The sequence below is a fragment of the Anastrepha ludens genome, chromosome 6 (genome assembly GCF_028408465.1).
Source record: "Anastrepha ludens isolate Willacy chromosome 6, idAnaLude1.1, whole genome shotgun sequence".
Taxonomy (NCBI): domain Eukaryota; kingdom Metazoa; phylum Arthropoda; class Insecta; order Diptera; family Tephritidae; genus Anastrepha; species Anastrepha ludens.
The window spans coordinates 71,375,011-71,447,099 of record NC_071502.1 but is presented as its reverse complement, the minus strand read 5'-3'; the positions used below and the strand labels follow the sequence as shown (position 1 = coordinate 71,447,099).

Here is a 72,089-nt window from a genome sequence, read left to right as displayed (position 1 = left end):
CATACCGTACAACATCACATTCAAGTTCTTGTAAACACAATTATTTTTAACCAAAATATCCACCGCCACCACCACCGCCATAGAAACCACCGCCTCGTACGCGATTCACTACCCGCGTGCGCGTTACGACGCGTGTGCGTTGAAAGCCACCGCCAAATCCGCCACCAAAACCTCCACCGAAACCACCGCCAAAACCGCCACCATAAAATGGTGGTGGTGGTGGGGGAAAGCCGAATCCAGGATAGCCGAATTGGCGTGCTTTACGTTCACCGGCATTTTCGTGTCCTTGTGACTCTGCGACCTTATCCAATATGGGCTCCGTAGACTGAAGCTCTTCACTCTGTTCCGATAACTCTGCTAGTGAATTTGTTACATTTGATTGAGGCTGCTCAGTGGCGCTGATGTTTTCCAGTGGTTCTTCTGTGAAAGCGCTAACCGCCGCGGAAAAAAGACCAACTAAAAAGAGCACATAACAGTCACTTAAACGCATTTTTGATGTTTTATGTTTTAAACATTTCAAATAAACTGATGCAATCGCGTAAGTTGAAATTTAATTTATAGTGGCGCAAATGTTTCACAAATAATATTTGTATACTCTTAGGAGAGACTTTATTCTTAAAGTTCATGTACTCTATACATATGGCATTGAGCATTATATTCGACTATTATTTTGGTTGACGTGCGGGTTTTTTGGTATTCAATCTGCCCATGGTTGTACGGGTTGTATGTCATTAAATAAGATTTGTTTAAAAAATGGTACGGAAATTATCTGTAATTAATATAGGCTACAGTGGCGCAAGCGCACTTTATATACAATGAGCATAAAACGGATGTATACAAAAATCGTTTTCTTCAGGCTACCCCTTAAATTATTATTATTATTGTTATTATGAAGAGATTTAACACTACGCACTGAGAGATCTTTTGCGGCTCTTCATTTATTCAGAGTATTTCTCTGAGCCCAACTTCGTCAATAAACCCAATAAATTTATTCCATGGACAAAAAAATTAATATATTATTATTTTTTATTAAATATTCAGAGCAATATAATAATATATTATTCCGCTTTAAAAACTGCTTAAGCCTAAAATAAAAAAAGATATTTATAATTATCACTTTTTTATGAACTCTTAAAAAATTTTAAAATAAAAAGTAACATTAGAATACTTTCCACACAAAATTAAAAAAAAATATTGACTTGGTGAAGAATCATAAATTCAAAATTTTTTCAATCAGCTATTGACACAGCGTAGTACAAATTGTATTGATGATTTTTATTAATTGGCATAGCCTTTAACTAAAAGCAAAAATATTGCTTACAAATAATCTTTAAAATGGAATAGCAGGAAAACGGTCAAGTTGTATAACCTAATTAATGAGAAATTACATAAATAAAAATGCCCTGAAGTATCTAAGATGAGTTTCCCGGAGACTCAGTAGCACATGAGACTTGTTGAGTCCACCGAATATTATATTAAACAATAATGTTTTACCGTTTGCTGGATGATATATAAAGTTAACTCAAATAACCACCGAAGAATATAAAGGCTTTATTACTTTCAGAAGAGTGAGAAAGTATCATCCCTCGAGGCGTTATTCATACACGCCATATATTACAATATATGTATATTTTTCATGCATAGAGTCTAATCTCAGATAAAGAACACATTGTGTCACTTTCCCATTGAATATAAAATACACTACGGCTACCTTTCAATACAAGTATCTATATACTTTCGTATCGTTATAGCAAATGGGTTTGTACGTTATTAATCGGATAGTAAATTTCATCACCATCAAACCTCTAATGAGAACATAATTGACTCTGATGAAAACATAACCGGGATTGTATATGCGAAATGTAAAATCATATATGCATGTATAATATTCCAGCGCATTGAAGCGCGACCGAGTCCTTTGAAAAGCCAGAGATGCTTCTTCTGAGGTCATCGTATGTGTCCAGGAGCGTTCCGAAGACTAATTCGCCTTGCAAACATTCTGGATAGTCTTTCATGTCTTCAGGATATGGCTCAGCTATAGGTTCTATTGCAATATCATTTCAACTGGATGGTAAATTCTGTAGAGTGGTTAAGGCAACACAACCACGTTTCTCAAGTTTTCTCCTATAGATGAGATGAACACATCCAAGTACTCTGAATTATTTTCGGTAGAGTTGTATAAAATCAATTTGAGCCGGAGTTGCCGACGGGTTTTGTGGCGTCTGATAAAGTCTTATTCAAGACTCGTATAATTTTTTGAAATGAAACTTCTTTAGCGGCGGTCTGATATTTGAGCGAGAATGGAGAGTGAATTGGAGAAAATGTATTTAACATTTAGAGATTTCGTTACGCGAGAGAGAAAAAAAGATGCAACGTAGAGAGAAGGAGAAAGAAAGCTATACATTTTCTATACCTAAGACATAGGCTTCGTTGTAAGACAGAGTATACAGATATATAACATAGAGAGAAAGAGAAGGATAGTTACACATCATAATGTTACGCGACAGAGAAAAAAATCAGAAAAAAAGTTGCTGGTCATGTTGCAGTAAAACAGCGGTACCAATCGGACGACGCACATCAACAATCCCGCTTAACAACAAAAAAACGATTAACGCTAAACGATCACATTTACCATTAGTGTGTGCTTGTGCGACGACCATTCACAAGTCTCAGGGAAGCACGTATTCTGAAGTTGTTTACGAATATGATAAAAAACATTCGCAATCATTAGTTTACGTTGCTTTATCACGAGTCACTTGTATTGAAGGCTTGTGGATTATAACGAACGGAAAGGATTTTAGATTCTACCATGGTCGACGAGCATCAGTCAGTATGTCTCATTTACAAGATCAATTCCGGAGACTATTGTTAAATAGACTGGAAACTGTGGATAAACAAATAATCGATTTCATGACTCAGAGAAGATGGCTATCTGTATATAATCTTAATTGTCAGAGCCTACGAGCACATTCCGCAGATTTAACAGACTCTGTCATCCGCAAATCGAGTATAGTACTTTTGTCCGAAACTTAGTTAAACGATAACGAGGATATTAGTATACCAAATTCCAATTGCGTCATCAAATATAAGCGACTAAATGTTAGAGCTGGCGGTGTGGCAATCTACCACAATCAAGATGACAGCGTCAATATCGTCACACCAAACATGGAAATGACTGCAAAGCAGTCTCAGTCCTATTCATCAACAGTCACACCAGTTGGCGATGTTTGCATTGCAGAATGTCAAACGCTGAATGGAAAAACTATTGTCATAGCCGCCATCTATATCTCACCGAACCAAAATCTTGATGACATTACTTATTTCATTCACCGCTCACTACTGGTTTACAGCCACGCAGGTGCAAATGCATTTGGAAGAGGTGAAGACAAAATTCCATTGATTCTCGGGGGAGATTTCAACGTAAATTTCGGATCCAATGATTCTTTGCCGTTGATTCAATTTCTTCGAGAAACATTCGGTTTGCAGATAAACAATAACCCTAAAGAATCAACAACAAAATCCGGAACTACACTAGATGCAATTTTCACACGTTATCTAGAAAATATTGAATCACGTACATATATTTCATATTTCAGCTATCACAAACCAATTGTATCAGTATTACCAATTGAACCACCAACAGATGATAGCATAATGCATATATAGTCAATAAAATCGAATTTTGGTTACACAAATTTTATACTGTTGTATTTCTTTTGAAATTATCCCTGTCTCCTTCTCTTCCTCTCTCGCTCTTTCTCTCTCTCTCTTATTCACACACAGAAGTCTCCCTTCTACCACGTATACGATGCTGCACATGATTTTTTTTTTCGCAAATAAAACTGAACTCCCTATTAATGCAGTAATCTTTTCGTCGTCCTTTATTGCCTGAAATGCCTTAAGTGTATGTACTTCCAATCAGCTGCATTTCATCGTCAATATTTAACTTTCTGAACTATTAAAGTTCTGTTAGACTTTTGATGTTAAAATCTCGTTTTGTAGATCTTTAAGTAGAGACCAATTGCCGTGGATCGCCTACTGCTATACAAATCTTGAGGCATTTTTAATAATTCATGCATTATCCGCTAGTAAGCATTCTAAAACGATTTGATACAGCTCTGACCATCCACAGTGGTTTTTTATAAATCAGTCGATTCGAAAAATATTATTGGGATAAACTAGGACGACTTTGTTGACTTAAAACTACAAGAGAAAAGACGAAAATGCCGACAGCTATTTGGAGTGGGTGACGGGTTAGGGTACACTCAAGCTTATATTTCATTACGTCATTACGTCAAGAGTCCAGGTTTTTTTCCACTGTTCAATATTCCTAGAGCCAAATCTCAAGTAACTTTTCTTAAAATTTTGAATGTTGCTAAAACAAAAAAATTGTTAACATATTTAAAACAAACCTTAATCCAAGCTATTTTGATTTCCTTGTATATTGATGAAAAAATTATTTTGATAAACACGTTATACACCCAAATGTCGAAAAATGTGTGCTCAAGTAATTTAAATGGCATCAAAACGAACTAAGGCCTCTAAGGTGATTTCTTCAAAGGTTATTGATTTTTCCTAACATTTAGCACATTTGCCTTACAGTGCATCACATTTATATTTCACATCTGTCTCACTTCCGAACAATCGAAGCTTTTTCAAGTACATTTTTGTTTACAACTTCAACAAATGCGAAGTCATTCAATAGTTATTGAAAAACCTGTCTGGTATGAATTTACTATGCGAAGGGAGATAATTCAAAACGCATGAAAGATGAGATTGCTAATGGAATACAAATACAAAAGTATGCATGTATGGATAATACAATAGTAGTCAGGAATGAAAACGACAGCTATAGATTTGATTTTTTGTTTTATATATTTTAATTTAAATCATTTGAAATAAGTATTAATTTTTCCATAAATGATATTTGTATTCCATAAACTTGCTGCAGCAAAAACTTTGGTAATCGATTTTGTAAAACTATGTGCTTCTTTTTCGCAAGCCTTAAACGGCTCTTCTGTAAAAATTGATTTTTGATTTTATTAAAACGAGTGAAAACTGCATACGGTACAAAAAAAAACATCAAAGACACAAGTCGATTTTATAACATTAACACAAAAAAAATGTAATTATTTAATATTCGTATAACTAAAACTGTTAAACCAAACAAAACTATTTGGTACACACTTCACAAGTTTTAAAAAAATCTAAAACAAAATATTTTATCTAATTAGGCTACTATACTATTTACCCTATACTCGTTGCCTCCTTACCCTCTAACTTTTGGCCTAGGTACACTCATAATTACACTATACTACATATACTTCGCTATACTATACTTCACTTAATTTACCGCTATTCTGAAAGTTTGAATGTGTTCGAGTTGTGTTACTTTTTATAAGATGACATCCAGTTCTATCACCCAATCTGTTAGTAAAATGTTGGCAATCTGATGCTCTTCACTGGCTAATCAAAGGCAATATAAAAATGTTCATTGCGGAGTTGAAGTGGAAAAGGAAAAGTATGCTTTTATTTAAGAAATAGTACTTTGAAGTTTAATATTGTTTGTTTATGGGTTTTAGCGTAAAATTAAGTTCAAATGAAAGGAAGTTATTGGTCCGAAATTCCATATTTTCAAACAACACGTTACTTCTAAAATATTGCTGAGCATCAGCAACAGGCCCTCAAAGAAGTAACGGAATCGTGATGTTTATGTAATTATTAAAGTGTGGCGAATACAAACGTTTTGTTTTTAGCGATGCAGTAGCATCGTGTTGATTGACGAATTAGTCTTCCTAATCAGTTAAATATGGCTAAACATTCACTTTAAAAAATTTAAAACAATTATTTTTTTAATTAAAAATTATTTTCATAGCTTTAAGATCCCCTTCAAAAGAGAAAGTAGTGGCTCTTGATGAAAGAGCTTTTTTCTATTTCGTTACCCAGAGTTAATATGATAGATTTCTCCGTAAATTCAGAGAAATTCTATTTAGTATCGATGAAAAGGGGTGTTGTGACTTTACTTGACCCTATAAATATTTGTCTAATAGATATTCATGCATAACGCAGATATAACTGATCCAAATGGAAATAATTATTTCACCATGTACCAATGAGATAAAAGTGATTCAAAGGGTGTTGTAAGTATCGTATTGTCTTATGTCGTACGGTTTTTAACGGTTAAAAGAGTTCTTAGAGAACTGAAGTCATAACCGACTATTTTCTAACTGCTTGAAAATTCACAGCATGTCTTTTACGGTACCTTGCGATTACCATAAAATATATACATTTTACTTACGACTATATGACACACAACTTGATTCCATTTGTGTTTGTATATTAATAAAGCGATTTTTAGTATTTTTTAAATTTAATTTTTAATTGTAGTATTTTCACACAGACAAAATTTATGTTAATCGTTTATTACCTTTCACGTTATATACAATAATTCAAACGCTAAGTTTTAATCGAAACTCAATGAAAATTTTCCTTTAATAAGTCAGAAAGTCACTCATTCCCACATGAAACTCAATTCCAGCTCACCGCTCTAGCCAATAAAACCACCACCTAGTCCAAAACCTTTGACCGAATAGCTTGAGCGGAATTTGCCAAAGCCTAAGCCACCAAATCCAGCTGGAGCATAACCACCATAACCATAACCAGTTGCGTAGCTGGGATAAGTAGAAATGGTAGAAACCACAGGCACAGTGGTTATTACAGGTACAGTTTGCACCAATGGCACGGAGTAAACGGGTGAAGCCACTGCGCCGCCAGCAAAACCACCTACAAAGCCGCCACCAATTCCACCAAACCCAATGTGCCGCACTGGTCTAACGTGCTCTTGCTCCGCTAATTCGTCATTGCCGAGCCACTGTGGACTCGCAACCAAGTATTCCGCCGCTGTTGCTTTTATTGGTACCGCCACTGTTGCTCCCCCTGTTTCATCATCATTATTCACTCCACTCGATTCAGTCACTTCAGCTGACTCGTTTTGTATTGGCTGCGCGCAGTTCGGCGCTGCGTAAAGCGCAATTAATATGAAGATGGGCAATAAACTAATCACACTTTTCTTCATCATTTTACGTTTTTCTGCCACCGACTTCTTGTGTATGTGTTTATTAATCTATAATAATATGCTGAGTTTAAGTAAGCTGCCACACTTTCTTGCAGAGTTAACAACGCAGTACATCAACAAACTCTTCAAGCAAACAAAATTTTTACTACTACTTCACCATCAGTGTGTTACTGGTCGCACGTTGGATGCGCACTGGCTCTTGGCATCTGAATGTCGCAACAATTTGTTCATTTATATTGAATTTATACAAATGATTCAACAAAATATTGTTTACCTGCATGTGGACTTATATCTGTGCTAAACATAATCACACTGAAAAGTTTATCGTACCAATTTGCACCTCAGTAAAAGATACTCATATACATATGTATGTACGAGTATATGAACAAAGATGGTAGGAAATCTCATTTATTTTTGGTAATTTTAAATTGACCATGGCACAGTGGGGGAATTTCAAAATAAATAACTAAATAAAGTGAATGAATTTTAAAATTGAACCGGTTTTTTTAAAGTTGATGTTTCGGTCTCAAATTTGTATGGCACATTTGGTGGCTCCATAAATCGCTGAAAACTTAAATAAGGAACACCACCTTTTTTCAGCATAGGCTCCACCCTTCATCCAGTTTTTCTAAAATTTGTTGGTCCTCTCTAAATAAGGACATTTTCCAAAACCCTCAAAAGAGGTATTTGTTCAACCAATAACCTCTTAATTCGAATCAAATCTCTTGCCTGTTGGAAACAAGAAATAGTCTCAGACCACTAGATCTGAACACTTTGCTTAATAAGGGAGAAATTCGTAAACCACTTCAAGGAATTATGCCATCTACAGTGCGAAATTTTCAGCCGGTGTGTTACCCTGATCAGGGATCAATCTAGATAGAAATGAGCGGGATGCCCAAAATAGCCCTTGAGTGTATAGAGAGATTAAATCTCTTAGAGGTGCGAGCTCAGATTCGGCTAAAATGGTTCCGGGAGTATAAGGGGAAAGAGGACCTCGACCAAACATGATATGAACTCTCAAGGAAGAGTGAAGAGCTAAGAATGTGACACCTATGCTGACACCAAATAGTGGAGAGGTGGATTTAAAGATCTCACAAGCTTTTCTATGGACAAACTGAGAATGTTTACTAACAGTCTCACTGGACACTACACCCGCTTCTTTTCAGCTAAATAAGTTTATTAACCATGCTTTCCGTTGCTTTATTGTATTAATATTGCCCATCAATTTGCCAATAATGTTACAAGGCAGTACTCGAAACGGATAAGAAAGTCGATTTTCTTGTCATACCATATCCGCTAACATGCTTCTGAAATCTCTTATAAACAGAAAGTTCGCTAGAATGCGCTTCACCAACCCGGGATATTGTTGCTAATTTTTTAATTTAAAAAAAATTTAGCACTTTTTACTAAAAGTGGTGGTGGTGATCTATAGTATATATACATATGTATACAGGATGTGCTTGAAACCGCCTGCCCAAATGCACAATTCTCATCAGTCTTGTTAAACAAATAAGAAACATATACACTTACAAATGTCAGATAATACAAGCAGCTTAAAATCATATAAAGGTGATAAAAAAGATTCGCAGTGGCTTGCTAGCCTCTAGAGCATTATTGCCATTTATAATTCATACTATTACATAAATTCCCTTTTTCCGTTCACAAAACTCGAGAACGTCTGTGCCGATGTGTTGCTGAAATTTTGGTTAAGGAACATTGCCTTAGTCAAAAAGATTTTTTTAATGTTTTAAGGGGGGAGCCTGGTCTATGAGGTCTAAAAATTGCATCTCTTTGCGATTTTTCTTTTTAAGGAAAAAATTAATTTAGCACTGCAAAGTTTTTTCTATCTTTTAATGAACATTTAAAAAGTATAAAAAATTTGTTTACTGGTTAAAATAAGTTGAAACAAAATGTTTAACATAGAAATTAGTAGAGCGCTGCAACGCTGGAGTTTCCAACTGGCGTACAAGATACAGCTCGTAATTATTATTTAAAGCAAAAAATTCAAATGGATTTCTATATTAATTATCATGATTTTTTTTTTAGATGAACTAAAAAAACTGAGAGAAATTCCAAAATTTCAACTTTTTGGAGGTTTTAAAGAAAAAAATGCCTTTCTATAAAAAAAAAATTCACTTCAACTTGGTATAAAAATCTTGAAAAATTTTTTTTTATTTATTTTGTTAGTTCAAATAGAAGAGAATTTAATACTGAAGGGAACAAGCTATATATGATTCATTTAAAAAGGTTCATTAGTTTTTTTTTTTCATTCATGTACGCCAATTCAAAGAAATCATTAAAATGAAAAGTCGAAAAAAGAAGATAAAGTTTGTACTATAGCTGTCCGGTCACAGCGTAACTACCTAACGCTCGCCTACCTTTGGCTTTGTATCAACGGAAATATTGAGAATTAGGCTCTGTAACTTTGTGTGAATATTCTGTAATATATTAGGAATCGCTTAAAAGGAAAAAAAAAATGATTTTTTTGACCTTATAAACCAGGCTCCCCCCTTAATGAATTTCTATACTACCTATAGTATATCTATGGCGGTATTTGTGGTAGAGTACTGAAATTTGATATGAATACAAATGTTATCTACCAACACCCATCGAAAAAAATGGTAGTTATTGGGAAAAGGGATGTGACACCTCCCATACACATTTCCATATTGCATATTTCTGAGATGTGGTATAAAGACATATTTTGTTAATGGCACGTTACCGAACCATAGTTAGAAATATTAAATAAAGAAAGTGACCCCTCCCTTGGAAAGTAACATAAAACGTATATAAAAACGAAATCCGCGGGTATAAACTGGGTTTTTCAGTAAGAGCGCTTCAACTTTTGAACCTTTTTGAATAAAACACAAACGGTTTGACTTTTTTAACTAATTTTTTTTTTATTATCGAGTTTGAACACATACATTTAAGCATGAAATTCGATTTCTTTTGCAAGACCACCGCGTGCATGTTTTACGAAGTCCAATCGTTGAACCCAATTTTCGACCACTCTTTTGCATAAATCGGCCGAAATTCCAGCAATTTCGCGTTCAATATTGGCTCTGAGCTCACAAATCGTCGCCGGCTTGTTACTGTAGACCAATGACTTCACATAACCCCAAAACGGGACGGCTTGTTAAATGGACCGTAAAATGGCCGTAATGCTCTTAAAGTAGCAGCAACAGAACGATTATTTTCATAAAAAATTTGCACGATTTGCAATCGTTGCTCAAGTGTGTAGCGTTCCATGATGAAATGTATACTAATGAAGTTTACAAATGACAAGCGAAAAATAAAAAATATTGCGTAGTTCGCCCTCCCTATCGGAAAAAAGTTGAAGCGCACCTATTGAAAGACTCTATACATATAATTTTATATAAAGTAAAAGGCCAAAAAGGAGAAACTATAAAATTCTGGAGAATCTATTATTCATTTTCTTTTGTTTCACTTTTATTTTTAAAATATATTTATAAGTATCTAAGGCAAATTAAAATATCGCATAGTTCTGGTTTCTAATAACAGGTGAAAAATATACCCTCCACTGAAATGTGTTTTTTGTGTGTTGATTATACTTATATGAAACCAATTCTATTACATACTTTGTTTATAAATAAGTGTTTGCTTAAAAATACATCAGAGTAAGTACACATTTTTAAGGTGTATTCTGTTTTGGCCGATACTGTATAATTAGTTTTTAAATTTCGCTCGCCTTATTAGCTCAATTAATTGTAAATCAGCGATCATAAAGACCTTCAGAAATTAGTTTTAAGTTAATAAATTTTAAGGGCCGATGTTGAATGGGAACCACACCTAAACGTCAAGTGTTTTTCTGCATTTTATTTGACATTTTTCAATTTCAGACTAATTCAATTTAAACCATGGAAGGATACACAATCGAGCAACGCGTTAAAGTTATTCAGGCTTATTCTGAAAACGGGCGTTCAAATCAAAATGCATATCACGCACTTCGTGAAGAAAATCATCTTCAGTGATGAGGCCGATTTTCACCTCAGTGGATTCGTCAATAAGCAGAATTGCCGCATTTGGGCGAATGATAATCCAAAAGTGATTGCCGAGAAACCAATGCACCCACAAAGAGTGACTGTTTGGTGCGGTTTTTCCAAAATGAGGCCGGTCAGGCAGTTACTGTGAATAGTGTTCGCTATCGTGAGATGATAATGAACTTTTTATGGCCCGAATTGGAAGATATGGATGTGGACTATATGTGGTTTCAACAGGACGGTGCCACTTGTCACACAGCTAACGAAGCAATAGCTCTTATGCGCGAAAAATTTGAAGGCCGAATAATCTCACGTCGCGGCGATGTCAATTGGCTGCCAATATCATGTGACCGTTTAACTTCTTTCTTTGGGGTTATTTGAAAGAAAAGGTGTACGTTAATAAGCCAGCAATAATTCAAGAGCTAAAGGATGAGATAATTCGGCACATTAACGGCATAGAACCTCAATTATGCCTCAGCGTCATCGAAAATTTAGATTATCGGATGGAGGTGTGCCGCCGAAACTGCGGCGGCCATTTGGCCGATATTTTATTCTATACGTAATTGAGCCATACAAATATTATCACAAGAAATAGAAATGATAATAGTTTTCTAAAAAAATTATATCATATTTAAAATCAACACCGGCCCTTAAAACTTAACCTCCCTTTATATGAATTTTTAAAACTTTTTCCGCCATTCTCAGTTCTCTGAAATTCGAAAACAGATTGGTAATCAATCTAATAGCTTTCATAATCGCTGCAATTACCATCAAGTAATTTACAAAATGACGCCTGTATGTGAAAAGGCAAAATTACACCGGTCGAAACAATTTTTAGGTTTGTCTTCTAAATGTTTTGGAAAATTTGGTTTCATTTCAACGTTACCACCTGTTTCGTGTAAAATGAATTCAAATTTTCAAAAATTTATTATCGAAGTAAACATATATGTAAATTAAAAATTGATATTTTGGTGATTTTCGGTGCCTAACATCAGAATTTATACATTAAAATATAACACCGGAAAAACAAATTTTTTTCTTCAGCTGCGTTATGAGTGTCATAAGGTTATAGGCTAACAAGGCTTCCGGCTCGGAATCAGCATTCCCACAAACACAGAGACTTTCTTGTGTAGATGTGTAATTAACTGAGGTACATTTTTCTTATGTATCTTATTATATGGATCAGCGTGGTCCCGGAAATTCTCTTCACCTTTCGTTCATATCTATGATGAATTAATCTGTTTTCCATAGTCTGTAAGAAATACTGTATTTTTAAATGATTAAACAATTAGTCCTGCCATACGTTCTGTTATAAGTTAAGTCCGTTATAGATATAGTATGATATTTAATACTTTTTTTAATGAAGTTAGTTTCATTTAATCATGTAAATTTTATCAAAACAAATATAAAAAACTTATTCGAAATGGTCACCATTTGCTTCTACACAAACCTTCACATGATTAAGCCATTCAACTATTGCTGCACGCACGGTTTCCATGGACTTGACGTCGCTGCGCCAATTATTAAATTATTACATTTCATTAAAAGTTATCAAAAAATACTTGCAAATTTCCACTGTGCGTTGGTCGTGCTTGTGCTTTTAATAAGGAATTGGTACTTTACCCAGCTAAATTAACGCAATCGATTTTTTTCTTTATTTTATATGAGTGCCACTTTACTCATAAGCGTATGGATAGCTTATAAATCGAAGTCAATAATTGATAAAATTGTATTAGCTAATGTTATTTTATTATATTATTGAGCCGCACAGCTACTTTTGCTGGTGTAGATTTGGTGATGAACAATTTTAGTCCCACACAACACAAATAATAAACAAATAAAATAAATCATTTTATTTTATTATTAGATAGATTATACAATTATGCGCTAGAAAATATGAGGTATATAAAATTACTCACTTTCTTTTAATAGTTTTACAATATATTCACTAGGTATGTCGCATGGTCTTACAGATACAACTGAACAGGTGTGTTTAGTAAATTATTAGTAGAATTGCACAGTTTTATGCCGGTTTTGATATTGCGTTTGAATATCTTAGCCATAGTAGATATACTATCTTATAAGGTTTAACCTTTATTTGCACTTTGCGTCGAAAATGACGCATGGTCTATAATAATCTTTTTAAATTTGTATGGAATTCATTAGCTCGAAATTAATCAAATTTCTTTGACTTTGTGCAATTTACCTCAGGATTGGTTGCATAAAATTATTTGCGACGGATTTTATTCAAAAAGTTACGTTAGTTTAGTTGACTTTTTAAGAGCGACAAATCTATTTTTGACTGGTTGATGAATAAATCAAGAAAAATAAGATTATGAGCCGAAATATTTTTAAAATGAAGCTGCTCTAAATGAAAGCGGTAAAAAAGTCGAATATTTCTCTCTTTTTTTACTGTAGTCTATTTGATATTAATGATGAAACCAGAAGAGTCGGGCGATTTGAATTCGAATACTAGTGGTTTTGATGATAAGAATAATACTACATTCACTAATGAAGTGCAATCATCGACCCGTTGCAATCATCGACCCGTTTTAAAAAACCGTGTAGTATGGCAGCTTTTCACAGTGTGATATAGTTAGAAATGCCACACAATTCGCAAAAGTCCAGTTAATGATATCAAAGATTTGGTAATTTCTCGATGTTATTTATTGAAACATTTAATTTAGACAAAAATGGTGTTAACACAGTTGACAAGAAGCTTTCTTGTTACAACTGCAAAGGGAAAACACACAGATATCCATTAGTAAATACCGCTATTTCCGACAAAGCTTTTGTTTTTTGTTTTGTTTAGTAGCCCGACGGCAAGGTCCAGAGACCATAGATCCCGGTGTTGTGAGTCTAATATGTGGAATAGTAAAACGAAGTCTATTAACAATGGAGAAAACCTTCATATTTAGTTTAAAATGCTTACTAAGTTCATGTCGAGATCACTTGGTAATTGGTGACACCGTGCGATAGTAAAAGTTATGTAAGTAAAATTTCCTATGTACCTATGTGAAACTAGATTTTATAGAACATTTCTTTCACAATATCTGCATACTTATTTATTCCCTTTCGGTTGATATCCATATTAAAATAATGGATTGGGTATAAGTATTTAAAGCTGTTTTTGGAAAATTTAGTCCTTTGAAATTTTAACGTCCCATGAAATTGATTTGATGAGGAAACAAAAAACTGAGTATGTAGCATTTCCCACTCTAACGTTTCATATTTTAATTCTCTTTTAATTTCTCTTGACAAACTCCTTACAATCTTATAATACCTATACATCAACCTCTATTATCTATGCCAGTCAAATGCAAAAGAAGCCGAAATATTTACACATACTTATATGAGTAGTAATGGCTTGTTACCTTGATACCTGTAAGAACCTTTACTGTCAATGAAAGATCTTTTTCATTACCAAAAAATACGCAGAGGTATGTCTTTGTATGCTGAGAAGCGACTACCATTAGAAAAAACTTTTCTGTCAATTGAGGTTTTATGCCTGGCGTTTCGAAACTGAGTACCTCCGAATGATAGTCTCGCACCAACCTATTCAGCAACAGCCGCCGGTCACACACCACAAATAAGAGGAGCTCGATCAAAGGCCTAAAAAGGGTGTAAGTGCCAATTATATTATATATGTACATATACGAGGGGTGCCTTTTATATGTCGGGATTAGAGAACAAAAACAAATTTTAATCATTGAAAATCACTTTATTGTTTTTCGAAATATTCTCCATGAAGATCTATGCACTTTTGCATGCGTTTGAACCAATTGTCGAAGCTCTTTTGCCACTCTGAATGAGGTACCTCCAAAACATGCATTCTGAATGCCGCAACCGCTTCTTCAGGTGTCGAAAAACGTTGACCTCTCAGTTTGTTTCTTACGTACGGGAATAAAAAGAAGTCATTCGGTGCCAAGTCAGGACTATACGGCGGATAACCCATTAATTCGATGTTTTGGGTGCTCAAAAATGCAGTTGTTTGAGCCGATGTGCGCATTGTCCTGGTGAAGAGTGATCCGTCTTTGGCGATTGGTTTTCCTAATTTCTGGGAAGACAACTGGCAAACAAATGGTTGTGTACCACTCATAATTTACTGTTCTGCGTTGTTCTAGTGGTACGGTTGCGACATGTCCAGTTTTTTCGAAAAAACAGGCGACCATTTGCTTGGAAGTGCTTCGTGCGCGAACAAGTTTTGTTGGATTTGGCTCATCTTGAAACACCCATTCAGTCGACTGCTGTTTACTTTCGGGCTCATACGCGTAAATCCATGATTCATCACCTGTCACGATGTCATAGACGTGTTTCGAAGCCCCGCGATCGTTTTTTTGAGCATTTCCTTCGACCAATCGACACGAGCCTTTTTTTGAGCGATTGACAAATTGTGTGGGTAACACTGGTCCTTGATGGAGCTTCATCGCCGAAAAATGAATTGAGTTCATCCATGCAATGTTGCTGAGTTAGGTTAGGTTAGGTTAGCCTGGTTGGCAATAAGCCGCGCATAGACCTTTTGGTCCCTAGCGATACCAGATGGAGACCGACATCTATGAATACCTGAAGTAGACATCATGTAGGATGTCAGCGCTTTTGGCGAATCTAAGTAGGGCTGGGAGCTCCGCTTTTGAGACGTCTTCCAGATCCTCAAACCTTGTTGCTGAGTTAATCCACGTCGAAAGTTGTAAAAAATAATCGCACGAAAATGTTCACGATTTAATTCCATTTTTGGACCAAGATGAATCTTTTAAGTTACTGTAAACAACACAAATAGCGCTGGTATTTCAAAACGTTCTGAGTACGTAAAAGCCAAAAAATGTCAAACTTTGCGATACAGCTGTCAGTTGCCAGATTGCAACACCAGGGTTGCCAAATCCCGAAATATAAAAGGCACCCCTCGTATATAGGTATACATAATTCTGTCATGAAAAATAATTATTTAAAACCATGTGCTAATTATACTCGTACAGCATTTAGTAATTGAGGGCATGCATGAGGCTACAAACCTTTATTTTTCGAGTTGCTCATTTTCAGATAGGACATGGAGGACTACAACTTAACTTATGTGCAAATCACACCGTATAAGAAATCTCTAATTTTCATAAGTGCGCTTATTCATTCGTTTATACGATTCAGCGTGTTGATTCCAAAAAATTTTGAGCAAGATGAAATACCCATCGCAGAAATGACAGATGGCCATGTTCCAATCCTACAGAGGTTCCTTTTGTGATGCGCACGGAGTTTCCAGACACTGTTATTTTCTTAGGTGTTGTGAGCAGCAAATGACGTGTCACGCAACAAAGAACATTCTTTTCTTAAAGATTTCGAGCGAATTATGCTGAGCTACAGGGGACATGTCATGCCACCACGCTTCTTTACTGAAGATTTCGAGTGAGTTCTGCTACCAGTATCGAAGTTTTAGAGACAGTAGTGCAACTCTGGATTGTTGGTGTACGCGTCGATAGCTCATACATCTTTCAGCAAGACTCTGCCCCTTTACACAAACCCATGCCAAAACAAGATTTAAAGGCTGCAATTTTTATTAACCACATAACACCCAGCTTATGGCTGCCAACTTCCCAGCCCTTAATCACCTGGATTACTGCGTATGGGACACAGTTGAGTTTGAAACCAATAAGCATCCTCATAACACCACTTTTTCTCTGAAGGCTGCAATTAATACGGTTTTGGTCAATATGAATAAAGAGAATTCGATTCGGACATGCAATCGTTTCCGGACCCGGATCGAGGAGGCTATTGCTGCCAATGGAAATTTTATTGAATGATTTTAGAGATATATAATAAGATAATGTTGCGTAAAAAATTCGTGAAGTTTCATTAAATTTTGTTCAAAACAAAATCTAATTAGTTTTACTCTTAAGTTGTCCTCAAATGCCGCCACACCCTGTATATGTGACTATGTGCTCACAAAGTTGTCATAAACCAACTCGTTAAACTATACCTGCATAAGAAATTTGAATTACACAGCACAGAAGCACAATTGCAGTTAGCAGAAAACAGCTGAGCGAGTAATACCTCCTCCACATAGCATTTAAAATTATATTTCTTAATTCTATTTTCTGGGCAAGCCTACAGCAAAATGTTTAAACTATTATAAAATATTCTGATTTTACGTCAAATTGTGAGTCCCTTAAGTAATTTGATCACACAAATTGCGCAGTTTAACTTTTTCTTGCGGAGTTTTCTGGAGTCGTTGGTCTAGGATAATGAGCGGAAATCGATAGGTGTGATCTGCATGGCGACTGCGCAACGCATACCATCAAGCTCTTCCAATAAGCTATAAAGCTCAAGTAAACAACACCGTAAAGGAGTACACATAAGAGGAGGCGTAAAAGTGTAGGTCCCTCCACCACAATTTGGAGGAGCACGGCCAAACATTTATACAAATATGTATAGCAAACAGATTTAGTGAATTTAAATTTATTTTAAATTCTTGATCTCACTAACTTAGATTTTGTACCCTCAACGCGGCTCACTGTCCATAAAAAAATTACTTTGTAATGCAAGCTGTGGTACTTCTTCTTCTTAGCTTGAAAATCTGTGGTGGACCATAGCTTCATCAACAATTTTTCTCCACTTTATTCTATCCATGGCTACATCTCTCCAGTTGTGTACGTTCATTTGCTTAAGATCTGATTCGACGTCATCTAACCATCGCTTTCGTGGGCATCCTCTTTTTCTTTCTCCAATGGGTGTTAAAATAAAAGCTTTCCTAGCATTTAGCTCTTTCGGCATGCGCAGTACTTTCCCAATCCATCTAATTCGTTGGCCTTTGATAAAACGTATTACATTTTGTCTTTGAACGATTTCTTCGATTTCATTGTTGTAGCGAATGCGGTAGCTGCCATGTATTGTTGCAACCGGACCATATATTTTCCTTATGATACGTCTTTCGAAGCACATCAGCTGATGAATATCATTTGTTTAACTTTGGTACACTGAACGTATAAAATACCTCTGTAAGTTATATAGTTCAAGGCCAGAATGGCAAATGTGCTATAAATCACTAGTTTCCAGGAGGAAAGAACGATTTTCTCTCTAGCCCATATAGCAAATTCTACACATCCAAGTAAATTCTTAAGTCCTATTCATTACTTAACATGTTTATTGTATTTTATGCCAATACTTCGATAATGATGAAAGTTAACAAAAGTTGGCTATTTAGTACGATTGGCAAATGTAAACAAGCGTTGGAAGGTCATTCACACACAATTTCTTGGTCAACTGAGTATTGTCAGTGGCCTCCGCTTCAACAACTCAGCGCATAAAGTCTTTACTTTTCTACTACTGATCAGCCATTCGCTCTGAAGTCATTTCGACGGGCATTACGCAATATCTGAGTAAACCAATTTTTCGTGGCTGCATAATTGAAATAGTCAATAGTGATCTTCAAATATGACAGACGCCTTATGCAAATACAATTTGGGAAACTACGGAGGTAAGCAATTACATACGATTATTATTATTTTGTTTTGGGAGCGCAAACATACGCACTTCAGTTAGGCCACGTCAACGAATGGGAAATACAAATTTTAACTAAAGTATTTTTAATTTCGGCTTAGTGAGTGTGGAACTATAAAAGCATTGTGGGGTTGGGAAAGAAGTTTAGATTAGTTCAGGCTGTCAGCGGATAAGCCTAACATTAGTATTACAACACAAAAAAAGATAAATAAAATGTGGTGTTCGATAAAATTGATAACAATTAGCGCTATTCTGGCACTAATAACAACAACGTACGCGAAAGAGCAACTTCTTGAACCACCAGCAACGAGCTATGGTGTACCCGACTATAGGCGGACACGTTCCTTGGTCGCAGATAATGATTATAGCAATGACCTTGTGGGTCTTTCTACAGACCTAAGTGGCATTTCAGGTGATCTAAGTGGGCTCACCACTAGTTATAGCGCGGCCCCAAGTGGTGTGGAGTACAACCTTAGTGGAATCGGTGGCGTCAACGACGTTTACAGCAACACCAATGCTTACTCGAGCGCCGTCAGCGGCTTGTCAAATTACGGTGGCGATCTCAGTGCACTACAATCTGTGCAACAAATACCAGTTTTCACCTCATTGCAGCCAGTTCAACAAGTGCCTGTTGTTTCGAATGTACAAACCATACAGCAAGTGCCCGTCATAGCCACTGCGCAACAACCGGTGGTGGTGCAACAACCAGCGCTCGGCATAGAAGGCCGAAGTTTAGGTGGTGCTGGCGCTGGTGTACTTGGTGGTTTGGCAGGAGCTGGCATTGGTGGTGGTATTGGTGGAGGTTTCAAACGCTATCGCACCACTGTTCACATTCGTTCTCGTGGCTTTGGCGGCGGTTTGGGGGGCTTTGGAGGCGTTGGCGGTTTGGGTGGTGTTGGTGGGTTAGGTGGTTTCAAAGGCATTGGTGGCGGCTTTGGAGGCGGTCGATTTAAGGCACGTTACACAGAGAGCGCAGGTGGCGCATTTGGAGGTGTAGGCGGTGTGGCAGGCGGTGGACTGCTAGGTGGTGCTGGTGCTGGTGGTTTGTTACGTTAAGTTAGTTAATGCCTGTTAATTTTTTAAATTTAGTTATAGTCTAAGTTAAATGACTATTGAAATTAATAATAGTTTTAATTAAAATTAAAATTTAAAACTTCATATTATGTCGTTAGTTATCAGTAAAGCTCTTAATTATACCAATATTTTAAATTACTGAACATAGTATAACATATTAATAAAAAACTAAAAAATAACATTTGAAGGAGGGTTAGTTTTCCAAAACTGACCAAAAATTTTGACCAAAAAAATATTATACAATACTTTTACCAGATTTTTTTTTTAACAATATTTTAGAAAAATGTATATATGTAAGTGTTAAAGGGAATCGAGCACATTTGTGCCCACAACTATGAAAACCCCAGAATTATTGTAAAAAAATTTGTTTATCAGTTATTTCATCCCATAATATTTTAAACTCAATTATTCAATGTAATTTTTACGATACTTTTAAAAATGAACAAATACCTGGTGGCTCTTATTTCAACATTCAGTCATTCAATATTCATTCACTTAGTGTTAATTTCGAAAATGGTACAAGTTAAAAAGAAATTATATAAACATAAGTCGAAAAAGGAAGGAAATTCCAGAAAATAGTGTGAATTATCGCTTGATTTCCAAAGGATTTCCGTACTCTAAACTTTCTGTTTCGTTAGCCTATTATCAGCCAAATATGTACACAACTTGGGTTTCCATAATTTCCATGATAACAATGTATGGGATGCAACGACAACTTCAAGAGGTGCGCAGGAAGTAGCATCTGGCATTTTAGTGCACATGGAGGATATAACTACTTGCTCAGGCCAAAATTGTAACATTAAAGTAGAAAATTGCTCGGCCATCGAAAAATAATAACAAACAATAGACCACAAATTTTTGGTATCGGGTCATTCCTTTCTACCGAATGACCGTAATTTTGGGTTAATAGAAATGAAAATAAAAAAAGAAAATTACTTATACAACCCTAAGCATTTTTGTGAATTATTAGAAAAGTGTAGCAGAATTAATGCATTTTCTATGAAACGAATGTTGCAGTATCTATCCGTATCTTATTTCAACGAACTCATTGGAGAGGCAACAAGAAGAAGAGTAAAAAATGTCGCGGCCGAATCTGTCTCTCGGCTGGAAATATGGAAAATGAACTTTATAAAATGTCTATAAAACTTGTTTATAGAAAGAAACTAGCTGTACCCGGCGCGTGTTGCTACGCCAACAACTAAAATAAATTTAAGAAAAATAACTTTAAAGAAAAATCAGTACACAAATATTCAATTCATTCTAAACCATTTTATTGATTTTATTTATTTCGAAAGAACTGTGACATTACAAAGTTTAGTTTCAATTCGATGTTTATTGAAGTGCTGCGGGATACACAATATTTCTTGTTTTTCCATCTGGTGCGTAGACGAATAAATCAGAAGGTTTTCCGACACGTGAGCAAGACACATAGAGCTGTCCATGTGAGAAGCATGGATTCTCCAAATTTAATCTACACACTTGTAACGATTGCCCTTGTGCTTTGTTAATAGTAATTGCGAAAGCGAGTCGCCCCGGGAACTGTAAACATATGAATTCGAATGTCATATATGTCTGGAGCATTGGGATACGTGGCAACAGAACGTCTTCACCTTTGAATTTTCCAGTCAAAATTGTTGCCTCGATAGCACTGTTCATCGTTTTCTTGACTGAGAGTCTGGTTCCGTTCCAAAATCGTGGTGGATTTATGTTTCGAAGAATAATGATGGGTACGTCAATGTAAGAACGTAGCTAGTGGTATCACAGAGCATATTCTACAAACCTTTTCCGTGGAAAAATACATATATATACCAATTTTTATAATAATCGGTCCAGTAGTTTTTGAGTTCATTGATCACATACAGACAAACATTAATTTTTATATACATATAAAGATGTTAAGCTACTTCCTGGCGAGGTACTCAGAATACGAAGTAATTGTGTATATAACTCCTCGATTATCCTAACTCAGCGCGCATACCAGCTAAAATACCACAATCGCCCATCGCTTTCAGTACACAACATTTCCTGTCCTGGGAAATCGAAAATTCTGAAATCGTGCATGAAAAACCTCTGCATGATGTTTAGATCACAGGTGTAATGTATGACGAAGGCCGTGCCATAACTCTGGGGACCGATACCAGTGGTGGTAAAACTCAATTGAAAAATTATTGGTTTCAGTAGTTACGCGCATGTCACATAGCAGACAGTGAAATTACTGAAGATAAAATCCCCACGGCAGTTTATTCCTAAAAACGACGATTTCAACCTATTTGTTCTGTTTGATCGCTCCGGCCTTTTTCATGTGGGGCTGCTGAAAAATAAATATGCAACCTAATAATCTTCTTTCTGTAAGAACAAAGACGGCGATCTGGTGACTGACATCCAGAGCGTTCTTATATTATGGAGGGAACACTTCTCGAATCTATTAAATAGTGACAGCTGCGCATGTCACAGAGAATGTGAAGATCTCGATACCCCAATCGTTGACGACGGAATTGTCGATCCGCTACCCAACCATGAAGAGGTAAGAATAGCGATAGCGCGGCTAAAGAACAACAAAGCCGCGGGCGCCGACGGACTGCCGGCTTAGCTATTCAAACATAGCGGCGAGAAGCTGGTAAGGTGAATGCATCAGTTTATATGCAAAATATGGTCGGATGAAAGCATGCCTGCCGATTGGAATTTAAGTGTGCTCTGCCCAATCTATAAGAAGGGCGATCCTGCAATCTGTGCCAATTACCGCAGGATTAGTCTTCTAAATATCGCCTATAAGGTTCTAGCGAGCGTATTGTGTGAAAGGCTGAAGCCCACCGTCAACCAACTGATTGGACCTTATCAGTGCGGCTTTAGACCTGGAAAGTCTACTATCGACCAACAATTTACAATACGCCAAATCTTGGAAAAGACCCATGAAAGGAGAATCGACACACACCATCTCTTTGTCAACTTCAAAGCTGCATTCGACAGTACGAAAAGGAGTTATCTGTATGCCGCGATGTCTGAATTTGGTATCGCCACAAAACTAATACGGCTTTGCAAGATGATGTTGATTAACACCAGCAGCGCCGTCAGAATTGGGAAGGACCTCTCCGTGCCGTTTGATATCGAACGAGGTTTCAGACAGGGTGACTCGCTGTCGTGTGACTTCTTTAATCTGATATTGGAGAGGATCGTTTGAGCCGCAGAACTTAAATCGCTCAGGCACAATTTTTTATAAGAGCGTACAATTCTTGGCGTATGCTGATGATATTGACATCATCGGCCTTAACAACCGCGCTGTTAGTTCTGCCTTCTCCAAACTGGATAAAGAGGCAAAGCGAATGGGTCTGGTGGTGAACGAGAACAAAACGAAGTACCTCCAGTCTTCAAGCAAACAGTCGGCGCACTCGCGTATCGTCACCCACGTCACTGTTTACAGTTATAATTTCGAGGTTGTAAATGACATTAACACCTATAATAATGTTAGCCTTGAAACCCAACGTAGAATCTCTCTTGCCAACAAGTGCTACTTTGGACTAAGTAGGCAATTGAGTAGCAAAGTTCTCTCTCGACGAACAAAACTAACACTCTACAAGACTCTCATCATGCCCGTTCTAACGTATGGCGCAGAAGCGTGGACGATGACAACATCCGATGAAGCGACGTTTGGAGTGTTTGAGAGAAAGATTCTGCATAGGATTTTTAGACCTTTGCACGTTGGCAACGGCGAATATCGCAGGCGATGGAACGATGAGCTGTATGGGCTTTACGGCGACATAGACATACTCGTAGCGCAGCGAATAAAGATCCAGCGGCTACGTTGGCTGGGTCATGTCGTCCAAATGGATACAAACGCTCCGGCTCTGAAAGTATTCGATGCGGTACCAGCTGGTGGTAACAGAGGAAGAGGAAGGCCTCCTCTGCGTTGGAAAGAGCAGGTGGAGAAGGACTTGGCTTCACGTGGTGCGTCCAATTGGCGCCGGTTAGCACGATAAAGAAACGACTGGCGCGCTTAGTTACACTCGGCCAAAATCGCGTAAGTGGTTATCGCGCCTATTAAGAAGAAGAAGAATCTTCATGGATTCTCTAAATTCGCGAGGAAAACGACGACATAATCCCAAAAATGCGGCGATTGTTATGCTATGAAAAATGTATTTACAAACTCGAAACGATGACCATCTCCTCGATATTGCCTTTGGACACTGACCCAATAAATTTTATTATATCCAATAAAGTTTTAACCGGAGAAAGTCGAAATTGATACCAATTTCACTAGACTATTAATAGTTTTAATGTATCGAGTTAAGATGGAGCAGCCAGTAATTCTTTGCAATTTGTTTTATGTTCTTACTCTAATTTGTAGTGTGAGCCTTAATGTTATTCTACAGTCTTGCGCTACATCCGAACGATAGGTGGTTTTTTATAATGACCTTGTTCCATGACAAAAATGCATTCGAAGTTGACCAGTGCCTGCCCTTTTCCATCATTTAATGTTTCATGCCCACAGTGGGCCCAACCATACCGAATGGTAGTCACGTACAAACCCATTCGGTTACTGCAACCTTTGAGCCTTTCCTTCGAAATCAAAAGGGTAATTTAAAAAAACAATCTTTTTATGTTTTCAAATTCACTAATCACCAATCACCCTGTGTTTGCATTAGCTACACATCCCTCGTAGCTGCTAAAACAACCGTTATGACAGAGTTGCTCGCAAAGACATGCGCATTTCCACCCCACAATAGAATAACCCATATGTACCTAAAGCATTGCCAATTGCATCAAATGTCAACAACTGACAGCTACCGTCGGCAGCAGAGCACAAAAAAGAGTGCTGCTTGTCAGAGAGGAACCACTCAGTGTCAGCCTTCCTGCATGCTTTCCATTCGAAATGCGGAACTCTGAATATAATTCAGAAATGATTCGCGTTTGCGACGGACGGGTAATCTGGCACGGTTTTATTGCCTAAAGTGTTGAACGTAAAGACAAAGAGAAAATAAATACAAATAAATTTTCTGCACTTTTCATTGGGAGCCAACCAGCCAGCTTATTGGACTGGCGTGTAAACATTTTTTTATTGTTCTATAAGTTGCAAAGAGCTTAAAAAAATGGAACATTGAAAAGTTTCGAGCTGGTGTAAGTGTTTTCCGTGTAGCAGTTCAGTTCGGAGGTCGTTGGTACTTCATTTGATTCATTCGCAGACCTCCTCGCAGCAGATTAGACGAGCGTGCAAAAAACACGTCTACAGCTAAAAATAGCAAGCCAAAAAATTTCTGTTGTTAAAAATATTCCGCTCGACGCATTCGAAACAAGTGAAGTGACGTGAATTGAGATTTCAAAAGAAAATAAATATCGTTCGCATTTTTCGAGTTGTAATTGTGCACATATGATTACAAAATAAGATGTTAAAAAATACATAGGCGAATACTCGTCTGTATGTATCTATGTATGTACATATGTATGTGGATAAATATATTAGTAAAATGAAAAGGCAAAAAATTTCATAATTTCAATATTGACTCAAAGGCGGTAGTGGCAGTAGTAGTACCGACAGCAGTGGCGTTGCAGAGGCGGTGGCTGGGAAGCAGGCAAGCAAGGTGGCTAAACCCATAGTGATAGTTGTGCAATTTAGAACAAGGGTGGTGTGGCGTATTGCAGAATACGATTGCTGCACATAACTACAAAATTATAACAACAAAATGCAAAAGAAGCTATAGTACAATAAAATCAGAAAAAATAGAATCTCTAGCTCGAATAAACACTGAAACCTTGTAATTGCAGATTTATGTGACAATGCGAACAAACTGACAAACCAAGGGGTGCACAGTACGAGTACACGGCGTGTACAAATACACACACAAACATATGTTTGTTCATAAATCTCAAGCAGTGTATGTTTCATGAAATTTTAATTTAGTGTGTAATGATTTTTTGTATGTGATTTGTTTGCTGAAGGAAAGAAATACAGCCAAGTCAAGCAGAGCAGCCGAACGAGGAAACAAATTTGAAATTTCTGTTGCTAAGGTAAGCAAGCCGATCTCATTTATAAGTAATATGTGTGTCTAAAATATTCAAGTTTATTAGCTGAAGATTTAACTGGATACTTCAAACTACTCTCCTGAACATAATTTCCTCAACTTATCCATCCAATCACTGCTGTAAAAGGTCAAACGACTCAGCAAACATTTTATTATATTTATTTATTTTATTACTTATTTTTTTCGTCCATCATGAAAGAGTTTGTCAACGGGATAAAACTGTTGCAGAGGCTTACTATATTAGTTCGATGATGGAGAGATGCTGACACATGGGCTGAAAATTGGCATTTCGTATGACACATCGCTCATTTACATCAATAGGGTCATAATCCAAAAAACAAATTTGAAATACGTATGTGGAAATGACCGCAGCTCTTCTTTTATGCTGCGGCATAGTAAATTGAAAACCTTCAAGCCGCTTTTTTCAACACTGTTGCACATTTTGAACAGAGGTTATGCTCTGTTTACAATTTTTATACATATGTTGGGATAAAATGTAATAAGAAAATTCGGCTAATTCGAAAAATTATGGGGAACCTATTATAAAAGTTGCAGGGATCGCTGAGCATTGAGCTATTGAAAAAGAAATAAAAATATAATCAGAAGGGTGAGGGAGATGTTTTTAAAATTGCCAAAACAATTTTTCCTAAAATTTTTACAATAACAAAAATATAAAAATGTTTTCTTGCTAAACAAACCTCCTGAGATCTTAATGCCATAAGACTTGATGCTGCCATTGATCATATTTGTTGCTTCGCGACTGAACTGGACAATCAAATGGCTTGGAAGGTTATTTAAAACCTACAAGATAAACCAGAACATTATAACATAGTACACGGATAGATCCATCACCGAGGAAGCTGGTTGGGTTGGTGCCTATGATCTACGGAAAAGATACTCGGAAACACTGGGCAAGAGGGCAAACATATTTCAAGTGGAAGTCTATGCAGTAGAAAGATGCGCTCGCTTTAACCTAGAACGGAATTATAACAACAGAAAGAGTTGTAACATAGCTATCCTAACCTGGTTCTGCAATGTCTTGATAAACTTAATATCTTAGGCTTGATCAATCAGTACATAGCCTATGGGTTCCAGGGACCATAGAAATTGCTGGGGGCAGATAAATTAGCTAGGAAAAGGGCCCAGATTGGTTTTATGGCCTAGGAAAGAATAACCTCTCCAATTTTGTTCAGGAATTTGAGCAAAGGCAAAGAAGATCATACTGGGATGATCTGCTGGGTTCATCGCAATCAAAATGGGACCTTAACCTAAACCGATTTAAATGTTGTATGGAATTAAATACGAATAAACTTAGAACCCTCTCAGGGATTCTATTAAGGTATATTAGATTGATTTATTATCCTACTAACCTGGGAATATACACAAGCGGACCTTCTGTAAGGAGGAAAAGAAACAGCCAAATATTTGCAGGCATCGTGTCAAGCACTGATGCATAAGCAGAGTGAACACTTTGGTAAACATGTTTTACCAGAGGAGAAAATAAAACTCAATAAAATAGGACAATTACAATGCTAAATTTTTAGGGCGGAAGTTGTGCTCAGAGAAATGCTCGGAATCCATGACGGCAGCTCAATAAATCTTGCGGGTGGCAGTGCTAAGCCCCTTTATAATAATAATATTTTATTTTAAAAAATTTTAAAAACATTTTAAATGTCAAAATCTCTATTCACAATTTTCACCATTGAATAAATCTCAAAATAATACATTTTTTCGGCTTACTTATTACATATAATCAAACCTACAAATGAATAAACTTTTAAAAGAGTTGAAGACAATGACGGAAATAACGGGTGATTTTTTAGCTATTATCTTTTTAAACAGTTGGTTTAAACAGCTGACGCACGTTTCGTGTTTTGTTTCACTGTCAAACATCTTCAGTTTGGTCTATAATCCAACCATGAATCGTCTTACAAACGAACAACGCTTGCAAATCATTGAATTTTATTTTAAAAATGCGTGTTCTGTTAAGAAAGTTTATCGCGCGCTTTTTCCATTTTATGGTCAGTTTAATCGACCCACTGAAGCGGCTATTCGAGCTATTGTGACTAAATTTAGAACCAAATTTACATTATTGGACATCAAACCACTGAAAGAAAACTGAAGAAAATATCGCAGCTGTATCGGTCAGTGTTAATGATGACCATCAATTATCGATTCGTTGCCGTTCTGTTACTCAACAACGTGGAAAATTTTGCGAAACGATTTAGGTGTGAAGCCTTTGAAAACACAGCTGGTGCAAGAATTGAAGCCGAACGACCTACGGCAACGTAGAATTTTTGGTGAATGGGCTCTTGGAAAGTTGGCCAAAGATCCACTTTTTTATTGAAAAATTGGGTTCAACGACGAAGCTCATTTTTGGATCAATGGGTACGTAAATAGGCAGATTTGTCGATTTTGGAGTGAAGATCAGCCAAAAGAATTGCAATATCTACCATTGTATCCAGAAAAGGTCACAGTTTGGTGCAGTGTATGGGCTGGAGGGATCATTGGACCGTACTTCTTCAAAGATGCTGCGAATCGTAACGTAACTGTGAATGGTGAGCGCTACCGCGATATGATATCCAACTTTTTTTTGCCCAAAATGCAAGAGCTTGACTTGCATGACATGTGGTTTCAGCAAGACGGTGCCACATGCTACCCAGCACGCGTAACAATGGACTTGTTGCGAAGCTAGTTCGGTTAACATTTTATTTCACGTTCGGGACCTGTCAATTGGCCACGCAGATCGTGCGATATAAACCCTTAAGGCTATTTTTTGTGGGGCTATGTTAAAGCTCATGTCTATTCAGACAAGCCTGCTTCAATTAACGCATTGGATGACAACATTATCGCATTTATATGGGAGATAACGGCCGACCGGATGGACCATTTGAAGCGCAGTCGCGGTCACAATTTGCATAAAATAATCTTCAAACATTAAATTATATGGACTGTACTATCGATTTAAATAAAAATTTCATACATTTTTCTGAATTTTACGTGTGTTTTTTTGAAAAACTTTCCTACAGCTCTTAAAATATCACCCTTTACCCTCACTTTCTAAAATATATTTTACTGGTCTATGCGGATACATTGCATATCCTTATACTAAATGTTTTCTTGCACGTATATTAGTGACAGTAGTGGAAATAAGTTTCCGATATGGAAATCAATTCCTTTCCTGGCTTTGCGGTCTTCTTAACATTACTCTAAGCCAGCGTTTTTTAGTTTCAAGATTTCTAAAAACACCAGACAATTTTTTACCATTTCGCAATATGTACCTTTTATCTTTAAACAACTGCATGACAAAATCAAGCTTGTAACTTGATTAACTACTCCTCCAAAGGCATTCGCCTTAACGGCAATTTAAATCGTGTAATTTCTTCCAAAACTTCCAACTCCGTACATTTTCTATTTTGAACCCCGAGTTTAAAGAATGAATCAGATGACGATATAAACAGTATGTTCAATAAATAACATAACCTTTCAGATGTATGTAGAATAAAAAACGTATCGCACTGTGTTTGAAAGTAATTTTTTATTCAAAATAGTCTCCATTTAACTCGATACAACGTTCAGAACAATCAACCAATTTCTGCATGGACTTTTTTATGTCATCTAAGGGAATGTTCTTTAACACCTGTGTCACGGCTGCTTGAATGGCTGGAGTATCATCATAAAACGCACCTTTCATGGCAGTTTTCAATTTAGGGAACACGACGCATGGTGATAGATCAGGAGAATACGGAGGCTGGTCGATGACACAAATATGTTTTTGCATCAAAAATTCACGAACGTTTTTGGGTTTATGAGGTGGTGCATTATCATGCAATAAAAACAGCTGTCTCCCCTCTGGATATAAAGGTCATACACGAACAATTCTTGACCACAAACGATGTAAAACTTGTAAATAGTATTCTCCATTAATAGTTTGCCCTTTTGCAACAAATTCCTTGTGTACAATACCCTTGGAATCGTAGAAAGTGATCAACATTGTTTTGATTCTTGACTTCTGAAAACGCAATTTCTTTGCTTTTGGCTCCCCTTTCGTCTTCCATTCTGCAGATTGACGCTTAGTTTCAGGGTAATATTTGAAGCACCATGTTTCGTCGTGTATATGTTGGTATATTCTATCGAAAAAACACCATATATTAAATATTTAAGAATACGCTTAAAGATATTGCGAAACAGCAACTTGGAAGAGAAAAGTTGTCGAAAAAGATTGGTGCAAAAAATACTTGTTTTCTGATCATGCGTCGTCCTATGTTCAAAACCATTCATCTGGTATGACCCCGGAAGATTTGTTTATTTTTCCAAAACTCAAATTACTACTTTACGACAACCGGTTTTCATTCGATTGAATGCAAAGAAAGGCGTATACTGAAGTCGATTCTAAAAATCATGTTTGGAAAATGTTTTGACAATTTGATTATTCATTGGCGTATGTGTATTATTTCGAAAGGGGCGTACTTTGAAAAAGATGCAATAAATTTGAAGTAATAAGAAAAAAAATGTTTCTTTTATTCGCCAGTTTCCATGTTTAACTTTTTTCAATGATAATCCAGAACTAACTCTGTCAGACTAAATTCGCATCAACAATAAGTTAGCAATGGAGTTGGTTCTTTAAGAATACCACACTGCTATTGATGTTACCAACGAAACTCACATTACATGCATCACTATGATTTCTACGGAGCAACGAATAACGCGTTTTGGGCCACCTTGGTGAAGTTGTCGGAAATTTTCAGAAGTTAAATAATTAATGAAGTTATGCCTCAAAAAGATTTTCCGCAGTTTTGCGTTGAGGTGAGTTGGTACAACAGAGGAGGCGACAAAAAAACAGGTATGCAACAGTAAAGCAATGATTTCAATGATTTTGATCCGGTTATGAGCGTCAGAAATTCGGCACACTCTGATTCGTAATGGTTGTTGAACATGTCTACAAATTCATTAAAATAGTGGAATCTTACCGGCAGGTGAGCATGTATTGCACTACTCCGGAATAAGAGATTAGTTAGTATAAAATAAAGCAGTAGTCGAAATAAAGCGGAAAGGTTTCAGAACTATATACTTCAGCGAATATATTAAAACGTTGAATAGTTTTCAGACTCAAATATTTGACTTTTCAGTCCTCTTCTTACTTCCAGCTATTATTTCATTCCGAAACAATCAATAAGTATTCACATCAAGGTTTTTCTTTTCAAGATTCTATGAAGGAAAAATATATATCAAGTCTCATTCCCATGTATTTGAAAGCGCGTCACAGGTATAGGAATCTACTTCTACTGCATCTTTGTATATATATTATATCCTGTATTGCCAATCAATTATAAATGACATCACATATAGTCGGTAAATGCTTCAAATTTATAAGCATTCATGCAACTTTGTTCTAGCTTTAAGTGCTAATGGCGTTGTAAAAAATTAACTATGACAATAAAACACTTTGGCAAATAATTTACAGCTTATATTCCCACACCCACACGCATGCACAAGTATTTATTTACATATGTATGCATGTGTATTTGTATCTGCATCCGTGATTTCACATTTCCAACTTTACTAAATGGAATCAACAAAAATCCGAGTTGACGTGCACACATCCCTCCTCCAATCATATCTTCTTCCTTCCTCAGCAATTCCTTTGCTGACGCATGCAATCTCACGCTGAGCTATTCACTGTGTTGTGTCGCGTCGACGGCGGAAACGTGCAAGTGCAACTGCACTCGCATTGTTGTGACGGAGACAAAAAAAAGGAACAGAGCAGTGACACAATAATATAATTTTATCATACAAGTAAAGCGCACAATAAAAGTTGTTAATAACACTGAGCAACAAAATCGATCAAAAATTTTGTTCAGGACCTCGCAAAAAATAATTACTTTCGCTTAAGTTTGAAGTTATAATTGAAAAAAGTTGTTAGATAGTTATTTTGGCCGACAAGTGGACTTAACAGTAACCTTAAAATAATCATACGCATGCAGCTACAATGTCCGACGTTTCTATAGCAAAGAAAAGTGTAAAAAGTTCCAAAATGTTTTTTCAGTGATGATATGGGGCGCAATTTGGAAAACTGGAAAGCTTCATTTTTTTATTAATAAAGGCGTCAAAATAACTGCGGAATAATACGAAACAACGTTTTAATAGAGCACGTAAAACCTCTTGCAAGGGAGATGTTTGGAAATAGGCCAAGATTCTGTTCCTGCACACGAAGACAGAATTGTGGAAAGTTAGGGTCGCGAACATTTTCTAAGTTTGATATCAGCTGAAGCATGGTTCCGTCTGCTCCAGCCTCAACCCCATTTGATTATATCATTTGGGGCTATATGCTTAGCATACTTGGGATCTTCTAACTTGTACAAACGTCAAAAATGGCATAGAAAAGAAATATTCATTACGGAAATCTAGGCGTAATTTTTGAAATGCCCTTTATATGTGCATATGTTAATAATAAAGGAAGTATGGGGGACTATATTTGATATGCCGATTTTTGCAAAGCTTGAATGTTTTTAAAAACAAACAAAAATAAATACAATAAATAATTTTAGAATTGAGGTTCTATGCCGTTAATGTGCCGCATTATCTCATCCTTTAGCTCTTGAATTGTTGCTGGCTTATCGACGTACACCTTTTTTTCAAATAACCCCAAAGAAAGAAGTCAAACGGTGTCGTTGTCGTTTAGGTGTGGTTCACATTCAACAATAATAATATACATAAACGTAGGTAGGTAGGTAGGGTGGCTGTCGTAAGACACACTTAGACCTTCGGCAGGTCCATTGTGATACCACTGGAGCTTATCCTTACTCTACGTGTTCCTTTTCAAACTATACGGTTGCTTTAATAAACGAGCAGAGCTTCGTTAGTTTTAGATGGGCTATGCCCGCTACATCGGTTAGAAATGCTGTATCGAGAGTGCGCAACCTTCTCATAGGTAGGCTTTCACACTCACATAAAAGGTGTCTGACTGTTTCCTCTTCTTCTGTATTAAGACAGCTTCTACAGAAATCGAAGTAAGGGAGTCTTAACCTTCTAGCGTGGCTGCCTATTAAACAATGACCAGTTAAAACACCTATCATTTATCTTATAGATTCTCTGTTGAATCTTAGCAAGATCTTCGATCGACCGCTGTTCCAGTTCGGCCATGTCTGTCTGCATAGTTCGCATGTTGTGAGGTTTTGATAATATTAATTAATTAAAAAAACAATAAGAAGTATAGAATCGTCATTTAAAGTTCGGAGTCTCATAATTTTTTTTTTTTTTTTTTTTCAAAATTAAAAATATTGTCTCCATAAAATTCTTTTTGTTAAAAAGCATATGCGAAAGGGTATGATGGTTCTACTAGAAACTCTCAACGACGTGGGGATGGTTGTTAGAAATTGATTTAAATACTCAATTTGTTTATAACAATAGGAAATGGTCAATCATTTTTATCAAACGTATTTTTTTAAGTTAGTTCCTCTTCGTGAAAACTGCAGTAATGAATTTTTGAGACTGAGCTACCAAACTAAAAATTACTAAATTCAAAATACTAATTTTTCAAATTATAAAAAAAGCCTTTCCATTTTTTTCGATATAGATCCCATAAAAAATTTTTTTAGCCAAATGAAGAATATGTCCGTCAGAAAGGTGTTCGGTTTGTTTACAGATGCTCCATATTGGACTTTCCTGTAGTCGTATTATATTTATTCTAAAAGTGTCTACACAAAATTTCAAGTTTCCATTTACAAAACTTGCTCTGCGTATCTTTTTGAATGAATATTAATTCAACGTTTGCAGAAAACTATTCCATTTGCACTATTATCATTTTTGAGATAATATTGGAAAAAATTACATTTTTAAGAAGGCTTTGCTGAATTGTGAAGAAAATTATTCGCCATCGCCGATATAGTTTTTTTTGAAATTACTTTGCTAAATGTCTCACACATGAGTCATTATTTTATCACACTTTGTGCAGACACAGGTGGCCACCGTTATCATTACTGTTCATCAAACGCTGCTAGCCCTACAAATATGCGGAATCGCTCTCAGGCATTAAAACAATTAGTTTATATATTTTTATGTTAGTAGTTCGAACGAGAAAGAAATAATGATAGTGGAGGAGCGCCTTATATACGATACTCTCCTGCCGATACGACAGAGCTTAACCACTTAGAGAAGTTATGTGTGGAAGAATGAGAGTTGGAAGCTTATGGAACAGCAGGAGTGATGAAGCGAAAATACTCAAAGTGAAATTAAAATCACTAATGCATACACATGTACAAACGTGTGGGGCAAAGCAAAAGCAAACTTATATGCATACATGCATGTACACACAAATGTGTGCCTCTCACACGTGTGGCTATATGCCGCCGCAATTCTCTGTTTACGCAAACTTAATTCTAAAGGTGTCTGTTAGATTGATGGCATTAAGTTGATATCACATACATATGTACAGACTTTTGCAGAAGGAAATATGGGTGTAGGTGTTAGTGTTCAATGCTTCGGCAGTTGCTTATGTGTCACTGCCATTAAATTGATGTGCAAGCAACTCGAAGCAAGCACACAAAGCATGCTTACACATATACATGCATATTTACAGTTGCAAGTGCATAAATACGCGAATATGTAGATATAAGTATATGTGTGGCTTTATTCCATTAGTAACATTAAACAAACTAGTTCAAGGTCTTGAGGCGTCCTTCCCCACCACGAATCCGGCCATGTGTTTTTCTTCTGCATTTCATTTTTTCTCTTTCCTTTTTCCTCTTAAAATTGTTAATTTTCGTATAGACACATTCATATGTATATTTGCATGTATGTATGAGTGTTTATTTGATTTCAATGGCAATTATGAGCGCACCCCCTTCTAATTGCTGAAGAAAAACAACAAAAACAAGAGGAAGAAACAAATGGCAATTTGGGAGTGAAACGAGCGCTGAGCAAGCACGAATAGCCTTAGCTGCACGTGTTTGAGAACTTCCTTGACGTCAATGGAATGTGAAAATATAGTTTACTGAACACGCGGAATATATTCTGAAGCCAAAGTGGCAACTATAGTTTGTGTAGTCCTCCCGTGCGTGCACACTCAGTTTTTCTCTGCGTGCCTTTTTAATAACTGTTTATTCGCAAAGACGGTAGTGTTTCAACAAGAACTTTCTTTTTTAAAACAAAAGATAAAAATTATTCACTTTTTGGCAAAATTTCAGGTTTATCTCATTAAGCACTTCACGGAATTCGAGCTCTGGGGCTGACATCGATTCGATTTTCTACGTATACATATATTTTATATTTAACATAGCCTTGCAAAACATTGTCCATTGGTGTTCAATCACATAGCCGGGGGTCCAATTAACCGTAGTGTTTCGTAATTTATGGTCCTCGATCGGTTTGCAATAAATTAAGTTTTTCAATGGCTGTGTGGCACCGTCTTGTTGTAACTCCATTTCAGAGTTATCCACATCATCAATAAAAAATAAATAGATTTAGTTGCTAACATATCTTCAATTCACCGTAACCGCATTTTCAGCCGAAATTTCGGAAAAATGGTCCAGTCACTCCTCCACTTGGCGATGTTCTTACTTGAACGACTCCGCTCAACACTCGTGGCACATTATATACCGGACAAGTCGACTCAAATTAATTGACCTAATTCTTCATAGCGATCTTAGAAGGATGATTATGTTGCCCGAAAATATCAAAGATTCTACGAATCCATCAACTTTCACTGATCCACAATATTCATAGTAGACTTTTAGAACTTTACTGCGATTTTTTTATAAAAATATATGTAGCTCATTGTCTGGCGAAAAACCATCCAACTACTAATATGTGAAGTTTGACACAAAGATTAGAAAAATTTAACAAATTTTCATCAAAGTTTCAAACACTTGAATCAGAATTAAAAGAAAATAAATGGATACGCAGTTTTGTAGGCCATTAACTTTTAATATGGCAAATTCTTTTTTTCCTTGACGATGTTGCGCATTTTCGCAATACCATAACTCTACAATTTTTTTTTTAATTCTGATTAAAAATTTTGAAACTTGCCAAATTTTTATAAATCTTGTACAAAGATTGAAGCTTGTATTGATATGGTCTTTATTATAGAATGAATTATATTCTAATGAAACATAATTTGTATTGCAAAGTACATAAATAAGGTTACATATGAAGGTTATATGAGTATATTTTTTACTGAAAACGAAAGCGTTAGTGTATATTTATTATGTATATATATATATAAGTATCAAGGGGTTAGGAGTTTGGCCGGACACAAGAAGACACCTACATTCTTATCCATTGCAGAACGGCAGATTTTTTTGAGAAGCTTTTTAATGGCCGGTGTTCGAACTTTGCAACTACCGAATGGCAGTCACGCACCGAAAATTTTGACTAGAAAACCAAGTCTTCTTCTTCTTAATTGGCGCGATAACCGCTTACGCGATTTTGGCCGAGTTTAACAAAGCGCGCCAGTCGTTTCTTTCTCGTGCTAACCGGCGCCAATTGGACACACCAAGTGAAGCCAAGTAGTCTCTACCTCATCTTTCCAACGCAAAGTCAAAGTGATGTCAATATCCTGTGCATACGCCAACAATTGTACGCTCTTATAAAAAATTGTGCCTGAGCGATTAAGTTCTGCGGCTCGTACGATCCTCTACAACATCAGGTTAAAGAAGTCACACGACAGCGAGTCACCCGGTCTGAAACCTCGTTTGGTATCAAACGGCTCAGAGAGGTCCTTCCCAATTCTGATGGCCCTACTAGTGTTGAGCAACGTCATCTTGCATAGCCGTATTAGTTTTGCGGGGATACCAAATTCAGACATCGCGGCATACAGGAAACTCCTTTTCGTACTGTCGAATACAGCTTTGAAGTTGACAAAGAGATGGTGTGTGTCGATTCTCCTTTCGTGGGTTTTTTTTTTCAAGATTTGGCGTATTGTGAATATTTGGTCGATGGTAGACTTTCCAGATCGAAAGCGACAGAAGACTAATCCCGCCATAATTGGCACAGATTGCAGGATCGCCCTTCTTATGGATTGGGCAGAGCACACTTAAATTCCACTTCTTCTGTCGGATAATACGTCTCTCTTCCTTTCTTAGCTCTCTGTAGGGATCGCAGCGTGGCTCTATAGGTAGCATCTTTTCCTCGTCGTACCAACTGTTTTTTCGGACTCGCCCAAATCCGATTTCTTCTTCGGTGGCGGTACGTAGAGAACGAGAAATGTTGCTCCGTTGGTCGTGCATACCGGTTTGATGGGCAGTGCTCTCTGAGAGCAGGAGTGAGAGTCGAGGGGTGAATCTTCTGGCTGTCTGTTGTGATTGCAGCTTTTCGATGTTGAACATTCTTTGCATAGGTCGATGCACGTTTTTTGCAGCACAGAGTCGTGTGCGTAGTTTGGCTGCAACAAGGTAATTCGATGCAAGTCGATGTTGGGTCCTCGGATCGTACATACATCTAATACACTAGAAGCGTGTCTTCCATCTATCACAACATGATCGATCTGGTTTCGCGTTTTTCGATCAGGAGACAGCCACGTTGCTTGGTGTATTTTCTTACGCTGGAATATGGTACTGCAGACTACTATGTTTCGGGCTCCGACGAAGTCGATCAGCCTCTGTCCGTTACCAGATGTTTCGTTGTGCAGGCTGAATTTTCCGACTGTGGGACCAAAAATTCCTTCCTTGCCCACCCTGGTGTTGAAGTCGCTAAGCACGATTTTTATGTCGTAGCAGGGGCAGCGCTCATAGGAACGTTCCAGGCTCTCGTAGAAGGAATCTTTGGTCGCATCGTCCTTCTCTTCCGTCGGGGCGTGAGCGGAAATTAGCGATATGTTGAAAAAACGGGCTTTTCTGCCGATTGTTGCGAGACGCTCATCCACCGCAGTGAACGACAGTACTTGGCGACGAAGTTTCTCTCCCACAACAAATCCGATACCGGACTTGCGCTCCTTTACATGGCAGCTGTAGTTGACGTCGCAAGGTCCTATGGTTTTCATGCCTTGCCCCGTCCATCGCATCTCTTGGATGGCAGTGATATCAGCCACCACTCTCACGAGGACATCAACCAGCCAGGCAGACGCACCTTCCCCATTAAGGGACCGGACATTCCAGGTGCCCTCAAATCATAGTCCTTAGTTCCTTTGGAGGGGTCGTCATTAGTGTTGGAAATTCTCATCCGAGGCTTTGTGTATGTTTTCATTGAGGGAGGTTTTTAAGTGGCGGGTCCCAAACCCAGCGCACAACCAGCTATCCTGGAATGTTTCGCCTTCTCACTTAAGCTCACTCGCGAACGGGTGTTCGGAAGCTACCCAGAGGATACTTGGGCTAATCCCGGGAGTTGTGAGCTGCTTGAACCATATGCAGAAGAATCGTCCTGGCCACTCCCAAGTGAATGGCTTTTACCATCTCATGGACTTCTACATATGGAACCATCCTCCACCAAGAAAACCAAGTACTGAGGCAAAAATTCGCCTTTGAGTGCTTTAGAGCAAAATGTGGGGATTTTGCTATGCCCCACCAGGTACATTCAAATAAAAGGGTGTGAAAATGAAACTATTTTTTTCATTCCATGTTGCGTCCATCTATATCATCTCCGTAATAATTTTCCACAAAATCACCAAAATATTATTCCACAGCTTTTTGTTGGGCTTCTAACGAATGTCTTACTAACTTTCCGAACAACTTTTTCATACTTCAAGTAAAGTAAATTGTACTGATTCATCTGAGTTGAATATTGTATCAGAAATTCCACTCTTAGTCAAACTTGAATACTCTGAAGGTGTTGCACTTTTTCGACGCCCACCAAATGTACGACGGCATTTGATAAAAGTATAAAACCCATCGGTGCACAGACGGCAATGAGTTTCACCATTTCTTATGGCTTTCAATAGCTGATAAGTCTTCCAAAACGAGGAATTTTAGCACTGCACGATATTCGGTTTTTCCCATTTTCCATATTAATAAAATTACACTAACATTTAAAATTCCAATAAATTATTAAGATAGAATGGATTGATAAATAAACTTTGTTGATGTTGAAATATTGAAATGGCGTAAAAATTTAGATTTAATAGATGTCGCTTTCAGTACTTTTCAGCCGACCTATAAATTCAGAATAACCAATATCCCAATTAAGCCTATTTTGATTCCATCGCGATGAATCGTCCTTTGCTCCTTTACAAATAGTTCTGCGATTTCTAAACTGTAGAAATTATGTCATGTATTGAAAAATATGGAACCACAGCTTGGAGGTACCTTGGCTAAAATACAAATGAAAGTTTAGTTTTATTACTAACAAGCAATTTGTTTAAATTAAATAATGTTCGTAGCAAATCTGACTGTAGTTAATGCCACATATTATTTATTTTATTTTATTTTATAAAGGTTTACATAACAATAAAATTATTATACAAACTGAAAGTAGTGCAGCGCTAGCATCGGAGGCTAATTTCAAGTAAGCAAAAGAAATAGCTTTGCCTTTCGATGGAAGGGGAAAAATTGTTTAAAAATATTTTATGAGTAGTTCAGGACTACCATTAGATGAATGCGGTTTGCGTCTTTTCAAAATATGCATAATTTAGAAAATATGTAAAACGACTTTTCATGGGCATCTATTCTTCCAACGCTTTCATTTCGATTATCTCACTCCAATGTGCCTACGATAATCTCCAAAGTTCTTCAAAGTCACTACACAATTTTCATATTTCACACTCTGTGTGCACTCTACGGATATTTAAGTGATTGCTGTTGTTTACAGTGGCTGTAGGGCTTTTAATCACAGTTGAGAAATTTAATACCCCTTTTTTGGTGCCCCCATACATATTTTCATTCATGCTACGTTGGCCAAATTCGCTGGAATCACATTATATGAGAGTTTGTATGTGTATATGTAAGCAAGACTTGCAAGCCTGAGGTCGTTTGGTAGCGAAATTGTTGCTCTGTGCAATAGTGAAGTACAATCACGACATTAAAAGGCCGTATAGCGGGGAAAAGTGCAGAATAGTGAAATGTGAGAGCAGTGACTTTGTGCGACATTAAATGCATACAAAATAAACAAAGTAACAGAAAAAATAATTTTTCGTTTTACCTACACATGCGCTTATATTCGTTACAGTTGTTTATTTATTTGTGGCTGCCAAGAGACGAACGCGCCAAATACTCTAAATATATGTGTATGAATGTGCATGTGTAGAAGCGAGCCGCGTTGATGCTTCGGCACTTCTGTTTACTTTGAAAGAGCGAAGTGTATAAGTATTTGTTTTCCTTGGTTGTTATTGGTTGTGACATTTTGAGTTTAAGTATTCGTATTTATGCCGCAATATTCTATTACACAGCAATGCATGAGCTTGACAGGAGGTTTAGAGTGAAGAACATAATTTTGGAATCTGCAGGAGTGAAAATGTGGGGGAAGAGGGTACTATTTGAACTACGAGTATATAGACACAATCAACTGAAAACATTACATAGGGGGCAAGTTGTAATATTCGCCTAAGATGAAAACAATTTGCAATTTTCTAAACAAAAATTGACTATTAAGCCAAAAACAAAAAAAAAAACTAAAGTTGTTGCTTCAACTCAACTCCAGTTCTTCTCTCCATACGAATTAGTACTTACATTTTTCATAAATACGGCAATCGCAGAGAGAACGAAGAAAGCAAGACACTTTTTACTTGATCATCGCAGAAAAAACATTTTGCCTTCGCCCATTACTAGAAGCATCCATTTGACCTTTTTATTATATTTATAGAGTGCAGTGCAAAAGTACTTACATTAGGGCTAACGACAAAAAACTTCGTTTAATAACAAACGCTTAGGATAGGTAAATATTTTGCGATGATAATACAATTTCCTTGATCAAAATGCTCCCGAAATATATTCTGAAAATTCAAACTTCAAGTTAATTCCTCTGCATTAAAAAGTACACCTTCAAAGTACTCCCCATCTCCAGCACCGCACTTATGCCAGCTCTCGAAACATATCTGGAACTCAATCTTCGGTATTAGTAGTACATTGATCTCCTGACTGAGCGCTTGGACTTGTCCAACCCCCCCACAAATCTAATCTAATCTATCTTCGGTATAGCCATCAGATTTTCATTTACTTCCTTTACTACCTATTAAAATGAGTTTCCCGTATTGGTTCCTTGACTCGATCAAACAGAAAAAATCGCAAGGTATAGGAATTCGATTACTGTTGGTCAAAAGTTCACGTATAATGACGGTACTGTGCGTTATCATAGTGCAAAATCCACAGTTGTTTTCACACAAATATTTTCTTTTTTGCCGCCCAAGTAATAGTTCTTGTAATCTATAAAAGCCGTGACGGAAAATAACGTGGTTTTCTCGATCTTGGTCCATTCGTAGCTGTCCACACACTCGATTGCGTATCGTACTCATATTTGTATAGTAAATCCTCGCAACATCTCCAGTAATTATGTGTTTGATGAATTTTGAATCGGATTCAGTCTTGAAAATCATTTGGCGATATCAACGAGATCCCTTTTTTGCATGAAATTCAGGTCTTTTGCGACCAACTTTGTAGCAACGTGGGGCAAACCCAAAACATTAACTGCAAAGTCCTGCACGGATCCATAAGCAATGTTCAAGTCCTCTGTCAGCTGAAGGTTAATTTGCGGTTATTGATGAACTTTTCTTTCATTTTATTGCTGTTTTTATTGATGTTTTTATCAGTTTCTTGTCACTACGTTCGTCATCCCCGATGTACTCACCACAAAAAAAAACATAACTCAATCCAATTCACTTAAAGCGCCGCCTGGTGGTTGTTCTGAGAACTTTTTGATCAAGGTGGTATAACTTTATATTCGGATTAAGAGAAGCATTTTACACAAGAATTATTTCAAATACTACAACTCGAATTTTTAATTTTTTTGTAAACTTATATTAAAGGAAAAATGCAAAATGCATTGGTAGCGTTATTTTTACTTCAAATGATCGATATGCCATACTAAATAGTGCACGAGAGTCGAGAGCCAGCTGATAATACTACGACCTAAGATACTTCACTATGGCTCATCGTCGTTTTACTGATAACTAAAACAAATTGTATGATTTAATTTTAGTCTGAATTTTAATGAGAAATCTATTAATATAATTAGAATTTGAAGAATTAAAACACGCTAACTCACAAATCCACAAACATAGAAACTTTCACATTTATAATACTAGTAGAACGATTTTCCAAATATCTTGTCAGGGGCAATTTGGACCTAATAATGTTTTAAATATGAACCGAGTCAGACTTTAAATACAATTTTTCAAGTATTCCACCGCAAGAGTAGCCTAGACTAAAACCTGCTCTTGAGGCCTTTTCACCCTTTTCTAACTTTCTAAAGTACATTTTTTCCACCACCATGCAAATATATTCAAATTAAGTTATTCTTACTCGCGAGTGTTGCGAACTTTTTTTATAAGGCAACGACGCTACCCAACTTATCCAACGAATCGGAGACATACCTATTGTTCTCTGTCATGCGTGCCACTACTGGCAGTACAGAAAATCTTATGGGAGTAGTACCAGTACTCGTACATTCAGAAGAATTTTTGCTGTCAAAAATCTGCTCTTGCACTTGCTTGCCGTAATCTACAGTGAAAAAATCAAACATCATTTTGAAGTTGCCTTATTATATTTTATGTAACCTTCGCTACAAAAACCAATTTTTGTTTGTTTAATTTTTCCAACGTACCGGCACAACAGTTGGATTATAAATTATGAAAACTCTAATAAAGTAAAATCCACTTTCAGTAGCCAATTCCAACTTCAAAGAATGTTTCTGTGGAAAATCTTAGCATTGCAAATTATCTGACATTGTAAACGGCTTAAACCTATTTATACTAACAGTTTTAATATGTATGTTTTCGGTACCATCAGTAAGATAACACTACACAGCCCAAACTCTGCTGCATAACAATGCTTCGAGTTCAAACTTCCACATGCTTTTCAAGTGATACATTTTAACAGCATTTCAATTTCTGAAATTGACCTAAAAACCACTAAACATTGCAAAGAAACATAGGCCACTTTGCCGTTGGCTGCTCGCTTTACCTTTACAATACAAAACAACACGTCATGAATTCCCCCCTCCATACCGGCTCAGCCTAACAGCCCGTTCAATGCTTTCTTTTCAAATTACATGCCATAAGTATAATATAATACAATTTCACCATCACACCTACACTCATCTAAAGCCCTCGTCTATTTTCCGGGCCCTTCTTTTGAAAGCACAGCGTACAAGTATTTGTATGAGTCGCAGTAAACCTCTTGAATAACTCATTCGTACTACAATCATAATGGCTATTATACTCGTGGCGGTGAATCCTTGCACTTGTCGTTTGTGCACTGCAAACTAGCAAGCAACTGTAGAAAGAACAAAACCAGCAAACAACGACTGCCGCACCAATAAAACAATAAGAATAAACAATCGTCGCAATGCTGCTTCGCTCTGAGTTTTTGTAAGGCTCTACGTGTAGATCCTTTCGGCTCGGTTGACATTGTCTGAGCTACCTATTCTGCGTTGGTTGGTAGGCCGCTGAGCTAGTTTTACAGTTTTTTTTTTTTTCGTTGAAAGCGTATACGAGGGGTGCCTTTTATATGTCGGGATTAGAGAACAAAAACAAATTTTAATCATCGACAATCACTTCATTGTTTTTCAAAATATTCTCCATGAAGATCTATACACTTTTGCATACGTTTGAACCAATTGTCGAAGCACTTTGCCACTCTGAATGAGGTACCTCCAAAACATGCATTCTGAATGCCGCAACCGCTTCTTCAGGTGTCGAAAAACGTTGACCTCTCAGTTTGTTTTTTACGTACGGGAATAAAAAGAAGTCATTCGGTGCCAAGTTAGGACTATACGGCGGATGACCCATTAATTCGATGTTTTGGGTGCTCAAAAATGCAGTTGTTTGAGCCGATGTGTGAGAGCTCGCATTGTCCTGGTGAAGAGTGATCCGTCTTTGGCGATTGGTTTTCCTAATTTCTTGGAAGACAACTGGCAAACAAATGGTTGTGTACCACTCAGAATTTACTGTTCCACGTTGTTTTAGTGGTACGGTTGCGACATGCCCAGTTTTTCCGAAAAAACAGGCGACCATTTGCTTGGAAGTGCTTCGTGCGCGAACAACTTTTGTTGGATTTGGCTCATCTTGAAACACCCATACAGTCGACTACTGTTTGCTTTCGGGCTCATACGCGTAAATCCATGATTCATCACCTGTCACGATATCAAAGACGTGTTTCGAAGCCCCGCGATCGTATTTTTTGAGCATTTCCTTCGACCAATCGACACGAGCCTTTTTTTGAGCGATTGACAAATTGTGTGGGATCCAACCCGAACAAATTTTTTTGACAGTCAAATGTTTATGCAATATTGAATGTATGCTGGTCCCACTAATGCCTAAGATTGTCTCAATCTCACAATAGGTCACATGACGATCTTGCAATATCAGTTCGCGCACAGCATCAATGGTTTTCGGAACAACAACTGATTTTGGACGACCTTCACGAAATTCGTCTTTGAGTTAACTACGACCACGATTGAATTCACCATACCATCGATAAACACTGTCCTTGATGGAGCTTCATCGCCAAAAAATGAATTAAGTTCATCCATGCAATGTTGCTGAGTTAATCCACGTCGAAAGTTGTAAAAAATAATCGCACGAAAATGTTCACGATTTAATTCCATTTTTGGACCGAGATGAAACTTTTATGTTACTGTAAACAACACAAATAGTGCTGGTATTTCAAAACGTTCTGAGTTCGTATAAGCCAAAAAATGTCAAACTTTGCGATACAGCTGTCAGTTGCCAGATTGCAACACCAGGGTTGCCAAATTCCGACATATAAAAGACACCCCTCGTATGTTATTCAAATGTTGAACAACACTGCACTATTTTTCCGAGCTTATACGCGTAAAAGCTATGCATGCGTTATTGTGATTTGGTCATAGTGCCCAGTTCTAGCATTAATTTAGCATGCTATGGCATGAGCTTCTACCCTGCAGGAAATATCTGAATTATTAGATAATTTATTTATTTATTATTTAGAGCTATGTGTGTGATACCATATCATTTCGCTGAGTGTTTTGACAGTCACAGATCATTGCTGGTGCGTTTCGATACAGAGAGGTCAAAGAACCAAATCCAAAAACGCTTACAAGAACGATAGAACACAAGATAACGCAGTCTGGAGGGGAATTTTTAGAGTTATCTTGCTATAATGTCATCTCAGAGAAACTACGGAAGATAACTGAGACAGGCTTTCGTAGTAGACTACTTATGCAAACCGAAAATGAGAAATTAGGCGATGACAACGCAAACATATCAAATTCAATGACAACCGAGTAGCGACACCGCGATATATGCAAGAATCTGTATTCTTCCAATCGGTGCATTTACGCAATTGTATTTAATGAATTTGAAATTGAAAAGGTCGAGCCAAGGAGCACCAGGAGATTTAGTGGCTCCTAAAACACTCAGGTTAAAGAACCCATTGTATTTAAAGCTCTGGAAAGGGGGTAGATAGTCAAGGAGGGAAGGAGAAAAGTATCAGAGAAAGAGAGAGGAAAGAATAGAGACAGAGATAGTTAGTCCTGTGAGAATTTTCCAGATTCTTTGGCAAATCTGTAAATATCCTCCAGTTTTAGAGAACGAATATTACTCATTCTCATGACATCGGAACCCAATACTCGTAGCCTTGCTCTAGCAAACGCAGGACACTCACAGAGAAAGTGCTCAGTGCTATCCGCCTCCTCCAAGCATGGCAGGCATACCGGATTCTCGATGATTCCAATGGTGGTCATATGCTGACCCCATGGGTTGTGTCCTGTAATGATGCCGACCATCAACCGAATATCTTTCCTTCTAAGTTTTAGTAGAAAGTTTGACAGTTTTCTGTTCGGACTTGTCACAAAACACTTTGCAGCTCTGCAGCCTTCCAGACCGGACCATCGTTCTTTATGTAGATTGCCTACATAATCGCTGATCCAATTCTTGAATCCTGCGGGACTGATTCCGAATATTGGCTCTGGCTCCTGTGGGAGCACCGCTGATCCACGGCTGGCCAATTCGTCGGCAATTTCGTTTCCTTGAACACCGGAGTGTCCCGGAACCCATATAAGTACAAGGCTGTTTTGTCTTGCGACAGAATTAAGCTTCTTCTTACATTCTTGAACAATCTTTGAGGTTTGCTTCGCGTTCTCTCGAACGTGAAAACCAAGTTCCTGCATCTCTACTAATAGAGAGTCTACGACGAAGCACTACAGCAGAGGAGAAGAACACCCCCTTGAGGACATCCTTGCTTGGCCCTGACTGTGATTTGTTCGTCACTGCTCCCACCAGCGGTTAACAGCCTCTCAGAGAGCATGGAATATATCCATTTTATAATGGCTTGATTAACTCCATGTCGTTCGGCAGAAGAACATATCGAGCCGAAAGTGGCATTATCAAAAGCCCCCTCAATGTCCACGAACTCGCCCATTGTGTATTCGTCAGCTTCCAGCCCGGCTTCAATCTTGCTAACAAGATCGTGTAAGGCTGATTCACATGATTTTCCACTCTGGTAAGCGTGTTGATTTCTACTAAGTGGACTTCTCGAATATGTTTCTCCACCACTCGTTCCAGACTTTTCAACATGAACGATGTCAAACTGATTGGTCTAAAACTTTTTGCTAGGGAATAGTCATCTTTTCCTAGTTTCGGAATAAATACTACTCTTACGCATCGCCATTGGGATAGTATATAACCAAATGCAAGACAGGCTGTAAAGATCTTTTTCAGGGCCTCAATCAGCCTGTCTCCTCCTTTTTTAAGCATTGCTGGATATATTCCGTCATATCCAGGGGACTTAAAGTTCTCAAAGGAAGACAAGGAAAACCTTATCGATTCCCTTGTCACTATCCGACTAGCAATATACCAGCTGTACCTAGAGGTTCCACGGTTGATACCGTTATTGTTCATGCCACTCTCAACTTCAGAGAGAGTTCTACTACCCGGAAAATGGGTTTCGAGTAGAGCATTAAAAGTTTCCGATTTGGAAATGGTGTATGAGCCCTCAGGTTTTCGAATGGAGCAGCCTTACTGAGCGGCCTAAATGAAGGCCCTTACAAAGTCTCGCTGTTTCCCTCATTTCTTCGACGTTACTACAACAATTGTATTACTTTTTACCGAAACTCATCAGTCAAATTTAATGCATATTAGTTTCAAACTATTGAAAAAAGGAAACCGCGATGATAAATTACACTCTCTAGGACTTCGCCAAGTAAAATTCTTATATTTTCCTATATTATATATTAAAATGGCCGCCGTAGCCGAATGGGTTGGTGCGTGATTACCATTCGGAATTTACAGAGAAAACGTAGGTTCGAATCTTGGTGAAACACCAAAATGAAGAAAAAGTTTTTTCTTATAGCGGTCGCCCCTCGGCAGGCAATGGCAAACCTCCGAGTGTATTTCTGCCATGAAAAAGCTCCTCATAAAAATATTTGCTGTTCGGAGTCGGCTTGAAACTGTAGGTCCCTCCATTTGTGGAACAACATCAAGGCGCACACCACAAATAGGAGGAGGAGTTCGGCTAAACACCCAAAAAGGGTGTACGCGCCAATTATATATATATATATATATATTATATTTTCCTTCTGTATAGGCAAGAGAAGCACTGCGACGAGAGAATATCTCTGCAGGCACGTTCAAATTTATGTGTGCGAATTGTGATTGAAGTTTTGTGTGCAATTTGAATTATGAGTTCATGCGCATTTAGACCGGCAGCCATTATTTGGATGCACTCCAAAAACTACTCCTTGTTTTGTTTTCATACACACAAATATATGAACTTAGTTTCTTGTCTTTTTGCTGGCTCATGCTTCCGAATATATTACAGTGCTATTTGCATATACTTGAGAAGTTGTATGTGTTCCATTGAAATTATGTCAGCACTTGTAGCAAATTGTATGTAGCATATCTTATCTGGTTTTAAAATATGTATTATAGGAAAACTAGGTTGAAAAATAGGAAAGCTTTGGAATTTCTCCAAACAAAAAAACTCATTTAAATGTTCTGCCAAAACTTCGCGTGATTTACTTTCTTGTAAAAACCGCCTTTCGCATTGCTTATGACAAATAGATTTTTTGATATTTTTAGTAAAATACTCTTTGCGATGCGTGAATTTTAAATACAAAATTGTTCTTTTTTTTTTTGCATGGTTTTTTAATACACCTTTGATATCAAGCGAACTACAATATATCAACGAAATCTGCGTAATGTCCTGTGATTTTTTATTGTATAATTATGCACTCGTAGTAATTCTGCAGAATTCTGTCGAAATATTTTCCTTTCGAAAAACTTCTTCGAATTTTCGGTTTCACTGGTATCACTTAAAGTTGATTTAATGCTCTGAATTTATGCAAAGAGATTCAAAATTCTCGAAACTTTTACAGCAGACTGTAGAATTGAGTGAAAGACTTACAACCAACTGCAAAATGAGGTGGCAGTGTAAAATTAAAATATGGCTGATATACGTGCCGAATAGTTGATGAATGGTGAGAAGTTTTTTCATGGGAGAGGTTTGCCAGTGCCTGCTCACAGTGGATTTCGAATAGCAGAATATGACTATGAATGGAAATGACGCGCAAGACCATTCGGACACGTGGCCATCTTAAGGGGGAGCCTGGTTTATAAGGTCAAAAAAATCAACAATTTTTTTCTTCGTTTTAAGCGATTCCTAATATATTTCAGAATATTCACACAAAGTTACAGAGCCTAATTCTCAATATTTCCGTAGATACAAAGCCAAAGATAGGCGAGCGTTAGGTAGTTACGCTGTGACCGGACAGCTATAGTACAAATTTTATCTTCTTTTCTCGACTTTTCATTTTTATGATTTCTTTGAATTGACGTACATAATTGAAAAAAAAACTAATGAACCTTTTGAAATGAATCATAGCATGTTCCCTTCAGTATTAAATTCTCTTCTATTTGAGCTAAGAAAATAGATAAAAAAATTTTCAAGATTTTATACCAAGTTAAAGTAAATTTTTTTTTATGGAAAGGCATTTGTTTTCTTTAAAACCTCCAAAAAGTTGAAATTTTGGAATTTCTCTCAGTTTTCTTAGTTCATCTAGAATAAAAAATCATGATAATTAGAAATCCATTTGAATTTTTTGCTTTAGATAATAATTACGAGCTGTATCTTGTACGCCAGTTGGAAACTCCAGCGTTGCAGCGCTCTACTAATTTCTATGTTAAACATTTTTTTCAACTTATTTTAACCAGTACAAAAATTTGTTATACTTTTTAAATGTTCATTAAAAGATAGAAAAAACTTTGCAGTGCTAAATTAATTTTTTTCTTAAAAAAAAATCGCAAAGAGATGCAATTTTTAGACCTCATAAACCAGGCTCCCCCCTTAATAAGCAAAACTCGGACATACCATATGCAAATATTAAAGTTAAAATTTATTTATGAATTTCACACAAACCTATTTAAATTGTTTGTTACAGACATTTTTTAATAGTTTCATCCATTTTGAGATCATTCAACATTCAACAGTTGAAGCCCAATTATCAGAGTCTTTCGTTCAAGGATGAACCTTCTAGTGAGAGTTCGCCAAATAAGGGGAAAGCATATTTTAATTAAAAATTATCACAAAATATAAAATCCCAACGAAAAATCACTAATATTTTTTTTCCTTTACTCTGAAAGATGATCTCGAATCACCGAAATATAGAATTAAATCTGGCAGCAATATTTTTGATTTCACATGCGTAAAATGATACCAATTTCTTAACTATTCTTAACGCTTACGTAATATCATACCATATACCCGATGTGTAAAACAATTTCCGTCTCTTCTGCAATCGATATCTCCTGTCGGCCAAGGACGTTTCATTGCAAGCACGCTAAACTCCAATCAATAAGTTATAAATATCATTGATTTTTAGCCAGGAATAAATACGCATACGCATACTTGTATATTAAGCAAGGCAATCAAAAATTTCTATACCATTTCGTTCGCTGATTGCTGATGTGCATTTGTACAAACATTTACTTGTATTTCCACATTTATGTATAGTAAATCATGCCATGCACGAGTATTTGTTCTTGTCGAATTGCTCTACATTGCATGATTTTCCATGATATGATTTTAGGCGCCAAAGCGTCGAAAAACACAAATATGTATATGTTTATATTTACAAATATATCCATGCAGAGTGGGTTTTTGGCCGAAATCAGTGTGGAATTGGCGCGCCAAAATGACAATAAAATTTGAGGGCAAAAATGAGATTTGATTTAATGAAATGAAATGAATTCTGGGGTTGTGTTCAAAAGATACCACACTTTAGCTATAAAATTTAGTTGTCTTACGATATTTACAATACATGTACGCAGGTGAGCAACCAAAATTTATAATAAGACACAAAACAAAAACATTTTTCTAATGGAAACAACTTAACTTATGAGCCCCAAAATGTTAAGTGTTGGCTGACATGCAAATATAAAAGTCACGAAATTTTTCTTTGTCAAAAGCTACAAAGCACATAACAAGGTCGAAGAAGCAGGAAACACGCCACTCCTGGCATTCTTTGGAAAAGTCGTACCACCTTTTCTTTAAATGTTGCGTAAGCATTCAATGATATGTGCATATACCTACATATATCATTGTGTTAAACGTTCCAAGGCCTTTGTAGTTGCAATACTTGTATTATAGAAAACACTTGGAGATATCATACGAGTAAATATGTACGTATATTGATGAATGCTCTTATATTTGAGCATATATTCTGTATGTTTTTGTATTGGAGTTAACTCATAACTACAAAATTATTTTTCGAAATAATTTCAACTGGGACAGAGAAAAAATTGGAATCTAGGAAAGCAGTCATATCTGCCAAGCATCTAAGTCCTTTAAAGTAAAGGAGGAATCCTGCTTTGTTGTTGTTGTAGCAGCATAAACATTCCCCATACTTACATATGGGAAATGCTACTGGTGTGACAGTCCTTGGGCGGATATAAATCCGAATCGTTTCGGTAACGTAGAACCGACTGTCGTGGAAACGAGGAATCCTGTTTTACTTTTTGATGTTGCCTCTCTACGAATATCGTAGTTCCTAACTACAATTGAAGTTACTACAAAAATTGTACATTTTTATCGTTTATTCTCAGTGTAAGCTAACAAAACCCAAAAAATCATAAAATTTAATTTATTTCTTTTTATAGGAACAAAGAATTTGGTTTTAGAAAAGAAATGATTTTAACCTTTACAGCTGGGGTAATTTCCGATGGTCAATTTGAAAGAAATTGCAGAAAGCAAATAATACTGAGGGCAAAAAGTAAGATGAATTTGGTTGTAAAATGAAAAATCTTTATTTATTCTTGTAAATCAATTTCATCTCCTTCAAAATAATCCCCTCTCGATGAAATACACTTATACCAACGATTTTTCCAATCCCCGAAACATGCCAAATAGTCCATTTCTGGTATAGCCATCAGCACCTTCTTCGATTCAGCTTTTATCTCCTCAATCGACTCGAAACGCGTTCCCCGGAGTGGTCTCTTGAGTTTTGGGAATAGCCAGAAGTCACACGGAGCCAAATCAGGCGAATACGGTGGTTGCGGAACGATATGCGTGGAATTTTTGGCGAAATGGTTACGAAGAACGAGTGCAGTGTGAGACGGTGCATTATCGTGATGCAAAAACCAAGAGTTGTTGGCCCATAATTCTGGTCTTTTTAGACGAATTGCTTCACATAAACGACGCATAACGCTCAAATAATATTCCTTATTAACAGTTTGGCCAGGTGGAAGGAATTCATAGTGCACCACATCACGAAAATCGAAAAAAACTGTCATCTTGACCTTTATTTTTGAACGACTTTGACGTGCTCTTTTCGGCCTGGCCTCGCCTTTAGCGCGATATTCGCTTGATTGGTCAGTTTTTTCAGGGTCATAAGCATAAATCCAAGTCTCATCTCCCGTAATGATGCATTTGAGCTTGTCCTAATAGTCTGAAAGCATTGTTTCACACACATCAACGCGACGACTTTTTTCCAATAAATTGAGAGTTTTCGGTACCAAACGAGATTTGACTTTTCATAGGCCCAAATGGTCTTTCTAAATGGTTCTCACAGATCCTGCTGATATTCCGATCATATCAGTAAGGTCTTTAACAGTCAACCGACGATTTTTGAGCACTAACTCCTTCACTTTATTGACGTCGATGTCATCAACACGTTCTCGACCCTCTTTGAAGTCTTTGCACCACTTATAAACATTTTTCTGCGACATGGTCGAATCACCAAATGCCTTCTGCAACATGCTAAACGTTTTCGCAGCCGAAATTTCATTCTGCAAACAAAATTTGATGGCACTTCTCTGCTCAATCAAATCAGACATTGTAAAAATCGAAAAATGCACTTTTGGTCGTTTGGTAAACACAAGCGTAAATATATTACTGATAATGACATTCACATGAAAGTTGGCCCAGATGTTATTACCAGTGCTGCCAACTCATGAAAAGAATAACTAGAGCGAAATTTTAATCCCGCGAAGTTTGACAAATAAATTCACCTTACTTTTTGCCCACAGTAGTTGATGTACTATGTACAATGCAGAAATCAACAAACTTCTAGAAAGGGAAAGAGAGGCTAAAAGACGTCTAAAAGGAACTCGACCAATCGACCTAATGATTGCTATAAAAGAATAAATATGTAACAGGAGTTAAAAAGCTATTAAACTGTTGTTAGATTGTAATTATGTAAACTGGCTATTTAATTGTATATTATTTAACAAAAATTTTAATATAAGAGTATAGTTATTTAGTGTAATAATAAGTTTCCACCAAAGGCAAACCCTCGGCTTGCAGGTTTTGGGTTTGAGAGAATTAATTGTCAACTGTTTCCATAACATTTTTAATGGAAATTGTTATTAAATCGTAATTCGTTTGTTTCGTTCTTTAAACTTCGGCTGCCAAATATTGTTGCCATGTTTTGATAAAAATGCAATAACAAAAGAGAAAAAATCTCGTAAATGAACACTATTGCCACCATTTACTATTAATATGCGAGCAAACCCAACACAAACGCGCTGTGACAGATGGGTTTGCAATGGGTTTGGGTTATGACTTTTTAATGAGATTTGACAAGTGTTTTGGATTGTGTTTGCGCTTCAACGCGCTAGTGGCAGCAAACCCAAAAGTAAGCTGCGGTAAGATTGCGGCGTTGTAAGATATTCAAGCTTTACTTTTCGTTCATATTCGTTGAAGTCTCCATCATATCAGTTCTTGGAGAAATCTGGAGGCGAAAATATCCAAAACCCAATTGTTATGGATTTTAACCCCTTTTTTCTAAAAACTATAAATGATGGGCAATTTTGACCCCATAACCATATTCAGCGCATAAAAATATATCGAAAACCTGTCCTATACAAAAAAAAAAACAAAAAAGTGAATTTGTGCGCCTGTGTTACGCAATGTTTCCTTGAAATTTTAACTGTAAACTTTTAGAAGCTACCATTTTTTTATTTTCCAAAAGAAAACATCGATTCAGAATTTTTTTTATGATCATCATATAGTTGTAATTTAATTTAAAATATTTTTTTTTTAATATTATGAATTTAAGTCCCAGTATTATGTAATAGCTCTTTATTGTAAGTTTTATGAAATAAATTAAATTACTGTAGAAAAAATATTTTCAAGCCCTGTCAGCCCTTAACCCTTCAAATCAATGGCAGTCCAATAACGAAATCGAAGCAGAAAGTTCTTGTCTATCAGTTGACACCATAGCCAAGTCTATCACATATATCCCATATATACATATATTCCTATATTCCCACATATCCAAATCAAATAGACCCTGATCCAAAATGAGATATTTGTACAGTAAAAGTATTTTTCACCTAAAAACTCTCTTTTCTCTATGCTTTACTTATAGTGCAAGTTAGAAAAAATCGTTTGGTGAGCTGAGAGGATGACAGCAGCAGTTATGGCTACAGATACGAATTGGGATCCCGGTAAGTATCAAATGCCGTAAAAGAAACTATATATTAAAATATCTGAGATACGAGAAAACTGAAGTTTTGAAAAAACTGATTGAAAAATTAATTTTCAATGTTCCACATACTCGCATACATATTCCCTTACAGGTTACACTCATTCTCACACATTATCTTCATTTCTCACATTAAATATATTTTCCTCATATTTGTATGATTGCTATATAAAGGGTCTTTCCAAAGTGACGCCTAGAGGTCAGTAATTCCTAGACGGTACCTTTTTTATGTAATCTCTGACATTTGTCAAAAACACAAATGTACGATTTTTCACGATAGAAGAACACGTTAAAATTATTGAAACTTATTGTGAAAATGGTCGATCTTTAAGTACAAATGAGTCGACAATTCAAAGGTTGGTGAAAGAGTTGCAAGAAACTGGTTCTGTCGAAGATAGAAAAAGGATTGTCAGACCAAAAACTGGACGTACTGGTGAGAATATTGCTGCTGCAGTGCAAGGTGTTGCTGAATCGATATATCGACGTTTTCCACAATTAGGCGTTCGTGTATTGACTGTTTGGAGGATGTCATTTGTTACCAACTCACAGTGGGCATTTGAATTGCGACCTTTTCAACATATCGCACCCTAAATACAAAAGGGTCACAACTCAAAATGTTCCTTCTGCTCAAATATGAACGAGACGTTATCAATAAAACGGTCCGCGGATGAAATATGGCAAAAATAAATTTTTTGTTTTTTAGTAGGACTGTTATAAGCTTACATGACAAATTTCAGCGTGATATGTCACATAGTTTGTTTTCTGTGCTACTGTAAACAAGTCAAACTCGAGTGTGGAAAATTTTGAGTTGTGACCCTTTTGTATTTAGGGTGCGATATGTTTGTTAAGACCCGTATTTCAATTTTTTCGTTTTAAGCGATTCCTAATATATTTCAGAATATACACACAAAGTTACAGAGCCTAATTCTCAATATTTCCTTAGATACAAAGCCAAAGGTAGGCGAGCGTTAGGTAGTTACGCTTTGACCGGACAGCTATAGTACAAACTTTATCTTCTTTTCTCGACTTTTCATTTTTATGATTTCTTTGAATTGGCGTACATAATTGAAAAAAAAACTAATGAACCTTTTGAAATGAATCATAGCTTGTTCCCTTCAGTATTAAATTCTCTTCTATTTGAACTAACAAAATAGATTAAAAAAAATGTTCAAGATTTTTATACCAAGTTGAAATTAATTTTTTTTATAGAAAGGCATTTTTTTCTTTAAAACCTCCAGAAAAAGAGGTTGTCTGAAAAGTCGGTTTACTGACGATAGTTTAACGTGACAACGTCATAAGAAAATATTGATGGAATGGTTGCAATTTTCAAAACAAAGTTTTAATTTTATTTGTTTGATAGATATTTTGTATGGATATAGAGACGAAACATTTATCAAATTCATGAAAGGTATCTTCAATTTCGATTGTGCATCAGACGTTAATAATTCAACAACACTAAGAGCCACCATCATCGATTTGCCTTTTTCAAGACACTTTACACTCGAAACACTCCTTTTCATTTCTTACTTTTTCTATCATCGTCCTATTCTCAACAGAGAAATGGTTCATTACCATGCACACAGGAAGAAGGCATATGCAAATACAAGTATGTGAATTTACATACCTACATATGCGCCTATACATACATATATACGCTCACTTAGGAGAGAGCAAGATGTCGAACGTTGCCGTTCGTTTGCTCTGTTCGTTCCGCTCTTTCGCTTGCAGTTTATTCAAGGTAACGGCAATGAGCAAGGTAACGACAAATAAGCAAGGTAACGACAAATGAGCAAGGTAACACTAATGAGCAAGGTAACGACACATTTTTTCGTGCGTGCAGCCCGCTAAATCGAATTATAAGACGTTATCACGTCAAAAGTTGAAATTTTGGAATTGCTCTAAGTTTTCTTAGTTCATCTAGAATAAAAAATCATGATAATTAGAAATCCATTTGAATTTTTTGCTTTAGATAATAATTACGAGCTGTATCTTGTACGCCAGTTGGAAACTCCAGCGTAGCAGCGCACTACTAATTCCTATGTTAAACATTTTTTTCAACTTATTTTAACCAGTACAAAAATTTTTTATACCTTTTAAATATTCATTAAAAGATAGAAAAAACTTTGCAGTGCTATATTAATTTTTTCCTTAAAAAAAAAATCGCAAAGAGATGCAATTTTTAGACCTCATAAACCAGGCTCCTCCCTCAAAAATCTTGAAACCTAAATTGTTTACGTGTTTTATTTTCAACATCCACGCCCACCTTTTGAAGGACCCTTTAGTTTTTGTGTACCAGTGTATTTACATAATGACTCACCTTCCGCTACCAACTGACTGTCTCCCACCACCGCCCTTATCCTTCCTCTCGCAATCGCTGCAAAAATACTGCTGCTATTTGTATTAACCCTCTTCATATATTTTCTTGCTGGAACAATGAAGCACTTTCAAAACTCATAACGTCACTAAAGGAGGCGGAAAATCTCTCCAATGACCAGGAAATCGATTTTCTCAAAGCGCTACTTGAATCAAAGGAGCTGAATGCACTCGTCAATGTGCACACCAAAGTGGCCAAAGTGGGTCGAGACGATCGACTGGCGCCAGTGCTCTCCACATCCGGACAGGTAAGTCGACTCAAATGCACTTACACATACACATGAAAAAATATTAATATGTCACTTACACTGTGCACACTTATTTGAATTTTTGGCTTATTTTTGCTGCAGATATTATATGAGGTACTGGAGCAGCTGTCACAGCGTTGCCACCTGAACGAGGAGTGCAAAGATGCCTTTCATTTGTTGCAAGAACCGCATTTACAGGTGCAATTTACAATTTGCAACTTCAATTTAGCTTTAATTTACACATATACATATATTTTATATGTATGTACATATATATAGTACTTATGTGTGTGTCTTCTTGTAGAGCCTTTTGTATGCACACGATGCCATTGCCCAGAAGGACTTCTACCCACATCTGCCGGAAATACCGATTGAAATGGATGAGGATGAGAAAACTATTAAAATTGTACAGTTGGTGAAAAGCAACGAGCCATTGGTGAGTACGCTGTGGGTAGTAGCAAGTTGGTTATACTACAAAAAAATGTTGTATAAAATGTAATATAAAAACAGAATCTGTTAAATCATTTCACCCACACCAGGCCATTCAAAGCAACAATACTATAGTAAGCAAAAATCTGCATAAAACCACCACCGAATCATTTTTTTTTTTATTAACATCATCATTAACATCATTGGCGCAGGTGTAGTCCTGCGGCATCAACGCTCAGTTCTACCTTTCAGACACAATGGCAAAATGTACACATAAATAACTAAACAAATGACGCATACAAACAACTACATAGAGTACGCTTAGGTTTCAATCAGCTTCACCATATTTGGTTTATTCATAGCTTTTGTTATTGTTATTGCAATTTATTGATAAAGAAAAATAAACGATCTCCGCTTTCACGGAATAAATTATTTAGCTCATATATAGTGATTAAAGCTTTAAAATTAAATCTCCTTTTAAGCAATCAAATACGAGTTTAAGTTATATTGGTGAAGGAAAAAGTTCTCAACGTTTTTTAGCTTTATTTCGACCACGAAACTAACATAGGTATACAGTTATAATTACCCTTAAGCGAATGGGACGAAACTGCGGTATAGCATTTATAAAAGAGGAAAAGTTGTAAGAAATTGGACCCCCTCCCATTTTGTCCCCGAATGCCGCAATGTTTTTCTACAGTGTATTGAAATTTTTCTGATTGAGCCTCAAGTTGATCAAAAACTTAAGTTTTAACACTCATCAGTCGTTGTGGCATTGCTTCATTTCGTTAGAAAAATGTGAAACACAATAAATATTTTCTTGTTTTGTATTTATTTTCCGACATGTTTTGATTTGTTTTCTATGAATATTAGTTTGGGGAAAAAGAAATCCATTATTTTTGCATACAATTTTTGCGCAAATGTTTTAAAACTTTTTTATAGTCGATCTTTAGCTCCTGAACGATGCTACGACTACTAACATGCCCATCAACTTCAATTATTTCTGTGATTTTACCGACATTTTCTTTAACATCAAAAATGCCTGAACGAAACCAAAATTGCACGTAATTTACAGCATCGGCACCATAAACACCATTCACAATTTCAGCGGTCTGGCTTGCATTTTCGCCTTTATCGAAGAAAAACTGTAAAATGTACTGAATTTTCTCTTTGTTGACATCCTGTAACTCACAAATGAATGGAACATACAAAAAACAGCAAACGAATTTTTTTAGTGTGAAATGTCACTTTAATAAAGAGCATAAACTTTAAATTTTTTAATTCATACTTTACGAGATATCGATCACTACAGTCATCTACCGAGAAAATAATGGAAACTAATATAAGGCGGCCGCCGTAGCCGAATGGGTTCGTGCGTGATTACCATTCGGAATTCACAGAGAGATCGTTGGTTGGAATCTCGGTGAAAGCAAAATTAATAAAAAACATTTTTCTAATAGCGGTCGCCCCTCGACAGGCAATGGCAAACCTCCGACTGTATTTCTGCCATGGAAAATCTCCTCATAAAAATATCTGTCGTTCGGAGTCGGCTTGAAACTGTAGGTCCCTCCATTTGTGGAACAACATCAACACGCACACCACAAATAGGAGGAGGAGCTCGGCCAAGCACCTAACAGAAGTGTACGCGCCAATTATTTATTTTTTATATAATATATAGACTTCTGTTACTTTTCCGTGTTTTTATTGCTAAATTTGATATTTCGATTTTGAGCCAAATTGGTATTTTTTCCAGGGACTGAAAATCTGAAAAATATTATGTTTTTTGGTCGATGGAGGATTAAAATACTCCATATACCATAAATATTCCATGGAAAATGCCAGTACGGCGTTTCTTTCTTATCTTTAAAAATGTATAGTATCGATTTCTTTTTATCTGTGTATGGGAATGCTGTCTTGTGTCAATGAAGCTAGTTGGCCTTGCTACACACCGAACCGTCAAAAGGCTGTTCTTTTCGCTACCTTCTGGATTTGTTCTCTGACCAAAAAAATTAAAAACCTACTATTTATTCATTGAAAAAATGCGTTTTTCCCTTAATTTGATATAAAATGTTTACAGATCGATATTACAATATTCAATCTCCTCTTTTAATTTTTTCCCGAAACGTTTAGAAAATTTTGATTTATATGATTTGATTTATCTCGAAACCACGCAAATTTAGGGACTAGCATAAAATAAAAAATATGTATATATAATATTTGGTCATCCGACTCACTAAAGACATACGGCGGAAAACGCTCAGATCTTTTTACTTCACCTAATATTACCAATATATATTTTAATAAGTATTCTGTTGTTACTCTTTCTTTAAATCCCTAACATCTAAATTACCTATGTATTGTAAATAATCTCTGTTTCCAGTTTAGCCTTATACATATTTGATCAATTTTTTGAAACCTTCAGTTCTCTCTCTTCCTTCTCTTTAATACAGTAATTTTTACACATCCTCTTGTGCTTTATTTTCGTTATAGTAATAAATACAATAGAAAAACAATAAAACAATCCCTCATCAGTCATTTTTACGTAATCAATGAGACTCTTGTAAAAATTTGCTACACTTTTCATCATCGTCTTTTACACCTACCTGTAAAAATCTGTGTGTTTTTGCATATAAGTATGTACATTGTCCAGTTAAAACTATTTCTACTCTGTTTGCTACTGTAAAAAGCTCATTAAAAACGTTTAAATATTTTTTATGTATTCTACTTACAATATTTAAGTATTGTAAAAAAAGCAACAAAATTCTCAATTTTTATCAAAATTTGTACTTCGTGTATTTCACACACACTCTCTCTCACTTCAAACCACAGTCAGGAGCACAAAGTGCGGAACCGATTGTTGTAAGTAAATGTCCTTAAAACAAATTATGTATATATGTAATTTAATACTTGTACGTACATACATACTTACATACGTATATCAATATCTGTTCCTGCTAACTTTGCTGTATTATACAATAATTAGTTGTGTACCGTGAAACCGTTTATGCACTACCACCAATAACACCACATACAATGTTATAGAGGTCTTCAGATAGAGTTCGGTGGCATTACAATGCGGTATTCGTTAACTCGGCTAGATGTCTAAACCTGAACGCACATATTTTTCACTCTTACTAGATGAAGTGCCAAATAAGGAGATTTAGTTTTTTGAGAGAAAAAACAAACAGCAAATTTGCCGAAATATATTCAATTTTAGTTTTATTAACTTAAACATCCTGCTGCAATTTCAATGAATGGATAAATAAATGAAATTATTTTCAACACAACAGCATTAGCTCTATCGATACCGAGTTGCCTTGCATTTTTATCAGGCTTGCCATCTCATTAACTCGTATAAACTAACTTAACTCGGCATTTGGGAAATTAAAAACCCAACATGCTTATGGAAAGTATCATCCGCCACTGAATTGTAACATTACCGAGCTCAATCTGAAAGATACCTATATTTCGTTACAAAATATTTATTTTTACCTGAAATACTCTTAATTTTTGCTTTAAAAACTCTCTCTAAAATAAAAGCTGAATATGTACAAAAAATATTTATTTATTCACTTCAACTTACACAGAAACAGTTATATAAATACTTTGTTGCAATGTTCTCGGTTAGTTTAAAGTTTTAGCTATTAACTGTTCTAAATTCATATGAATAGGTCAGGCTATTATTTCCAAAATCCAACTCAACTTACACGGCCTGGTCCAGCAGTTCTCAAACTTCTTTTATTTCACGTAACATCATTTCACATAACGGGTACATAGAATAACCTATTAGAAGGTGGTTTATTCAACTTTTAAAACTGAATTAAATGTTTATCAACGATTTTTCCTTTAAAGGAAATCGCAATTAAATGACTTCCCTGACCAGTTTCACAGCAGTCCATTTTGTCAACTAAATTTTTCGGGCCAACTCGTCCCGCGGGCCTTGGTACATATCTCTAGTCCCTAGAATTTTTACACGGCATAGTCTAATAGAATCTAATAGAGCGACGTCGCACGCTCTGGGCGTTCATATGGTCCACCCGTTTCGTTTAATCATTCGATTTGTTATATCGCGTGACAACTTTATCTGCAAATTGTTACCCAGTATCAACGTTAGTAAGAGATATCCCACTTCGAATTTGAAGGTTGTCCTGATTTTTTCATAATAGTGACAATTTTACGGTGATGAGTATTTTGCACGTGCAATATCAGTACACAAACTGCAGGTTCTTTATAAAACATTTGAAGTAGCAATAATTTTTACTAATGTTACCATAGTTTTTAAGAGTGCATATCTCGTTATTTTATATGTCTTCGCCTAGTCTTCTGACAGATTATGACAATTTGCTTTGCTATATTTCAGAGATGTAATTAACATAGCTAAGAATAACAGAGTTATATCAAATATGCACCGTTACGTTCAATAACTTTAGTCCATCTTCGATATTGAAGAAATATTTGCCCTACTAGAAAAAGGATTAACCAGTTTCATTCACACAGTTCTCATTCTCTCTTGAGGTCAGTTTTGTAAAGGTAATAAAGCTTGAATCCAGGTCTGAACTACGGGACATTTGCGATATAACCTCCCGTCTAAACTCTAGGAGCTTCGCGTTAAAGAAATTTGCGGTTTAGTGTTGTCTTGTTGAAACGCAATACCCTTTCTCTTCACTAACATTTATGTTTCAATCTAGTTAGTTGCTCACAATAGGGATCCATCTTGAGTGTTTGGCCCAATGAGAGCAGCTCAAAGTAAATAATTCCCTTCCAATCCCACCAAACATAGAGCAAACCTCTCTGAGCCGTTAGTATTTGACCCGGCTCTCTAGAACTCCACCACGAACTTTTCGAACTGTTGCTCAAATACATATATGGCACACTTTTTATCGCCATTACCGCCTCAAAAATGGGTGGACTTAAGTTCTTAAGCAATGGAATAAGTGCTCACAGGACTCTACTATTTCCTTGATTTTTTTCTCATTTTTGACAATTGACGCGCCAGAGCGGGATTTATCTTTGGCATCCATATCTCGAACCGAATCTTTGAAACCATCGCTTTATTGTCGACTTCGTCTCGCTATGTTGACTGTAGCGGGATCGATGAATGTATCCTATTTTCTATTTTTCACCTTCCTTGTAGAACGCTGTAACTTAAAATTGGCTTTACCACACACATATGTATCTGTCAAGTACCTCTTTTTGGAAGCATAATGTCATCTTTAAATTCTGATCCGACATAAAGTCGGATGTGTACCATTTCATCAACTTTTATATTGTAGATCAGAATAAACTATTTATGTTTGACTTAAATATATAGAAATTTTCAAACTTTTTCAGATTTTTTAAATTTATTATAAATGGTCATATGTTCAATGGCACGCGAAACTCACTTTATAAAACAAACACCTAAATTACAGAAAAACCAATATAACACCTCTCGATGTCGTAATTTGTGAATGTTATTTTGCAAATTTACACAAAATTGCTCTTTTTGTACCACAGTGCATTGCTAGATTCCGTTTTACAAATGCTTATCAAATCACTAGATACTAATACCTCCAGTCATCATTGTATTATGCCTTTCGCCCAATTAAATTTTAGGGTGCAACCATCAAAACGGACGAAGAAACTGGGAAAATAATTATCGCACGTATTATGCATGGTGGCGCTGCTGATCGTTCTGGACTGATACATGTGGGCGATGAGGTTATCGAGGTGAATGGCATAAATGTGGAGGGAAAGACACCAGGTGATGTGCTAAGTATTCTGGTGCGTTAAAAACCTTCTCCATAGAATACGAAATACTAAATATTTAATTTATAAAAAAAAGCAAAACTCCGAAGGCACGATCACTTTTAATTTAGTGCCATCTGATGGGAAAGGCGGCCAGCGCGAGTCTAAGGTGCGGGTACGTGCGCATTTCGACTACAATCCTGAAACAGATCCCTATATACCATGCAAAGAGGCAGGACTGGCATTTCAACGAGGCGATATTTTACATATCGTGTCGCAGGTAAGGACAAACGATCATTACTCATAACTTTTATAGTATAGTAGAATATGCAAGTAGAGTAGAATAGAAGAATGCACAGGTTGAAGTTGAAAAATGAGCCTAACTTTGTTGTAGCGTAATTGTAGATGAAATGTGTGAGAGATAAAAGAAGAGAGGGACAAAATAAATATAAGTAAGAAAGGCTATTAATCCAAAAGTGGGCATACCAGAGCCCATTTTTTAAATTTTATTAGCGTCGAATTTCTTTTAAGGTTCATCATTAAGGTACTTAAATTGAGTTTGCTCGTGTATAACAAAGATATGATGATGTTTTTTTTTTCTTTTTTGGGAAGTATCATTAGTCGATAACAGAAAAATGTGTTTGGAATAACATTTTTGCAAGTAGGCGTTCGGTAACGCCAAAAAATTATACATTACTCGAAAATTGAGATAGCAAAGTGACAGTAGGAGAAATTCTGGCCAACAAAAACTACACGTCATGAAAAAATATGAACTCAAAGCATATGATTGAGCTTTTTGTAAATAAACAAATTTATTTTTGTTGGAATTTGCAGTTTTGTAAACCCTTGCGATGGTTTGAAATTTTCAGCTTTTAGTCAAAAACAATAAAATGGAAAATCAAAACAAATAAAAAACGCGAGTATATACATTATATTTATGGGAACACAAACATTTTTAAACAAACTCAGCTGATCCGTCTCTTTTTCTAGCGTTTTTGCAAGTAATGGCGAGTTTTCTGTTCGTTAATTTTATCTTCGTTTTGGCGAAAGCTTTCGCTAAGCTCTTGATATGGATTGATGACTAGGGATGGTTAATTTTGTTATCGAGCACAAATTATATACTTGACGGGGGTGTGGTTATTGACCGATATCGTAATTTTCTTTGCTAAACTATCTTGGAAAAACAATAATATTTTTAATCAGTGTCACTGAAATACACGGATGGACAAACATGGCTAAATGGACTCCTGTAATTATTTGGAGCATTTTGGTATATACATACTAGGCCGTGTCGATTTGTGGGGAGGCAAAAAAATCGCCCATTGCTCTGTGAAAATCATATTCTAGGGATCAAAATGAGAAACTTTGCCGAAGGAACCATACCTCTAAAACGAATTCTGATGTCCCCCAATTTGGGTCGAACTTTTTAGTTTCTTTTCTCATGTAAAGGCCAAAAATGGTGATATTTTGAAATGATTGTATGGGGAACCCCCCAAGAGAGTTCCAGGGATGTGCCACTGGCATGGGTGGATCGGCCGTCCAAAGTTAGTGGGGGTCGGTCATACATTTGGACTCGATTGGAGCACTCTAAATGGGTCAAAGTGGGATTTTTCGTTCGACCCAAATAGGGGGACATCAGAATTCGTTTTAGAGGTATGGTTCCTTCGGCAAAGTTTCTTATTTTAATCCCTAGAATACGATTTTCACAGAGCAATGAGCGATTTTTAAATCGACAAGCCCTAACATACTTACATATATCACATATTTGATTTGTTTGGGCTGTTTACATACACCCGTTATGTGAACAAAATTATAATACCCTTGAGCAAAGTGCGCGGGTATAAAAAGAATACGAAGAAAAATGTCGTATATATTTATAGTTCCTTTACCTCAAATTTGGAGCATTGGGCGTCGTATCCGAAGTAATGTTCTCTACAATTCGTTAGCAAGTCAATTATCAGTCAAGTAGGTTTTTTGCTTCTTTTGGTCCATGAGTGGTATTTTATTTCCCACCTACCCTGCATGTCTACCAAGCATTCCACGTTCCACCACCTGGCGAGACAAGTAACTCCGCGTGAAAACCATAAGCTCTACAATTAAGTCAACTCAACATCTTATATCAGTCAAATTCACTGAGAGCCGGGCAGCTTAAGCACAAATTGCGTAATCTACTGTATTCTCTCATACGTGTTTAATGTGCATATAAAATATATGTTTTTCATTGCAGGATGATGCCTATTGGTGGCAGGCTCGTAAAGAGTCGGAACGCACTGCCCGCGCTGGTCTAATACCCAGCCGCGCGCTGCAAGAGCGGCGTATTATACACGAACGATCACAATTGGAGGCAAACGATGCCGACTCGAAGAGTGAGTTATTTTTGTTTCAACTTCGTACTAAACTGTGTATATAATATACTTTATAAAAACAAAATTTCACTAACTCTAAACATTTCATAAAATAAAATAAAAATGTTCTAATTGTGTTTACTTTTGCATGGCTGTTTACTTGTATATGTGTATAATTCACCAACCGCCATTTTCCTCATCAACGTCTACATCATCACTCACTAATAACTAATTCGACCCCTAAATTCCCGCCGAAAAATCTAAAATCAAAAACAAAATCTGTCGTATCAATCGTATGCATCAGAGGGCTCTTGCGCTTCCATATGCACCACCCCGCCCGGTACACCCATAATGCATTCTAGCAGTAGCACCTCCTCATGTCGTCAGCCTAAAACTAAAAAGATTATGTACGATTTAACAGAAAACGATGACTTCGATCGTGAAATGATCGCGACCTATGAAGAGGTGGCCAAATTATATCCACGCCCGGGCGTATACCGTCCAGTAGTGTTGATCGGCGCACCAGGCGTGGGTCGCAACGAGCTAAGGCGCCGCTTGGTGGCACGCGATCCCGAAAAGTTCCGAAGTCCAGTGCCATGTGAGTAAATTTTACGTGGTTTGAGCTGGTATATCTCACAGTAATTCAAATGACCTATATTCCGTTGCACATTTCAGACACCACTCGTCCGATACGTACCGGTGAGGTTGCCGGTCGCGAATATATATTTGTGGCACGCGAAAAGATGGAGGTCGATATTGCTGCTGGCAAATTTATCGAACATGGCGAGTATAAGGGTCAACTGTATGGTACCTCTGGTGAGAGCGTCAAATCGATTGTGAATGCCGGCTGTGTTTGCGTGTTGAGTCCACACTATCAAGCTATCAAGGCTTTACGAACCGTGCAGACAAAGCCTTTCATAATCCATATAAAACCACCGGAATTTGATGTGTTGAAGAAGACGCGCACCGAGGCGAGAGCCAAGTCGACGTTCGATGAGAGCAATGCACGCGGTTTTACGGTAAGCACAATGAAGAGGAGAAAAGAGTGCAAGCCTCTACTTCAAATTAATAATATTTTTAACCTGTGTTATGTTTCAACGGGGGACAAAGTAACCTGTTGCACAATTAGCATTTCCGAACGCCTCTCGTATTACGAGTACTATATTTTTTAAGATGTACTTATAATATTTACCGGCATTAGATATGTATATGGCTTAAGATGGCAGCACAGTAACTCAACGTCTTGATAGCAAATCAATGTCATTTTGAAGTCGTAGTACCTATAACAAACGCTCCCAGTAAGAGGTCCCCGTTTCTCAATAACTTTTCCTCTACTGTTCATTCAGATCTCAGCAAATTTGGCAGTAACCATTGCAAGCTATACCCAGTTTTCTAGCATGAGGTCAATAGGCCCATGTTCAATAGAAAAAGCTGCGATCACCTCTACGTCACGCCTGGGTTTCAGTAACATTTAGAATATCCTCTTAAGATTATTTTTTCTTTGGCCGATGATGGTGAATCCAAGTTAACCTGTTAATGAATCCAGTTAACGCTTGAAGCCATCTAGATGCCTTCTCCAGCTAGTTCTTCGGCAACCACGTTTTCGGATATGCTTGAACAACAAGGAGCATAAATTGAGTATAGAAAAATCTAATTAGACTGATTACATTATAAATGTGTGCTTAAATTACACGAATTAAAAGCTAGGTAAAATGGTTTTGCCGAAGATATCGAAAGTTTGTTTGGATGTACAATCGAAATCTATTCCCTAAGATTAAATTCTCATGACACCAAACTGCTTATTATATCATTAAAATACCGCTTAGATCGCTAAAAACAGTGATGAAGAATACTCCTGGAAAAATTGCTATTAAACCTTTTGTATGAAAAAGTAGCGTGAAAGAAGTGTGACAGCTGAATTTACTCTGTAAAAAGAAAAGTAGTCAAGGAACTAATAAGAGAATGGTATGTTTTTATTATTTGACCACAGAGCCCAGAACGTTTCAATTAGAGTACTGCCACAAGAAATTTGCTTAACCATTTTTCAGTTTATTGAAAGCTGCGTCTATAGCTTTAGAATAGAAGAACTCAAGAACTCACTACTATACATACTACGGCGTCTTAAAAATAGCAAACTGATTATGCAATCATTCTAATATTCTGTCGGAAGGTTTCCCAATCTAACCATTTTTTGGAGAGCAGTTTCTGCAGTATTTGCTCCCATTTGTTTACAAAAATATAAATATTCAGCGATGTTATATACATATATTAGGGCGGGTCGATTTAAAAATCGCTTATTGCTCTGTGAAAATCGTATTCTAGGGATCAAAATAAGAAACTTTGCCGAAGGAACCATACCTCTAAATCGAATTCTGATGTCCCCCAATTTGGATTGAACTTTGGGGTAGGGGCAAATTTTGAAAAATCCCACTTTGACCCATTTAGAGTGCTCCAATCGGGTCCAAATGTATGACCGACCCCCACTAACTTTGGACGGCCGATCCACCCATGCCAGTGGCACACCCCTTGGAACTCCCCTGGGGGGTTCCCCATACAATCATTTCAAAATATCACCATTTTTGGCCTTTACATGAAAATTAATTTAAGTGAGTTATAGAAAAGAAACTAAAAAGTTCGACCCAAATTGGGGGGCATCAGAATTCGTTTTAGAGATATGGTTCCTTCGGCAAAGTTTCTTATTTTGATCCCTAGAATATGATTATCACAGAGCAATGTGTGATTTTTTTGCCTCCCCACAAAAGAAACTAAAAGTTCGACCCAGATTGGGGGACATCAGAATTCGTTTTAGAGGTATGGTTCCTTCGGCGAAGTTTCTTATTTTGATCCCTAGAATATGATTTTCACAGAGCAATGGGCGATTTTTTTGCCTCCCCACAAATCGACCCGGCCTAATATATATGGAAAATAATTTAACTTCACAAATTCGTTATGCCAATATTGAAAATTAAGTCAAATCAACTGGCAACTCTCTTTCGTTTGTGAACAGCAAAAGCTTACGGCAAAGTTTAGCCAAGTTTAAAACCTTTGCTGCTAACGTAACTTTGTCACTCTACAGTGCACACAATAGAAAAAGCAAAATTTAATATTTATATTATTCTTTTTTCAATTAAGGACGAAGAATACAACGACATGCTTAAATCAGCTGAACGCATCGATTTCCTTTATGGCCATTTCTTCGATGAGGTCATAGTGAATGGCGAGCTACTAACGGCTTTCGAACAGCTGATGAACACGGTGCAACGCATAGAGAATGAGCCACTGTGGGCGCCAGCTGCGTGGGTGCAATAAAATGGCTGAATAGCTAGCTGGCTGGCTGGGCAAAAAAGCGCCAAACAACCAGAAAAAGACAAACACTGCTAATCAATAAAAACCAATGCCAAAAACTAAGAAATAAAAGCAAAACACATATAATACGTACACACATACATACATACATACATACACAACGTGAATTTAAATCTTAATGAAAATGGAGATGATTGATGAATTTGACACCAAAAAATTTGAAATATTACAATTTTCTTTTTGATTTTTTTTAGGAATAGGTGAAAATATGTGAATATTTGCAAAAAAAGTCGATTTCTGCATATTAATGAGACTCAAAGCTGAAAATTTATAAGAAAAAAAAACAGTAATGGAAAAACTCGACAAACTTTGTTGTTAAAATGTAAAGGGAGTTGGAAATGAACTACATACAAAAATGTACATACATACATTCATACATACATACATATATTCCGAACTTAAATTGCTGATGTACAATATTTTGTAGCAAAGTGTTCCCAATAACAGTAGGGAAATAACCCGAATTACTTTTTTAACAATAAAGAAAACGAAATATGGAATAAAAAACTCCTTAAACACTGTTGGCAACAGCATTAAACAATTGCTATTTCTAGCAAAACAAAATACAAAATACAAAATAGAAAAAGAGAATATATCGAACAAACAAAACAAAATGCAAAATACAAAATCGAAAAAGAGAATATATCGGACAAACATCCTAAAAAATACTACCGATTTTTAAATTATTCGCTGAATTTTTGTCGATGTAGTTAAAGAAATTCTAAATACAACCTGGAATTAAAAAAAACAAAACCAACAAAAATATAAGATTTGTGGCAAGAAAAACTTAATTAGTGTATAAAACTTAAAAATATTACGATTTTTAACGAAAATGTATAATAATTTACAAATTAAATTTAAAAATAAATTTTCTTCTTCAAGAGCAGTGTTAATTTCAAGTGTTGCTTAATTTAAATTTTACTATTATATATTAGCTTAAATATTTTCAGTAACTGCTGAAAAGTTTAGCAATAACTTTCAACTGCCTGAAAAATTATACAATATTATTAATATATAAATGGAATAAAGATAATTATTTCCTCTGTTTTATATGTTTTACAATCTGAGAAAATATTTTTTTAATAATATTACAAATCTTTTTTATTTTCCCGTTTTCTTGTGAGCAGAATAGATGAAAAGGGCAAAGATATTTTAGTTGCAGATTTTTTCAAAATAATAAATGTGTTTGGAATTTGTGCGTTTTTTAATTCCTTCAATTTTCTTCTGCTTACCTTCCAAAAAAATTCTGTTTACGAATTAATTAAAATAAAATGTTGTATTTGTTATTTTTTACAGAGACTGCAAAAAGTGCTTATTTTCTTAAAAAAGAAATAAAACCTATTAAGTTTCCATTTTCATTTAAAATTGTTTTATTTCTTTACTTTGAATTTTTTCTTCTCAATTTGGTTATCTCGCCCAAATAATAACTGAAAATAATTTTCGGATGTTATTGTGCAATTATTTAATATTTTTAGAGAAGAAATATGGAATAAAAATTCTTTTGATTTTATTTAAAATTTGAGGTTTTCCTTTGTATTTTTCGAATATGTGACCTGGTCTACGAAAAGATACCTTACGTGTGAAAACAAGTTTTCGAGAAAACAGCAGTTAAAGTTTAAACTTCTAAAAACCCTTGTAACTTTTTTAAATATTAATATTTTTCAATCCGGTTTGGCTTATTTTCTTCAGCATAGATCACAGTATCAATAAAATCACAGAAGCAGTAAAAAACATTTTTTTATATATAAATAAATAAGAAAAAGTTAATGCAAATCGCAGAAATCGTTTTAAAAAATAAGATAGCTTTTGTATTTTCGTATTTGTACTTTTCTTTTTTCTTACTTTTAACTACCTTTTAAACAAATTATGACTTTCTGGTTTTCACCATTTTAAAAAGCCTTCCACACACTATTCGAATCAATAAAAAAGTGAAAAATGATTTTTTGACACGTAAGGTACCTTTTCATAGACCAGGTCACATATGTATTTCGCTTATTTTCATTACATTTTTATTACTTCAAAATAAATATTTTATTTGTTATGTTTAACACTGACTGCAATAATTGCAGAAAGAAAATATTTATTAAATATTCTAATTTTTTTATAAAACTAATTGTGGCCGCCGTAACCGAATGGGTTGGTGCGTGACTACCATTCGGAATTCACAGAGAGAACGTAGGTTCGAATTTTGGTGAAACACCAAAATTAAGAAAAACAAATACCGGTCGCCCCTCGGCAGGCAATGGCAAACCTCCGAGTGTATTTCTGCCATGCAAAAGCTCCTCATTAAAATATTGCCGCTCGGAGTCGGCCTGAAACTGTAGGTCCCTCCATTTGTGGAACATCATCAAGACGCACACCACAATTAGAAGGAGGAGCTCGGCCAAACACCCAAAAAGGGTGTACGCGCCAATTATATATATATATATATATATAATTGCATAGTTTGATTTAAAATTTTGTTGCTTATTTTGGAAGGTTTTCACAATTTTTTTTTTTATTTAATAATTATTTTTTTAATATTTAAAAAAAAAAATCAGAAATATGTGTTTAAAGTAGAATTGAAATACAATTGTTTTTATAGTTTATAATTTTCTTATTATTATTTTTTTTTTTTGTGTAAACAAAAGGAGAGATTTTTGCATTTAAAATCTAAAACGCAAACATAATTGATAAATATTGTCCAAAGTACTTAATTAACTAAAATTTCGAATTAAACTTTCTTCACTTCTGTAAATAAAGTAAGGCAATCTCATAAATAATCTTTGAGGTTTTAACTAAATCTTTTTTTTTAAAGTGAACGCGATTTATTTTTTGAATTTATTATGAGTTTGTATACTACTTTATATAAATAACACAAAATTGTTTTTATTTGATATTTTAAAAGAGCTTTTATTGAAAATGTCCTATTAGTTAAACGTTGATATTATTTTTCTTGGCGAATTTAAGATCGTATTTCTGAATAAAAACGAAACAAATTAATTGTAAACTCATGGTGAACTCATGTTATGGGAAAATTGGAAAGTCCATATAAATTTTTATGATTATGAAAGCGCTAATATAAATTTACAGTCTGTAGACGTTTTGCATAGCAACTTAATTGACTTTAGTAGCTTTTCCACTTAGATTAATTAATTTGGAACTTTCATAGAAAAATTTAAAATTTTAAGTTAGCTTTTATTTTCAAATGCAAAGTTCAAATATTGCGTTAAAAGCAAGCTATTTCGAGCTCAACAAGCGAAAACCGCTAATTCAGTTTAAATAGATTTTACTCTTATGACCTCATATCTACATTAGGGTGCCTACTCAAAGAATATATATATAAATTAGTTTTTAAAAACATTTTTTCCAGAAAGTGATAAAAAAGTCTATGTTGAAAAATTTTATCAACGGATCAAAATAATGAGATTTTTGGACTTCAATTTAATTCTGTTCACGCAAATTTTAATGCATATTTTCTTCAAATATTATGGCGTTAGTCTTAATATATATTTAAGTTTATAATTCGGATGGAAAAATTGTATCGATTAGTTTTGTATGGCACATGATTCACCCTAATGTACATATGTACATACATACATACGTATTTAAGGGTTAAAAATATTTTTTATTATTGTAATTTTTTTCTTTCTGAAATAAATATTTGAATCTCTAATTTTAAAACCAAACTTTGTTTTGTAAAAAAGCAACAATTTTGTTGTTAATTCGATAATAGAAAGTACCTTTTTGCATAAAAGCGATAACAATGAACAGAAAACAATAATGAAAACATTTGAAGCAAAACAAGATATTTCAAAAATCTATGTATGTATTATGAAAACAAAAACAAAAAAACAAATAAATGCAATTAAAAAATATGGAATGCTATTATTTAATTTATATTAAAAAAATCAAATGTCCAAAGTAATTGAAAA

General features: G+C 36.0%; 3 protein-coding genes across 9 annotated transcripts; 2 read left to right on the top strand and 1 right to left on the bottom strand.

Moving 5' to 3' along the window:
* Positions 1-46: 46 nt before the first annotated feature.
* On the bottom strand, positions 47-490 carry LOC128867106 (keratin, type I cytoskeletal 9). The gene has a single exon (XM_054108206.1). It carries the CDS (start codon positions 488-490, stop codon positions 47-49), a length of 444 nt encoding a protein of 147 aa, XP_053964181.1.
* Positions 491-18,774: 18,284 nt separating this feature from the next.
* LOC128867105 (uncharacterized PE-PGRS family protein PE_PGRS10) lies at positions 18,775-19,617 on the top strand. The gene has a single exon (XM_054108205.1). The coding sequence runs from the start codon at positions 18,775-18,777 to the stop codon at positions 19,615-19,617; it is 843 nt and encodes a 280-aa protein (XP_053964180.1).
* A 4,853-nt stretch (positions 19,618-24,470) lies between these two features.
* LOC128868868 (MAGUK p55 subfamily member 7) lies at positions 24,471-69,328 on the top strand. 7 transcript variants are annotated; one of them, XM_054111422.1, is made up of 13 exons: positions 24,471-25,208; positions 25,567-25,635; positions 53,574-53,652; positions 56,130-56,311; positions 56,414-56,509; positions 56,616-56,747; positions 59,567-59,596; positions 62,333-62,500; positions 62,562-62,744; positions 64,692-64,830; positions 65,114-65,407; positions 65,485-65,828; positions 67,942-69,328. In XM_054111422.1, exons 3-13 carry the CDS (start codon positions 53,610-53,612, stop codon positions 68,116-68,118), a joined length of 1,788 nt encoding a protein of 595 aa, XP_053967397.1. In that variant the 5' UTR covers positions 24,471-25,208; positions 25,567-25,635; positions 53,574-53,609; the 3' UTR covers positions 68,119-69,328. The 7 variants fall into 7 exon arrangements, with proteins under 7 accessions (XP_053967397.1, XP_053967396.1, XP_053967394.1 ...); XM_054111421.1 differs by having other exon boundaries at positions 25,393-25,635; XM_054111419.1 differs by having other exon boundaries at positions 24,471-25,327; positions 25,393-25,635.
* The last annotated feature ends 2,761 nt before the right edge of the window (positions 69,329-72,089 follow it).

Coding starts and splice junctions, on each gene's coding strand:
- LOC128868868 (XM_054111422.1), top strand. CDS start 53,610: ATGACAGCAGCAGTTATGGCTACAGATACGAATTGGGATCCCG. Junction 56,312..56,413: donor TGCTCTCCACATCCGGACAG/GTAAGTCGACTC, acceptor TTTTTGCTGCAG/ATATTATATGAGGTACTGGA. Junction 65,829..67,941: donor GCAATGCACGCGGTTTTACG/GTAAGCACAATG, acceptor TTTTCAATTAAG/GACGAAGAATACAACGACAT.
- LOC128867105 (XM_054108205.1), top strand. CDS start 18,775: ATGTGGTGTTCGATAAAATTGATAACAATTAGCGCTATTCTGGCACTA.
- LOC128867106 (XM_054108206.1), bottom strand. CDS start 490: ATGCGTTTAAGTGACTGTTATGTGCTCTTTTTAGTTGGTCTTTTTTCC.